The sequence below is a fragment of the Amia ocellicauda genome, chromosome 18 (genome assembly GCF_036373705.1).
Source record: "Amia ocellicauda isolate fAmiCal2 chromosome 18, fAmiCal2.hap1, whole genome shotgun sequence".
Lineage (NCBI taxonomy): Eukaryota > Metazoa > Chordata > Actinopteri > Amiiformes > Amiidae > Amia > Amia ocellicauda.
Genome location: NC_089867.1, coordinates 11,963,404 through 12,035,492, shown reverse-complemented (window position 1 = coordinate 12,035,492; position 72,089 = coordinate 11,963,404). Strand labels below are relative to the sequence as shown.

The 72,089-nt window shown below is 37.3% G+C and overlaps 3 protein-coding genes across 5 annotated transcripts in view; 2 read left to right on the top strand and 1 right to left on the bottom strand.

Annotated features, from left to right (window-relative positions):
- cmc1 (C-x(9)-C motif containing 1) overlaps positions 1 to 21,572 on the top strand; it is a 21,691-nt gene extending 119 nt beyond the window's left edge. Inside the window, exons 1-4 of one of the 2 annotated variants that reach the window (XM_066691416.1) lie at positions 1 to 16; positions 3,196 to 3,288; positions 18,755 to 18,845; positions 20,081 to 20,348. The exon at positions 1 to 16 is cut by the window's left edge and continues 119 nt beyond it. In XM_066691416.1, coding sequence (XP_066547513.1) covers positions 1 to 16; positions 3,196 to 3,288; positions 18,755 to 18,845; positions 20,081 to 20,201 — 321 coding nt within the window. In that variant the 3' untranslated portion in view covers positions 20,202 to 20,348. Of the gene's footprint in view, positions 17 to 3,195; positions 3,289 to 18,754; positions 18,846 to 20,080 lie in introns of both variants that reach the window. The other variant, XM_066691415.1, reaches the window with a different exon arrangement.
- Positions 21,573 to 26,714: 5,142 nt separating this feature from the next.
- Positions 26,715 to 45,559, bottom strand: azi2 (5-azacytidine induced 2). Of its 2 annotated transcripts, none has more exons than XM_066691413.1 (8): positions 45,334 to 45,559; positions 41,763 to 41,995; positions 41,337 to 41,453; positions 40,834 to 40,933; positions 38,581 to 38,714; positions 37,879 to 37,928; positions 30,726 to 30,853; positions 26,715 to 27,256 (listed from the first exon to the last, which is right to left on the bottom strand). In XM_066691413.1, exons 2-8 carry the CDS (start codon positions 41,988 to 41,990, stop codon positions 26,901 to 26,903), a joined length of 1,113 nt encoding a protein of 370 aa, XP_066547510.1. In that variant the 5' UTR covers positions 41,991 to 41,995; positions 45,334 to 45,559; the 3' UTR covers positions 26,715 to 26,900. The 2 variants fall into 2 exon arrangements, with proteins under 2 accessions (XP_066547510.1, XP_066547511.1); XM_066691414.1 differs by lacking the exon at positions 45,334 to 45,559 and adding an exon at positions 44,657 to 44,779.
- A 495-nt stretch (positions 45,560 to 46,054) lies between these two features.
- LOC136713598 (zinc finger CW-type PWWP domain protein 2-like) lies at positions 46,055 to 58,559 on the top strand. Its single transcript, XM_066690729.1, has 6 exons — positions 46,055 to 46,144; positions 46,819 to 46,944; positions 47,743 to 47,905; positions 48,043 to 48,160; positions 57,144 to 57,196; positions 57,574 to 58,559. Exons 1-6 carry the CDS (start codon positions 46,101 to 46,103, stop codon positions 57,685 to 57,687), a joined length of 618 nt encoding a protein of 205 aa, XP_066546826.1. The 5' UTR covers positions 46,055 to 46,100; the 3' UTR covers positions 57,688 to 58,559.
- Positions 58,560 to 72,089: the final 13,530 nt, after the last annotated feature.

Below are 72,089 nucleotides of genomic sequence, written 5' to 3'. Positions count from 1 at the left end.
GAGTCTACCAAACCAGGTACTGTGAACATGTATAGGGCATAGTGTATTCAAACAATAAATACATACAAATAAAACGGACGGCTTACCTATATATGTATATGCCTATATGTATATTTGTTTTGATTTTTACTCTTAGAGCCTTCGCTGAACGATACGTATCATTCTTATGTACTTCACAGGATCTTCATATTATTATTACTACTTAATTTGTCCACAAACGTAGCCTATATTATTAGTTGAAACTGCCTGTAACACAGAACCCTGAGACGAGCGGATTGGATATACAGCAGCAGCCATTGACAGTATGAACTTTTTACAGCGTGACACAATACCTTTAAACGAAGCATTGACGAGTAACATACTCAGTTTGGGAATTTGTCCACCCTAGAACAAACATTGTTTTAGCTCTTTTTCTGTTTGGACCCCTCTTAATATTGTAGGGTTATGGAATTCAAATATGTAGCTATATATTACAATTGTACTGCCCTTTCTTTATCTGCTTACAACTTTTCACTTTTGTCTGTTGTACCATTTAATATAGCACAGCAGAAAACAAACGTCATACTCTGTATATGTATATGTTCTCTAAATTACGATGCATTGGTAAAATATAATTGTACCAGGGGGTTAAATCATTGGCTGCTAATATGGTATAATGATGCAAAATACATAAACACAATTCCAGATTGATTTCCAGATGTTTTCCAGACGTCCATGTAAGTCTGGCCAAAAATAATTAGCCACAGTGTTCTCTAAAGTTGCATAGGATTTGAAATCTCTGATAACAAATGTAATGAATTATCTGGTCCACTGTTTATACCATTAAATAACAAACAAATCAACAACGCTTCAATGTCTTTACCTTTGGTTAATTATCTCACAGGAACCTGGCACAGTAGTTGTGTTGTAATACTATTGTTGCTGTATTTGGTGAATGATTATCCAAGTGTAAAGACATCACTCAAATAAATTTACGTTTGTGATGGTAACAGCAGCTTGTGGCTAGAGCCAGTGTGAATATGCCTATTATTATTATTATTATTATTATTATTATTATTATTATTATTATTATTATTATTATTATTATTAATAATAATAATAATTTAATTTAGGAGGATGTAGACTTAATTATCTTTGTTCAAAACTGCAGTGAAAATAAGTGATATATGCTGCTGAAGGCAATGCTGTGATTTCAAGTATTATTATTTTTGTCTTTTAATATCAAAGTGGATCATAGTACTTAATTTTATTGTATTTATTTGTAGATTTATTTTAGTATGACAAAAAACAAGTTTCTCCAGACCAGAATAATTGCTCAAAAATGTCTAGCAATGAAAACAAGGTGAAAATTGACTTTGAGGGTGATGAAAGTGGAAGGCCTAAGCTCTCAGTGTTTTCCCTCATGGGGTCAGGTCTGCTTTACTGTACCTTGAAGCGATGTGTCTGTGTCTGCCGGATATCTTGTAATCCGATGAGCAATAAACCCGTTTCTTGTCGAATGTTTCTGTCTGCTGGTAAGAAATGTCCTGCAGTTCTGTTTTTTGCTCTCTATTGTCCCTTTCTCGCTGAATTCAACCCCGAGAGCCAAGCTTGGACAGATTATCAAGCTGGTTGAATTAGACACTGTCAGAAAGAGATTTGCCAGTTGTAAAAATAACCATAAATAAATTCACATGATTATGTAGCCTTCCCATTTGAAACCCACCAGTATATGGTACTATTTTTGCATCTGAATGATTACGGCTAGATACTGAACATAAACCAAACAGTTTATTATAATCTCTTTATTATCCTGATTCATTGTATTTAGTTAAAATGGAGATGTTAATAATACTGTGAAGTCTTCAAATCTGTGGCTGATTGACAAGTATAGAGCAAGATACCACTTTAAGATCAGTATATGCAGTATGCCTACTACAGCACATTTAGTACATGGACGTGTTGCAGATTTAGGACTAAACATACCAGACATTTTACACAGTGAGTTCAGAGTGTCACATGTTGCTTATATCTGATCTAGCCTAGTCCTTTCAGTAAAGTTTTTGCATCACGATGGGGACATGTTCTTGCTTGTAGCTCATTTTTCTGAGTGGACATTAGAGTTTGTTGCTTGTCTCTAGCAGACCTTGATTTCAATGATGTAATTTTACAATGACATGGGTATGACATTCTGTTTAGGTAACTACACATAATTGTGTGTTTGTACTTGCAATGGTTTGCCTCATTCATTTACTTCGCTAACTCCATTTTCGCCATTTTTGCCTTTAATTAGGCAGACTGGAAATGCACTAAGAATTGTGCATGGTTTCTGGCAAGCAAATGTTTACTGTACACACCCAATAATGGCCTAGACACAAGTTAAGCTATGCGTTTGCTCTGAGGGCCGGTGGGTTTTCTGTTCTGGCCAGGGATGCCTTGGTCTAGCTGCTAATGTAAAAAGAAGTGCTCTGGGGTCTGCTGCCTGCGTGACACAATCTTAGGTGGATTATTCATGGGTGGATGAAACATCACCATAGGGACTAAGGATAGTGGCTTTGTCCCACAGATCTGAGCAGAATTAGAAAGCTTGAACTGAAGCACGCTCGCGGTACATTCAAATCCATAAAGCAGTGCTGTGATTTTGTTTCTGCCAGAGCCCAAGTAGTTTGCATGTTACAAACTCCAAATGCAGTGAAAACAATCCAGATTTAAGTAAAGCTTCAGGTTGAAATGCAGGTGAAAGCCCAGTGCAATACGTGATGGGACTTAAGTTTCACTTTAACATTCAAAAGCAAGCAAGAGCCATTTGAGCTACAAACCACAACAAAGGATGATTCCATTGTAAACTGTTGTCAGTTTAGTTTTTTTTGTAATATGACTCTGGGAAAACGAATGCTATCTTCTGAGTGCATTTACAGCTCTTTTAACACAAACTCTGATGAAATAGTGACAGTGAAGAAGCCACTTCTGTGATTTACGTGCACTTTTATGATTCCTCACGTTTTCTTATTTGGTTTTCTTATTTGTCCAGCAATGCACATTTTAAAGTTTGTGATAATGAGAGTTCTTGTTGTGTCCTGGCATTAAATTTTAATCCCAAAAACTGAGCAGAACAATGAAAACAAATTCCTGTGCTTTACACTGTAAGACGCTGTGGCCTTCCAAGTGTTCCTGGCTGTGTGTCCTCCTCACTGATTGTGAAATTGTACTCTTTAGCGGAGCCGTTCCTGAGGCATGTGGAGAAAGACGTTCTGATCCCCAAACGGATGAGAGAGAAGGCCAAGGAGCGCTGTGTGGAGAAAGTAGAAGGTAAGGTGGCAGACGTGTCATACATATAAAGACATCTTCATATTATTTTTGACTTTATTTCACTAATGTTTGACTCAAAGTACACACTGAAAAAGGGTGGTTCTTTTCGTATATTGTTTCATCAGGTTTAGATCAGGTGTCATGTTATTGCGTGCTTCGGTGTTAGGTGTCCCCTGCTGGCCTGGACATAAATCGCCAGCACCTTTGTCTCTCTGTAAGGTCAAAGGTGAAGCAAACAAGACTGAAAAGATGTGAAGAAGAATGACTGTTTAGTAAGAAAGACAGCAGACTTTCCTAGTCTTGAAAGCAGTCCAGGTCAACCTAGTAAATGAGGTCTTACTCAAAGTGGGGCTTTCCTGGTTAAAAAAAATGAATTGCCTGTATTAAAGCAATGCTAGTTAACAAGAAAGAATACAAATAATAATCAGCTAGATTTGGAAAGAAACATTACTGCCAAAAAATGGAATTAAATACATGATATGGGGCAAAATGTACTTGTTATAAAGCACACTTTGTCCTTTAATTACATGTTTCAGATGGCCTAAAGATGCTAATGGAAAGATGGTATATATGAAATGGATATTTCTTTCATTCTGTGTCAGACAAAATAGTCAATTGTAATAATAAACACAACATAAGGAATAATGTAAAGTAAACTGTGAGTTGCCCTGGATAAGGGTGACTACAGTTTTTTCGTTATACATGAATAATAATAAAGATATTCTCCTCATAAAGAAAATACATCTATTAAATGTAATATATGCATATAAATGAGTCTTAGGTGTTTAATAAAAATTAAAAAAAAACTAAAAACGATACGTTCAGAAAATATAATGTTGATATGCTAGTTACAGTATGCATGGTTAGTGTTCACAGATCAATATGTGTTAATAACACCTTCATGTGTGAAGCTCTACTACAAGCATTTTTTTATTAAACCGAAGTAGTGCAACACAGGAATTCAATATTCATATACTGTATATTACAAAGATACTATTTTAGGCAAAATGGCTTCTAATTAAAATGGCACTTTAGACCGATTTCATTATTGATTAAGGTACGTTCTCGTGCTCTGCAGTGTTCTGACAGAACCTGTGTGCTCCAACTCGTCAAACCGATCAATTCATATCGCATAAATGTATTTCCATATGAACACAGAGGGTCAATGTGGTGTTCGTCTTCATGCATGCATGTTTTTTTTATTGTGTATTTTTGGTATTGAGAAATACAGTTGGACCACAGTTTTCACACATACATTTGGCAACTTATGTAGCCATTTTTGAAAGTTGTGATAAGCCGCCTAGTTTAACATGTTGAAAGTCTTAACCAGACAAGTTAATGGTAACTTCATGCCGGCACAAATGAGCAGAAATAGATAGCTGAGGAGTTCAATGTAATTGGCCTTTTAAATAGGTTCTAGGTCATTCCTCACCATTAGCAAAATGTTTATTTCTGCATGACTTATATATATTCATGTATTGATTTTACATTAAAAGATTTAAACCTTAATCTCAATTGAATTTGACCTGGTAACAGAATATCAATAAATTGATTTGCAGATGTATTTCCAATTAGTATAAGAAACCACTAGTAAAGATGTGACAAAGAATGAAACATTTTGTTAATTGCACAGACTTCACTGTGGAGTACAAATATTAGTACCCTGACACTGAGTACCCTAACTGATGTCAGGCTTCCATATTGTGCAAACTGGCATATAGTGTGAGTTGTATAGAAAATACTTGGTAATTTAACGGATACCTCTTGTAAAATCTGTGGGTGATTCTAAATGGAGATGCAGTATGATTTGCATGATTAATGTGAGTTTGATCACCTGCTTCAGTCAGTGCAACAGACTGAGACTTGTGTGTGATAAAGCCGTGTATTGCCTAACTCTTTTACATAAAGCACATCTTTTACCAGATAAATGAAATCACTTTCATTCAGAGTAAGGGTCTCATTATAGCCAGCAGCAGCATTGATTAAGAGACTTACCCTCTTGACAACAGGCATTTAACCATATGTACTGAACCTTGGATCTCTACAGTTGATCTAATTTGTTAGCATTAATTAGTTTCTTTTGTGCGTGGACACTTGGTGCTCACAGCTATGGGTGTGCAAGGCTAATAGGGGTGCATGTTTAGTCAGAATAGGTTTCAACCTCAGCCTCCAGTCCGTGCCAGCTGGGGTCCCACAGAAGGATCAGCGGGGCCAACTGCTCTCTATTCATTGTGCAGCAATAAGCCCCCAAAGAGAGCTCCCCACCTATTCGCCATATTTGCAGGAATAGCGCTGTCTATTTTATAATTAGCTTTTATTTCTCAACCCCAGTTACAGTCTGCGGCTGATGTCAGTGACTTAGTGAACAGGCCCCTAACTTGGGTGGGGGGTGGGTAGGGTATTACTGCAGGTGCTACAGTGATTTTGCCTGGGAGACAGCCTTGCACAGTGTTACCAGGATGCCAAACATTACAAGTTTATGAACTTGACAAACTTGATATGATTGTGTTTTAAAGAGAATTCCGCGTTGCTGACAAATTAGTGGAAATGTGTGATCTACAATAGAGCTAATGTGAATGGGAATAAAGACTCGCAACTCAACAAGTGCATTGTGTGTAGTGCCTTGAGGCTTTACATTTTTCTTTACCAGTCAAGGCCCAGCCATGCTTTATTGATCCCTGAATGTAAACGAGTGAATAAAAGACATGGGGCGGGGGTAACAGTTGAGAGTAACTCCACAGCCTGTAGTGTTTCGTATTCAAATGGAAATGGGAGCTGTGAGGCAAAATATTCATAAATAAGTAAATAAAAGCTTTTGAGGCCTTAAATTATTAGAAGTGTTAAATATGGTATTTTCCTTTTACCCTACTACATTCTTGCCCTTTTAATCTAATTAACAATCTTGTTTTTTAACTTTTTCCCCTTCTGCAATTTGGACAAAATAAAATAAAAACAACACATTCATCCTTATTTGAATACTGTTCCTCGGCAAAAAAAAAATAAGTGAAGGCTTATATCTTGACTTCCTCATTTCTTATAACTTCCTTTTTCTTGTATGTTTGTGGTCACAGGAAAACATGCAAACAAACACTGAACTACATAACTTGTTTTACTACAGTGAACTTACTAAAGTGAAGTTCTGTAGAATTAGATAACACAGACAATAAGTAAATACTTTTAATTGTATGTTTGGCTGTGCTTTGAATATAGTTTTGTGTGTCCTATAGTTGTAGAGAGAGAAACTCAACAAGCATTACAGTCCTAAAACATAAGGTACAATAAGGTATTTTTGAAAAGGGTACCCAGTGTTTAATTCTCACTCAGACTTCACTTTTCTTTTTTAGTTTTGCATTTCAAATTGCAGGTTGGGTGTTTTTCCCCAGTCTTTGTAATGTTCGATGTGATTCTTAAACTCCGTGCACAAGAGCTTCTGAAGTTGAGGTAGAAAAGCCTTACACCTGCCTACCCGACCCTCAGACCCACACACCAAAAGATCAACTTGAAATGACATTACTGTGGAAACCCCCACTCCCTCACACCCAATCTACCCACCTCCAACCAGAAAGCTGTTTTGTTTTGCTTTAGTTTTACAATCTAAAAAGAAAGCACCTTTGTTTGTTTATCTTTATGATTGTAACTGGGAACTTTCCATCTAAGCATGTTTTTGAAAATGTGATTGCACAATTCACCTTATGTGAACATGGCAGCACTCTTGAAAAGCAAGATCTCCCTCAGCCCTGATGCAATTTTTCAGATATTTGTTCTTTTTTTTTTATAGTAGATTTCCGGTAGTAACCAAAAGCCACCTCACTCCTCTCACTTGCCACTTGAGCCAGATATGGACCCTGAACACCAGAGGGGAAAGATCAGCCAGTTATCTCAGCCAACAAGAGCTGGATTCAATCGACGGTTTAGCCTATCATCTCATAGTAAACACACCTGTACTCCATATCGGTTATATTTATGAGGAGAAGAAAGGAGCATCTGACAGAAAACAAAGCCAACGCTGAGTACAGATGTGTAGTTTTCTATTAGCAGGTGGGTCAGAGTTCAGTTTTAATCTGGCCCCCAAGTCTTTTTCTCATTTAAATGTTTGCAAGTAAATTAGGTCAGTCACAACTTGAAATGGAAAACATTTCATTATTTTAAATTAAGCACCTTTATTTTAGCCATAATGTTTTTCTCTACTTCACCATAAAGCTGGCAAATTGTGCTAATTATGCCAAGGTTTCTGTCACATTGTGAAAAGAAATAATTAATCCTAAAACACATAAATTATTTACTTACATTAAAAGCTCCGACTTCTTTTTGTGTTGACAGTCAATTTACAAATTCATCATGCTCCTTGAAATGTTAGTACTGCTCTGAATTTTTAATTTTATAGATCGGTGTGAACAAAACAATCTGCGCTCCTATCTGGCAGCATCCATCAGGAAAGAATAAGGTGAACAAATAAAATGTCATCATCAAATTGCTGTTTTTATTTATTTTTTCTTCTCCAGAAATAAAAATGAGAAGTCCACATTTTTTTGACAAGGCATCCCTGAAGAATTATATACAATTAAATGCATACCCTAATCAACCATAAAAAGAAAGATTGCTGTCTACTTCATGCTCTTCTGTTTTACAAAATATGTATTTTTAAATGCATAGAATCGACTGTGTACACTGAGCAAAAACTCAGCATCCAGGGAATGCAGGATTGCAATGCAGCAGTGATGGTGACATCAGTGACTGGGTTCAGTTCAAAACGAAGTATTCTGAAATGAAAGGCATTACATTAAAGATAAAGACCATTGTGTTCAAAATAGAATTAGATAGAATAGAATAGAATTGATCAAAACCTTGGAATGGGCCAGTACTATAGCAGGGAAATTTCTAAAATCATAAAATAGCAAAAAGGGAACACAACTACATCAAAGAAATCTCTGATCAATTCCGACTACACCCTTTTAGGGTTCTGCTGCTTACGCCCCAGTGACCTTGAGTGCCCTCTTGCTCCCATTTCAATGCACACTATACAGCTGGCATCAATTAGCAACCAAATTGGCACATAGCGGTAACACATTTCTAAGTCACCAAGGTCCAGAACAGTATTGTTTTCTTGCCTGTGAGGTCCTTTTCATGAGCATGCGGTGCCTCTCATCTTAAAACACATGCCTTCAAGGTCAGTTCAGTGGGGTAAAATATTTTATTTGTAAGGGTTTTGCATTTAATAGTAAGGTGAAATGGGGACAACAGAGAGGCCAGATTTTCAGAGGATAGACACACATACATGGCCTGCTTTGAGTATAAAAGTAACACTACCTGGCTGTCAATCATATGTGGGGCTATTGCAGAAATATTATTTTCCTAAGCAGAAATTAATAGAAAGTTGACACAAATTGCACAAAACGTATGACGTGAAGGGTCCCCTCACCTACGCAGAGCAGCAGGTATGCTCCGGATGTGTCTGAGGTTTGAGTATTCAAGCACAAAGGCAAATGCAAGGTGTCTACCCTTTAAACAGCCCTGTCTTGGTGCCAAGTCGATGGTGGATAAGAGAGAAAGAAAAAGCAAATGCTGGTAACTAACAGTTATAGATAATTATAGAATTAAATGATATTGTTGCCATCAAGGGTAGAATAAAATTCCTGTTTTGAAATTATTTTTAACAGCTGCGTTTCCTACTTTACACTTTGAAAAGCTGGTGTATAGAGTAGTGACAGGTTTGGTTTTGCCAGGAGCTGTCCACATAACTCACTTTTACAAACATATTACAGTTTCTTCTTCATAAAATTACAGCTTTTTTTTTTTTTGGGTGTCAAACGACGTGAAGTCTTTACAGCTGTCTGAGTAAGTGTTTTTAATGCAAGCTTATTATCATTGGCTGATTTTCACCTGTTTGGGGACTTTAGAGGAATGCCTATTTCTGTTTTAGGGGTTGATAGTTTAATTTTATGGGACCACAGGATTGTGAATTTTCTGTAACTTCATTGACACCTTGGATGATTCTTGGCATTGTAAAAACTGACGAGGTTCAGAAATAAAAGATTTGAGAAGCTACAGTCAGTAAAAAGGACATTGCAAGTACGGCCTTGTGTGCTTTATGAATATGAAGTAATTGCATGCAACCTTAACTAAATAATTTTTACATTGGTTAAAGCAAGTGTCGTGCCTTTGTAACACCTCACCAAATGTATGATAACACGTCTACAAAACAAAAGATGCACTGATTTCAGGCATTCCCTCAAGCAGGGCTCTGATGTTGCGTTACAGTACAAGGTGTTTTTTTTTTTTTTTTTTACGTATCAAGCCTGCAGATTCCGAAACTGGATTTGATACAGATTTTTTTTTGCTTCTGACCACATGTTGCGTTGAAGTCTTAACAGCTAACTTTAACAGCTATACTGTTTTTTTTTACAGAAAATAGTAATGCAGGCATCAGCAATTCTGATAACCTTCATCCGATAATAAGACAGAGGAAACCCTACATGTGAACTAAACGGGAACATGGAGCCATCTCTCGTCCTGATCACACCTGACCCTACAGATCCAGTTTCTAATTGTATTTTTCTTTGATCAGTCGAGAATCTTCATTATTATAGTCAAACTTAATTCCAGGAAAAGTAATTAAAATAGAATGCATACTCACAGTATGTATAGTTGACTTAAAAATGTTACTGTCTCCCCAGTTCATTACTCCTTTTCATAGAATGAATTTCATACCACTCAAAGGAGCTAGATGTTCATAAACTATGTTCTTTGTTACAGGAAATTGACAGTGTATGTTTGTTGTCTTCATAAAGTAACGGACTGTCCTGCTGAACATCGGGTGGTTTGTTCTCCACAGCCAGGAGCTGATACAGGTAGCGTTTTGTGCAGGTATTAGTGATACTTGAGAATATAGATCCTGGAGTTACACTACATGACATGAAAATCTCTCTCGGTTCTGCTCTCTCAGGCTTTATAGACTACATTGAGCTTTGGCGTCGTGGTTTGTGACGCTTGCTGAACCCTCTTAAGTGTATTGTTTCCTTCTCTGTGAGTCACAGGTAATATACATTGTTTGATTTCCACAGAAACTTAACCGTCTGTCTGACTTTTGTTCAACTATCTAACTCTTCTACAGTGGCTTTTGTTAAAAACATACTGTATGGGCTCATTTAGCCACATCAGTAGTATAATTCATCACGGATATAGTCTATAGGTGATGATAAAAGGACATGATGGTAAACCTTGTGGTTATGGTGTTTAAATAGCCATAACCACTGAATTGTAAATGATCTACTGAATCAATCTACTGAATTTGGAGAGGGATTGTCATTTTTACGTGCTTGTATTCACAACAACATGCAGGTTTTGATTGGTTGGTAGGTACAATGCGACAATTTCTTCCAGTATGAATAAGTGAATACAGGATAAAGGATGGAAAACGGGAAATTAATTTATAAAGAATACCTTTTTTTATTTATTTGTATTAATGTCTGACCTGTAGAGATTTATCAGAACAGAGTTGAGCCTGAGCGAACGGTCTCTTTTTAACCTTTTGGAAGGATTACCATGTGTCTTAGATCAGTGGCAGTTGGTCATTTACATAACATGTCAACAAGGTAAATAAATAAATAAATGAAAGTAACAGGGCTGGCTACAGGGCAGATGGATCTGTCTTGCGCTGACCGTGCCTCCTCACACCATGCTGGGGCCTGGGTTGAGTGGCGGCCCAGAAGGAAGGGAGCTCCCCCACTGAGCCACTGGCACCACTTCCTGCTGCACACAATGTGCTTTGGCCGCCTCCCATTCGAATCCTGACCAGGCCCAAGTTTGTTTAGCTCCCGAGATCTGGAAACATCAGACTCCAAGCTGGTATGTGTTCAGATATGCCAATGTAGAGACAAGGGGAGAACTGGCTTGCAGATATTAAAACTCTTGATCATATCCAGGTTTTAAAACGAAAAAAGGGGTGCTTCAAGGGTGTTGTATTTCCTTTTCTTTGTAACTTTTTGACATGCCATGATCTGAAAATGTTAGTATTTCAGTTACCAGTTACCTAACTGTAATCAGGGCATATCCTTCAGCCTAATTTGAACCTTCTGGAAAGATACATTAAGGATTAGGTTTGACACAGGGTTAGGATGCATGCTAATTTAGTGTTATATGTAAGAGATTAATTCCTGGAGATGTTCCCAGGAGGTTGGCAAACCCAGTTTCCATACAACCATTAGACCAGCACAACTTAAAAAAAATAAAAATAACAGTACAAGTGTGTGTAATTGTGTCATTCAAGTACAGACGTATGAGTACAGTTATCTAGGTATCTCTAACTCCTATGTATTAGAGCTGTTGTGTTGTATTAAATGCACATGAGGTATAAATCCTGCCTGGTAAAGAAGACATTTTTGACTCCCACTTAACTCAAAAGCCATATATTGGACAGGTCGTACTAATCTAATCTAGTGGACTACATACTTCCGATTAAAATTTTCTGTCGTCGTTCAGTTCTGTAAAATCTTTTTAGATCAGTAAGTCTGACTTCACAGCTTACACTTCTATGAGCAGGTGTAACACATTTTTAGATATCAGGATTTACACATAATAATAATAATAATAATAATAATAATAATAATAATAATCTATGACGATAATATAAATGGTTATTAATATATGTACAAAAAAATAAGCATATAATTTCCTCGTATCACACTGATTTCCTCACTGTTCATTTTCTATATGTGAATTTGGCAACATGCATTCTCTTAACAGGTGCTTGTATCTCTTTAGAATCTCCTTTTACTAGTTTTATATTCTTGTCGGTAGGATATTATGTAAATGTATGTTTGGCTATTCACTTCACATTTTCTCTTCTTGTGTTACATTTATTTTCAGTAATGATTCTGTAACTTAAAATTCTTCAAGTATCCAACATAGATCAGGGAAGCTTCATAGGCACAATTCAAAACATTAATAAAATGTAATTTAATATATACAGGTTTTGGTCAGCATGACAGATTATTTTTTATTTAAAAAAAGATTATCTCTATGATATTGTTTATAGACACATATTAAATAGTCCAAGCTGTCTGATTACTCAACAGATTGAGTGCATTATTTGCAAGGCATTTGACTTTTTTCACCTTTTAAACCTCTGTATTGATAGTTTGGCTAAATAAGATTACACTTATTTTCTGTATGTGGAGGTTTGTGTTAAGCTGCAAACTTGAAATACAATACTTATCTTATAATACAAGAAAGGGGTCTAGTAAGTTCAGTGCAGATAATGCAGTTGTTACATTTGATTTTCATCAGGTCCTACAAAAATGACAGATTTTGTGCATAAAGCTTTTAAGCTGAAGAAGACCGGTGGGGTTTTGGAGGCTCATTTGCCTCTTCTCTCTAGACAGAAGATCAGTCGGATAAATCGCCCTCCCTGTGTGAAGCGCTGCTCATTCTAATAACTCTTTAATAATCTGTGTCGAGCAGATTATTGTGGGATGGAATGGGGAGCCGAGGCAATCTCCCTGGCATACTGAAGATGCAGATATTTGATTATTTGTTAATTTAAAAGTAAGATCAGGAATATTGATTTCTACTTGACTGGAGAGCTGATTTAGTTTGAATATCAGCTTGATCTTAATCAGGTGAGAATTAATTGACTTGGATGTGTTAGATATTCTGCAATGTCAAGTCAACCATGATCAATCTAGAGAGACTGTCATAGCACCAGTGTTAGAAATAGCAAAGAGCTTATGCACAGCAGCGTGTAATAATGTCTCTTGTTCAGCCCTGGTACATATATGCCTTTTTAGACATCTTAAGATTCTGAATTTGCGTGCCATTTAATTCCACATTGTTTGTCCATGTATGTTTGTTTGTATGTTTGTCATTCTTCTTAGAAAAATATACCAGGACTTCAGTCAAATCATAATGCAATAAGTATCTCTTATAATAGGTGTCCACTTTTTCCTGATGTGCTCATTAGCGCTGTCTTTAGGTGCTAATTTCAGCCATTTTTACACCTTGATGGCATTCAAGACTGAGACTAGAAGGCACTACTTGACACAATGAGCAGCGTTTGCAATCGCCAAATGGGCTACTAAGCCAAGCAGTGACGGCTGCATTTCAAGACATGGCTTATTTAATCTGTTTTCTCTGGTGTGGCTGCAGTACATACATATTTCATAACAAGAGGAGCATAGGAGAACAAGTCTTTTTTTATTTTAAACAGTGTCACTGTCACTTTTGTACATCGTTTGCAAGGATACCTTAGAGCCCTTCATGTCTCTTAATTTTAGAAACTTTCAGCATTGAATAATTTCAGGAAGTGCGAGATGCCAGAAAACAGGATGGTAAATGCCACTTAGCCACTGTTTTCACAACATGTATATATAAATGTGTGTGTATATATAATATATATATATATATATATTTATTTTTAATAACTTGTATCCACAACTATACACAAATGTTGTATTTAAAATATCCTTATAGGTTGAGTGTTGTATTTGTTTTCTTTTAAAGTAATATTGGACGAACAAACCAGGTTGAAATGAATTCTCTTCATACGATGGGGGAAACATTAATGGCTTGTGTATTAGGAGCTTTGTTTTCTATTTATTTATGCTACTTAGAACAGCACTGCACTTTTAGACTGCAGATCCCCCTGCTTCTTTACTTTCAAGGTGAATCTTTGCTTCCAAACTAAGTTTTGACACGTCTGCTTGAAGGAAAAGTACCTTATGTCAGGAACAGATGGAATTAGCAGCAAATGTGTTGATACGAGGAAAGTGTGGCTTCGTTAATTGTTACAATTAAATCTGCCTTTTTAAAATGGTTCTGAAAATGTTTTATACAAGTATTGGGACAAAAAAGTATTTTTAGTCAGTTGTTTGTCATTTTTGTTTTGTTCAGGTCAGGGTGGGGTGCTTTTATTAGTTTGCATAACCGGATGACTTACTAGAAGAATCCTACTCCTGCTACATTTATTTGCTAATAAATCAATAATTATAATGTTGTGTAGTGGAATCTGTTTGAAATATTGCCGTGTAGGCTGCACACTGATAATTAACCAGCAGACTGGCGACCCCGAGGTTCAGATGCAGTTTTCTTTGTAAAAGCAGTGGTTTTCTTTCTGAGTGTTGACATGACCACTTGCGTGTTTTCATCCTAATCGAGAGTGCTTCTTCAGATATACTCAATAATAACGGAGAGAAAGGAGAGTGGGTGCCTGAATGAAAACTACAAATTGGCATGTGGTGTTTTGTTAGGTGCCCAAGCCTCTTGACTGCTGATTACCATTTGTTAATGAGCGTAAGGGTTTATCTTTCTTTTCTTACCCCCTTTTTTCTGCTGTTTTTGTTCCCCAGCCCTCCATCTGATGGATAAAGGTGTGCTGTTAATGGAGAACTGCAGATACAAGTAATTAAAGCAGCGGGGGGCCTGTATGTGCTGTGGCCTACCGCCCTTTCACTCTCTCTCCCTGTCTTTGCAGGCATTGATTATTATGTCGCTATACGGCCCGAGGCAGTTTTATCACATTCTAATGATGCCTTTCATACACGGGCTTGTGTCCCACCAGCCTGGGACGAGTCATGCCAGTGAGGGCTCCCTTTTGTGCCGTTCCTCCTTTTTTTTTTGCCCTCTCAACGTTGCCTCCGTCACCAATCAGCACTGGCGAGGAGCCCAGTGGCTCGGACCTCCTGCAGCGCAAAGGCTGTGCGATTTAGATTTTTCTTTTTTAGCAGCTTGAAGACATTGATTACCGCAGAAGGTCCCCTATACTCAGGTGTCCTTCCCTCACAGGAGCTAGAGTGGAAATAACAGATGATTATTAGCTCATTATGTTAACCGTTTTTCCAGATGTATAGCCTAAGCCCTCCGTTCCCAGGAAGTTTTTTCTGTCGGGGATGTTTCTTTAAAACCCGGTGGCAGTGCTTGCTGTCAGCGATGGTCGGGTGTCGGAGGCGGTTCGTGCTGCGCTCTGATCGCAGATGGAGTGAAACCCCACTTGTTTTGTGTGTCTGGATTTTTCAACTATTAATTCACTGATTGTAATTCAGGCTTTTTAACTATTTAAACAGAAATGACAAATGGTCCTGAAACTTTAGTAACCCATCATATTCTAACCATTTAACTAGGACTTATACAACTGACATGTTCACTTTAACAATATTTCAGTAGATAAATGTGTTTTTGAACACAGAGTCTGAAGCTTGAACATAATTTTAGATTCTGTAACGCTAGATTTGTTTTATGAAGATATATATATACACAGAAGGAATCAAACATTAACACCTTCTTTACTGTGAGCTTTAATATTATATTAACTGACATTTCAGTGTTTGTTAAATTGTCTCTTGTTTAGGTGAAATTTATTATAGAATTCAGATTTGTATATGTATACCATAAAAAAGCTTATTAATCAGGTTAGATTTTATTTAATTTTAATTTATTTAAAATTTCTAGCCTTCTTTTGGTGGTAATTATGTATTTTATCCATCATTTGGAAACATATCTTAAGTTATTCATTTTATATTGTTCTGATGAAATTGTGTGGCATAAAATAATTTAATCTGAATTAAAGTCAATTGAATTACAAGTGTTCCTGTTTTATGATTATCTGCAGTTTAATAAATATATTGTTGCACAGCTTTTACTCAGCTGCTGACATTAACAGCAGTATTACAGTAAAATGCATAAAAGATTGCTTTGTTCACTTGCTGAATTTTGGCTATTGCTTCAAAAAGTTGTGAAAGTCTGTTTTTTTTGCACTCTGTTCTTTGCTAGTTTTCCATCTGTACTCATTTTTCATTTTCAGTTCTAAAATGGCATAAGCTGAACACTGAATAACTGGATTAACTAAACGGAAGACACATTGTTAGTATGGATGCATGCAGTAATTTAACATTACAGGTTGCTTTGCCATTTTCTTTAATTGTACTGAGCTCATTCTTCTTATTGAGTTTTTGATTCTGACTAGTTTTAAATTCTGTTTTCACTTTTCAGTTATAATGCTCTGAGCAAAACACACTGAATGTGTATTGCTATTCAGCGTACATATGAGATTACAAGTAGAGTTTTTTTGTTGTTACTTAAGCATTTTTGGGGTACTATTGTGATTTCCTGGCCCTTTCTCAGCCTTTATCAGATTTGACAGATTTTCCATTCTTTAACCTTTTGACTTGAATGAAAGTTAATCACGTAGTGAGGCTAATATGAACACAACAGCAACTAAACCTCAGTCAATAGATTGATGCACAATGCAAAACAGCTTCCTGAAGATCAAAGCAAGCATTTAGCTGTTTGAAAGTGGTGAGAGTGCTGCTTGTTGTCTACCAGTATTCTGGACACGTTTTTTCAGGTGCAGAAACTATTTGATTTAATACAGTCAGTACTATCATAGTAAAAATAAATGACTTTGTCATCCTATATTTTAATTATCATTATACCTATTTTTGCTATAGTTACAAGCAAGAGTTTTCAGTTTTATGTTTTGTATTATTTTATATCCCATGTTCATTTCTGCTGCCTTGTCACAGTATTTCTGCTTGGATCGAGGAGAGCTGCAAAGTCATACTTTTTTGTCATTATTCATGAATTCAGTCATCATTTTTTCTGACTTTACAGTGGCAGCAACAAAACTAGTAGAAAGAATCCATATGTACAAGTATTCAACAATTCTGTCCGAGAAGCGGCCTTCAATATTTCTAAAACAAAATGTTATGAAACAGAAAAGGAAGCAAAAACCCCAGAGATTTGTCTTTTAAAGGTTTAAAAACTACCCATAAACTCAGTGTTTGGAACATCTGGGTATTTTCCTAGTTAATAAACACAATATTTGATTATATCCTGAGTATACCCAGAAGAATTGCCTCTAGTTTTTATTGACTTCCTATAGCAGAGTTTATTACAAGCGTTACTGTAGGTAGAGTGACAACAGATAGGCCTATTAGTGTTAGCCAGTGTCTAGTGAATTTTAACAATAAGTTTCAAAGTTGTCTCTGTTTATAAAGAGGAACTTATTTACATACAGTACAGTATGTTAATGTAGTTACTCTTCTGATCAAAGGTGAGTAACTCAAGTTTCACCAGATTCCAAGTCCTGTTGACATGAGTTTGGTGTAAAGGCTTCTGGGAAAACGTAGGGGCTTAGTGAAGACCCAAAGAAAGACCAGCGCCTAACACATACAGTGACAACCCTGCATTTCAAGGCCATGTTATTTCCCCCCCGAACTTCTTCATACAGCCTGGTACTGTATGAGTGCTTAAGCCGGAGAGCATAATGACAAACCGAATGTCGTCTTACTCAAGCATGACAATAATGAACCAGTGGAGGTTTTAATTAGATTAGTTGCAGAGTATGGTTTCTGAAATTGGTTTGTGGAATTAGCGGCAACATTTCTGAAAACAAATGAAAGTGTTTATTAATGTGTTTTGGAGACACAGGAGAGAGGAACCTAATTAAAGCATCCTAGCTAAACATGTGACAAAGACCTTGCTAACAGCTGGAGGAAGAGGGCCTTCAGCACTTATTAGGGCATAAGACGTGTCCTTGTATTTATATATTTTAAGGGCCTATCACGAGAGGCAATTTGCTAAATCATTTTATTTGTGTGTGGTACCTAGCCTATTTCCTTTTTAGTCATGTAGGTTGCTCTTTCAGTTCGTCAACAATCACAGCTTCAGAAACTGATACCTTTCATAACACAAGTTTCAGAGTTATAACACTCATCTGCCATCTATTGTCTTACCTTATCTAAATCACATACTTACCGCATAGTTCCTTCACATAAAAAAAATGTGCTTATGTATCTTGACTTTAACCACACCATAGTAAAACCTGCCCACACTGCAGTGTTTGGAGAAAAAGGAGTACAATCTACTGTTAATTATTATATGTTTTATGTATTATTTATTATTTCATATTCATCAGCTATTTAGATTTACATGTGCTGGGCTGAATTTGTTAAACACTACAAAGGATCTGTGATGCTGTGGCCTCCAAAACATATGGACAGGAGACAACATGCAATTTCTCAACAATAGATAGAGGTATTTTTTTTAAACAAACCGTTAATACCATCCAAGACAGAGGAGAGAGAAAGGGCACTTTATATAAATAATGTCCTTTATAACCGTCTTTTTTGTATGTGTTACAGATATCATATTGATAAAAAGTTGCAGCTGATAAATATATATATATATATATCTGTATATATAGATATATATATATATATCTGTATATATAGATATAGATACGAGAACGGACAGTACTGCCCAGTGTCTGCCTAACCACCAACTCTGGAGTAAACTGTTCAGCCAAAGGAAACTTGGATCTGGGAGATAAGAACATATTGGTACCTCTTTTTAAATTTGGGACCCTTGTGGTTGCTGCTGTTCTTAATATGTAGAAGTGGTAGAGACAAGCGTGTGAGAGAAGGCAGCGCGGCATTGCTCTAATATATCTATTTGATTATTTAATCTCTTTCAGCCTTTAACCACTGCTGCAAGGAGAGCGGCTTCCTCATGGTCTTAAAATGTCGAGAGCAGAACGCGGCCTTGAAGGAGTGCCTAACAACATAGTAAGTCCATTGGAGGGTCAAGTACATCCTCTCAGCCGCCTTCCTCTCGATTATATCGCACTTCGGTGTTGTTCAGGAGGATTACTATAGCTGGCAGAGGGATGTCTCTGGTGTGGTCAAAAACTCAAGATATGTGTTGGTACTGCCTGCAAGCAATTCCATTTTCCTTCTTTTAACAGTCAGTTGCTGTTTTTTAACCATGCAGAAAAGTTGTATAATTTCCCTAAAATTATACCCTAAAATTGGACTAGCCAATCATTATTTTTCCTTTATTATCAATGCATCCCTCCTCACTGGCCAAGAAGAAATGCAAATTCATTTACAACTTTAACCTGCCCACTTCTTATATCGGTCTAAGTTTTGAGTGCTTATATGGACCACAGTTTGAGATCCTCTGCATTACGCCATTGACATGAGTGAAACAGATCCAGGGTGGATCTCTCGGTGTGTTCCCAGATAAGATCTGTAAGATTGTGATTTAAACAATCACACCATCCTGCAAGGCTTTAAAAACATTCTTCCGGAGTTCCTTTATGTGAACTTGACACCAAAACTTCCTGATTTTGAGCATTTTATTTTTGTTTCTGACAATGTGATGATGTCAGGCAGGTGTTTTAATATAATTTAAAATAATTAAAAGAGCATCAGAAAATCTTCTTTACCAGGTATCAATCTTGTTGCGGCTTTTCAAAATTCAGACTTTGAGACTCTTACCACGTAGAGAGAGAAAAATACTTAGATGTGAGCTAGACTTCCCCCTGAGCTTTAATGGAGTTTCTTTTCTCAGCTGTGTGACTGTGAGACTAAAGAGAGTAGTCAACACAGTTTAAACTGCTGTCGGCTAAAACTGGGGTATGTCAGAAAGAGGTTATATAAATGTCCCCTCAGAGTAGTACAATCTAAGGTTTTAACATTATACAATTTTAATATGAAGAAAAAAGATTTCTAGCAAAAAAAAAAGAAAAAGCTAAAAGTGTAAAGGAGTGTGTTAACAAGGTGTTCCTCATCTTTTTCTCACACATTTATTAAACTGTAATTGCATTTCACATTGAAGTTAAACCTTTGGAGGCTTTTTCTGAACATTGTATTTAACCCATTAGGGGCTTGCCTGAGCTCATACTAAATGGAAGTAGCTCAAGGTTTTTGTTACTCGAGAATAAAGGCAATCCTTTGTCAAAGGTGGGGAGATGGTACTAAGTTCTGTTTGTGTTTTTGTGTTTTTTTGTTTCTTTCAGCTATAAGGATCCTGTGTTTTATGAAGAATGCAAACAGGAGTATTTGCAAGAAAAGGCAGAGTTTGAAAAGACTGGGATTCCTACAAAAAAAAGACAACAGAAACTTCCTACAAGTATGTAGCCACGAGATTCACTCAGTAGGCGACCAATGGGTGAACCTACAGTTGGGGGAGAAAATTCAGCTAGCAGATGCCTTTCTAATCAATGTAGTTATAGAAAATGGTAAAGGTCTTTATAAAGCATTCCTATTCCGGGTCAGAAATAGACTTTCCCTTCAGTAAGATGATAAAATGTTGGGAAATGAAGTCCTTTTCTTTGAGTTGCATTACATGCACATAGTTTTTGTACAGAATCTGATGTACAACTACCAATTCAGATTAAACAGCAGGACCCATATTCATCACATAAGCATCATCATGTTAAGTATATTTAGAGTTCACACAGATCTCTCAATCTGATAACGCAAGAGTCTGAGCAAATGCTCCATACATTTCTTTTTCTTTTTTGTAACATGCAGAGTTTGTGTTTGTGTGTTGGTTGGTTTCTGTAAAATGAATGTAATTCACACACAAAAAGCCTCTGATTCTCAGAAAACAAATTATTTTCGGGCTAACATCCCAGCATAGTACAAGTAGTGCATCTTGTTTTTTAATTAGATGAAGAAAATGTCCAACAAAGTCCAAGGAAGCTGTATAAGACATTCTGCTCTTAAAACTCAAGCCCAAAACCACAGGTATGTTTTGCAAGTATAAATTAATTTCACCCCAGCTAACGTGATAATTAGCATTCAGTAATATTAAAAGATTTGCATCAAAGCCATGAAAGGGTGGTGTTTTTGCTAATTACTCCGGCACATGGGGGAAAAAGTAGACTTTCCCTTCGATACAAATTTATATAATCATGTTCCTGTTGTTTGCCTTTTACCTCTTTGCGCTAACAAACGCATAGTATCTTACTTAAAATCTCTTGTGTCCCTGTACCAATGGAAATATTGCACAAAGTCTGGGTTTTTATATCAAATATTTATAACAGAACATAGATGATGTAAGTTATTTAATAAGCAAGAATAAAAAATGTTCTGCTAAATGAACTGTTAAACCGAAAATAAGAATGTTTTGACTGTGGTTTAAGTTAATGCAAACACACATACAATAAGATATATCTAAATGGTATTCATTCTCTTGTACTGTCCTAGCCCACAAACAAAATGTGACACTTCAACTAAACTTTGTTATTTAATAGCTTCTACTGATGTTAGCCTCTGAGGCCCTGATAAAATGCAAGTACACATTACGTGTCCTTTTGATGTGAAACGTGTTTTTTTGTGTCAGAAGTTGACTTTTACATTCATCTCTTAGTTTAATTTGGAGAAGTTCAGTCTGTCTATCTGAGACAAGGCAGATGATTAAGTGCTATATCTGTGGTGAAAAAACTAGTATATTTGGTTTGTCAAATTAAATAAACATCAGATTTGTTAAGTGAGTGACACCAAGTATGACTCCTGTCTTTACTGCCTAAAAAAACCCACATGTGGACCCCTTGATGTCTGAGATGTTCAAACAGACGTTCTAAGATTAACAGTTTTCATTTAAAGAGATGTATATTGTCAGGCTGTTTGCTCTGTTGTGTGCATGTCTATTTGTTTCAAGGGGCAAAGCACAATTATTGTATGTGTTGGCATGTTATGAAGTGATCTAATTCTATAAAACCACGATAACAAAAGCTTCTAAGGTTTTGAAACATGTTTCTTGAGCTGGTACCAGTCTTGAGCTTGTTCTCTTCTATAAAACAAGTGTAGGCATTTAGCATTTGAATATTTCAACACTCAATGTGCGCTCAGAGCAGGGAAAGAATATGAATTTAGCCAATTACAATCTACATACTTTATTCTTACTTTCACACTAGTGTGTGGAATTAATTTCACAGCAGTCTGGAGTGGTTAGTATCACCACTGGATTGCACATTTGGTGGAGAGTCTAATAATGTGCTATACTGTATGAAAGGAAAGTACACAACTACGCAAGTTCTAACTGAACATGTCTGCACTTTTAAATGTCTTGTTTTGAGGAAAATGTAATTTGGTTGAAGCTTCTTGCTTAGATTTTTTGCACAATTTCCTGCCCAGTGTTCTAGTTCTTTTATCTGTAAGACCCCTTGAATATAGTGTTATACATTTTTTGTAAAACTGTTAACACATTTTCTCCTACTTGCTTTTCTGACTTGTGGTTTTATCACCCACAGAGTGTAGACAGAACCTAAAGCATGATATCTTGCAACATTGTTCTAAAGTTCTTTTTTTTTTTCATTTTTGCCTCTCAAAAATTTGCATTTGCTGAGAAGCCGGAGCACAGAAAGGTTCTGAGATGACCAATGTGACCAGTGGCTTCTTTTGCAGTGCAGTGAACGTTAGACAAGAAGCTTATTTTCCAGAGGAAACTTTCAGGAGATCATACTGCATACAATCTCAAATCGTAGTTAATATATAAAGACGTGCATATGCCTATACAAACTGAAAATCTTGAAGGTGGCCATGTTTCACTCATTAGATCAATTATGTCAGATATGGAAATTGAACAGGCACATATAATTTGGGCAAGTGTTGTATGCCCACGTAGATTTGCATAATCTGACACGTGAACACTCACTTCAAAATCTGAAAATGACTGAAGTTTACAAGAAAACACACATGACAGTTACAAAATATATATTTGTGAAGTGAACCTTACTGTATTACCCTTTACAACCAGAATAGGGAAATTGTTGGGTTTTTAATGGAAGGAAAGGTTGATTTTTAATTTGGGATTTATCGAGATGCACAGTTCTCGATGGTTCTGCATAGGTATGTGTTACAGCTTTGATAATCTCTCTAGATTTCAGTACTCTGACTTTTTTTTGTATCAAGGTGTGACAAGTGTGAAGATGTTGTTTCAGTCTGGTACTGCTGTAGGCATGTATTGATTGTTAGCTGGAAGGCCATTTTCTTCAGTATTTTATGACTACCCCAATGTCCAGAGAAACGTGTGCACAGAGCTGTATACATTTTACTGTTGACTGTAATCTTAAAATATTGTCCTATTTCTGTAACGTGTAACCACTGGTACACCCTGATGTAACAAACTGGGCATTTAGGTGTTAAACTTCCAAACTCATGTGGTAATAATATTCAGAAAGCAAACGTGAACACGAATGCTGCATTTTATTATTATTTATAGAAGCAGTGGGCAAGATAAGTGCAGGTTTGAAAAGCCTAGTTTTACCACACGCAGAATGTCATTATAAAGAAACTTTTTTCAGGTGCACATTTTGACAAGGCTCAATGTAAAGTGGTTTGCTTGAAGGGTGATATTAAGAAGTGTTTGTCAGTTTCGAGCTGTTCAACAGAAAGTGTTGTTGCAGGGGAAACGGGGGTCCTAATCCGGCGGGTGTGACTGAAGTCAGCCTAGGTAAATTGTGTTTTAGTTGCCAGGCAAGATATAATAACAGGAAACTGGGTGTTCAGGCTAATTGGATAAGGGAAAGCCCAAACACATTTCAGGGAATTCGACATATGGACAGTGCTGCAATGCTGAAAAGTGCTAACAAGGTAATGAGAAGGGAAAGGACCTTGTTAGCAGAAAAAAAAGGCATATGCCCGCGCACTGAGAATGTAGACTTCCGTTCCTGCAGGACTTAACTATTTCGAACAGTGTGTCTAGAAGGCATCGTTTCTTGGGTTCGTTCTCCAGTGTTGGAAAGACTACCCAATGGAACACATTGTGTCGGTCGCCCGCTGTGCTTCAGCTGTTATCACAAAGGGATTAGGTGATTGGGTGTCCTCGTTATTTGAAACAATACACGGAGACATGCTGTGTCTCGAAACAAAAATATCTGCCGTGGTCCTCTTCTCTGCACTCCCACTCCGCCACCAGTCCTGGTTCGGGCACATTCCTACATTTCGGCAGTGCCGTTGCCCACCTGCTGAGTCATGCCTTCATGGGCGACGAACATGTTTCTGATTTCGGTTTGCTGTAGTGGATCTTAACAAGAAAGTAATTAGCTTTGTGACTTCGCTACACTCATTTAAATAGCTAAAGCAGGGGGTCATATATTTCCATGGTACAGATGTCATAGTAAGACCTTCATCCTTTCTTAACTCTATACACAGTATGTTTTCATAGAACAAAGAAAAACTACTGCAGTTTGGAGGGGGAGAAAAAGTTGCCTGGAGCGAAATTGAATATAGATCCTGCAGCCGAATGAGAAATTGTTTGCACCACATTATTACACAGGTAGTTGGTGCTCAGATTCAAAGCCTCGCTGCTTTGCAGATGCTTTATGCAGATGGGATTTTCTTCTATTACTGTGGCTGGAGATTGCAGTCCCTTGAGCTGCCTGTGTTCATTGGCCAGGATAAATTCCAACATGTAATACTTTTTCCATTAATCACAGGCGAGCCCAAGTATGTGCGCGAGATGACAGAGGGATACAAAACTGTAGTTTGTTCGGTGGCAGGTGGCAGGCTTATTTAGATGTGCTGCTGAATAAAACAAACTTGAAAAGCCACGTTCTCCATTTCAATGGGGGGGGTTTCTTGGAAAATAAATTCTCTTAGAGTAGCTCTGGCTCAGTTGTGGGGGTTTTGAGGTCTCCGGTTCTTTATTGATGATGAAGATGTCGACAGTTGTTTTTAAAAGATGGAATAATATCTAAGCTAAACATCTAAAGCATATAAACTATTGAAATGTATTCTTCAAAGCTTCAGCTTCTTAAAAAAGATCCTGTGATATTAAAAACAATTATGACGTTAACTCTATAAGCTTCTTCACATGTTCAAGATTTTTTATCAGCATTACTGTATAGAATTACCAACGTCATTCACATGATTATAAAAAAAAAGTATTTTTCCCATTGATGCCGAACTTCACAGTCATGTATTTGCTATCCATGGGTATTTACAGGTAGACTTTCTCTTACAGAGAAACACAAAAAATACAATCTGTATCTTCACTTTTGGCTTGAATCTCTGTGCAGTACAATACAGCATTTTATGAACTGCCTTAAATCATGACACACAACACACAGAACATTAAAATAAGGCTCCTTCAAGATTAGATACAAATAATTTAACTGGCTATAAAAGAAAAGTGAATTCATTTATGAAGCCCTTTATGCACAATGACATTTGTGGCAAAAAATAATTGTACTTTTATACATCAAACACAAGATTTTATTTTCTTGTGTATGGTGGAAACAGAGTTATGAATAATAATATGGACTGTAAAATGTGCTGTATGCATAAATAGGACCCTGTATATTGCATGACTGAATTGCGGTTTAAAAAGCCAAGTCCAAACACAGGGCCCTACATATAACACATCCTGATATTGCATAGCTTTGATATACAAGGTTAATGGTGTTATTGTGCACAAGGTCTTGATTTTATTACAAAACAACTGCAGGGACAGATCAAAAACTTTCCTTTGGGGGAACAAATGGTTGACCAGGCCTTTTGTTGTCAATGCACATCAGTGACTCTTGGTAACTATTGTGATTAAAGTGGTCTAGAGTTTGAATTCAACACCACCTTAGATTCATAAAATAGAATTTGAATTAAAGTGTGTACCCTGATGTTGGAACGGTGTGCACACACATTTTAATTACTAAGCCTGCAGTGACTGTTACATTAAACTGATTAAAACCAGACACTTATATAGGTATTCTTTGCTATATTATTGGACTCTCTTGGATATGTTTCCCCCCAAAAAATAAAATCAACAACACCCATAAAACATGTACACAAACTAAAAAGCACAATTTCATTATTACTGACTATCATGTCAGTTTATCTGAGACCTCTGGGGTGGCCAATAAGGTAAACGGTTTCTGCAGACAATGGACACGTCTTTAATATGGGGTGTTGGCTAAACACGGGCTAACGAGAAAAGCCATCTTGTTCCAGGTGAAAAGAAGCACACTACTGAAGCAATGCCACTGTAATATTGCACAGCAGATGACATGTATGAAGTCACAGCATATGATTACATTTTATCAAGGGTGACTAAATGAAGATTACATGATACTATGCACTCTAGCACAGAGTCACCCAAAGGAAGCACAGCAGATGCATGTATGGAAGAAATAAAATAATAAAAAAAACACCAGGCTATATAACCCATGCTCAGCTCTGCGTTCAGGCTTTAAGTGGATGAAAGACTTGGGAGCAGACTGGTTATGGAAAGGTTTGGGAATCAATTTGGGACTCTTTTTAGCCAGAACTGGCCCAGGGCAGCCCAATTAACAACACTAAAAAACTAAATCAAATGCTTCACTTAACCATCATGGAAACTCCATATGTACATATATGTATGGGAAGAATTATATTACAACCATTTAGCAATGATTTTGTGATTAAAATGAATAGATACAGCAGCTTGAATACTAATTTAGTGGTATTCCTCCTTATTGAAGGATGAGAACAGCACTCATTCTCATACCAGTGCCTAGACTAGTGCTGGTTTCTGCCTCATAGTAGAAAAAAGTCGTGTATTTGGGTTCAGCTCAAATCCTCCCATCAGCGGCCCTCCTCAGTCTTACAGAGTCTAGCCCATCTTCACTTCAGAGCAGCCTTTCTGTCAAGTAATAGTCTTTATTATGGAGCCTTCTTGACGGAGGAGCGGACATGTCCTTCATAACTGAACAGAAACCCCAATGATCCCCTCTGTGGAAGTTCCTCGTGTAGGACGTCTTGTTAAGGCAGATTGAACCGAGAGGTAGCACACAGCTGCATCCCTTTACAACAGTTACATCACTTCCAACTAATCATTAAAATTCAAAATCAACATCAGTACGGTCTGACCCAGTCCGTGTTGGGGTTCTTCGGAGCGCTCGGGTTGGGGGAGTTGCGTGTGCTTTCCCAGAACTGGGCGGTGCTTGGTTTGGGACAATTCGGGAAGGACCAGGAGTTCTCGTCCAATGAGCTCTTCCCGTAGGAGCCGTGGTGCTGCTCGGCCGAGCTGCCCACGGGAGCCGGCCTGGGGCTGGTCCGGAGTCCGGCCTCGTCGCTCAAGGCGGCGGCTGTGGGGAAGCCCAGCGCGGGGCTTTCAGAGTAGCTGTGGGAGCTCGGATAAGGGAACGAGGGCACTGTCCGTTTCACTTTTTCAACGTCTTCTAAGCACTGGACTGGAACTGTGGCAGAGACTGAAAGTAGACACAACACACACACACACAACAACAGAGAAATGTAAATTAATGCTCCTTTTTTCACATTCTACTTGGAGATTTACAAGACTGAATCATTATAGAGACTATTCTCCTTTCATTTGAATAATGGATATATAAAAAAAGGTTCTACTAAACCAAGATCAATCTGGGGAAATATTAACAAATTCGTAAAAGGAATGGCAATCCATCATACATAATGCAGACATGGGGTCAGTTTAATATATCAATCAAGCTGTGGCAATTGCAATTCAAATTTAAAATATATTGATATCATAAACAATTATTATCATTAGCCCCAGGTTGTAGAAATGCATTGGAGAAAATCTAGACTAAATCGTTGTGGTTTCTTTCTTTTGGGTGTTCTTCACTTGAGAATTTAATCACAATAGTAGTAATCATTTGCACGTCAAAATTCCCTTTCTATTTTTTATAAATTGAAGGAGGGGGAAATCCGATACTTAAGCATTTTGGGAGTACCACATTTCTTCAATATAACGATGGGGGGGGGGGGGGAACAAAAAAGGTTTGGGCGTGATTAAGAAGGACACCAAGAAGAGCAAATTCTTAAATTTGGAATTCAAACCGATTCAGGAAGAGAAGGGAGACATATTTAGGAAATGGACAGTAAACTTCCTGGCTATGCAATGCTAATAGCACACCCTGTACCAAGCTCCTGGGACAGTTCCCAGCCCTAAGCACCGCAAACACACTGTTTGCTTAGTTAAAACCCCTACGATTAGTCCAGCAGAGAGGCCAGCTACACATCCCCACCCCAAAGAGGGACTAGAACCATTAACACCAGTTTCTAATTAATCATGACTTTCTTAACAAGCTGGTGGGTGATTTTGTGAATTTGAATATACGTATCAATACCTCAATATCCAGAACCTGGGGCAGAGAAAAAAATGTGTGTGTGTTTAAACAGGCTGTGAAAAACATGAGAACATTGTCATTGTCCACTAATTATATTTACTTACTATAGTTACGATACAAGTTACTGTAAACTTTAATGGAAGAAAGTACTCCTTTGTCCTAATGTATTACATTATTAAATGCATTATTGTCTTGAACAACAAGTTCAACAGAAATAATTCAAGCCATCACACAGATGACAATAAATTATGCAACTCTATTTATCTATATTTTTTAAATCACTGGGGATCTCCCTTGGAATTTATCATGTAGGCATCATTTGTGGATGTACATACAAAGCAGGGGGATTCCCTTATGTAGTAGGTTCAACATGTTTTGAGGGGTCACATATAAAATGAAGAAGACAAAAAGACGAGATGACAAGGTGTTTAACTGCTTGGAAGGTTCGGTTGTGGGCTTTTATTCCAGATCTTTGTCACCTTCTCCAACTTTTTCCACGGGGTGTCCTCAGTAAAACTCTGCAACATTAACTCTGCTTTTTCAAGAAGACCACTCTTCAAATCGCTCTTATGGAGCAGCAATTTATTTCAGTCCTTGAAATGTGCAGTTGTTTCTGCTTATAGACCGAAGGTGTGGATTTAATTTAACAGTGCAAAGTGGTTAATATCTGGTTAAGATGATATGAAGTGATTCTGAAGGCTTTCAAATTAATTGCTGTTTTATGTAAAAACTTAATCCCATGTGAAATTTGCATTCTCAGATTTTGATAAAACCTGATAATTGATCGAGTTTGAGGATGCAGATCAAGTTCGCTTTTACAGCTGCCGGTACGCTGTGTGCGATACATGATACTACATTTTTAACTCAACCATATCAGGCTAGTGTCACCATTATAGAATGGTTTTGGTTTTGACAAAAACAAAAACGCACAAATGCTGGAATCTCTCAAAATAAATGATTGTCAGGGGGTTTAAAAAAAAATACTGCAATAAATACATGTTTTATTGTTTAAAAGGATATGATCCCCAAACTCGGAGCTGCATTTTATTTCAGTACTTGAAATGTGCACAGTTGTTTCAGTTTTTAGGTTGAAGGCATGGATTTAATTTAACAACAGTGCAAAGTGGTTAATACCTGGTTAAGATGATATGAAGTGATTCTGAAGGCTTTCAAATGAATTGCTACCTTATATAAAAATGTAATCCCATGTGAAATTTGCACCTCTATTGTGCGCTTCATGCGTCTACTGTCACCACTTGAATTAACACTCGCCTTAACACACTTCTACAGAAATAGCTTTTTTTTTTTTCTCAGAATGAGCAAAACGGGGGAAAAATGTCTTCTTAGAGTCACGTTGGTCAATTCAGACCCCACACCCCAAAAAAGAGACTAATAATAAAAAAAACATTAAAACTGACTGATAGAAAAAAAAGTAATTATGTCCGTGCATTGCACTACAACACACGACCACAGATTCTGAATGTAAGAATCCTGTAATATCAAATACATATACTGGTGTGCTTCACTGTTTTTTAATTTGCACCTCTGTTTTTCTAGTAGTGTTGAGGGAATAAAATGCAATCCCTGCTGAATGAATAGTACTCTTACTGTATCTGGAGTTCATTATCTGTAATATTTTAATAATCATGTCTGCCACGGTTTGTATTTTAATACTTTTTTTTGTGCAGACATTAAGGGAAACCAGTCTCGCCTGTGCAAGACAAATTAAATGGTTTGATTATTATATGAATTATATTAATATTACACTTCCATTATTATTTTACACATATAAAAAGGCTGACCTATAGCTCAAGAGCTAAATAAAAACTCTAAAACAAATACATTTAAATGTAAGCATTTTAATTAAAAGATTAAAAAATAATTGTGCGATGACTCGGGTCACAAAATGTTTTCACTGAAGACAAATTGTTGTCTGAACTTTCATAAAGTGAGTTTGTTTTTAGTATGTCTGTGGTGCATGGAACAATTGAAAAAAGCTATATTATCGTTTAGCATAGTGCAGAAGAAAATCCAGCACAGTAAAGAGGGAACTTGTGCAGGAAAGGAAAAAAAAAATGCAATTTTATAATGCATATAGAAGTGCATAAACATATTGATGTTTTTAAATGTTTTATCTGCATTTACTCAAGTGAACTTGTGCATAGCTCTTACATTTACAATAACAACAAAAAAAACATATGCACATGTTTGTGAGCATGCCTTTGTGAACTGGTTACAGTAAATGTCAAATATAAGTAAAGACTTAACACTGTGGTGTCTACGCACAGCAGTGTGAACCCGCCACAGCAGGCAACTCACTAAAGAGGAGAGCCTATCAGTAACACCTCAAGGCGCTAAGTTGACCGGTATGGAAAGTAGAAGCCCAAGTTGAAACAAATGAGTAGGCTGAAGAAGAAAAAGAAAGAAAGAAAAAAAACAACAAAACAAGGTGCGACAGGGTTTTTAAGATTCTATCTGTCAGATTTTGATAAAACCTGATAATTGATCGAGTTAGAGAATGCAGATGGGAAGAGTGATTAAACAGACTCCTACCCACAGCCACCTGACTTACCTCTGCTGGCTGCACCTTGCGAGTTGTCTCTCAGTTTTCTCACCATCTCGGCTTGCAACTTAGTCACTGCATATAAATTAGACATCTCTCTTCTCAGGTCCGTGTATGTCTTCAGCAGAGCAACATCCCTGAAAATAAACACAAATAATCAGTCAGCCGCAGATGACCAAAACATCCATTCACTTACACAAAACCTTTGTCTTCAGTATGCAGTTATACACTTCTAAAATATCGACGAATTATGGGATACATAACATTATTACAAACGTAAATTAAAAAAATGTGAGGGACATACATAAACAATACTTTAAATCTAACCGCAGCTATAGTAAGAAAGATTAAAAAAAAAAAAAAAGTGAGACAAGTGCATTTTTCTTTCAGGTGTAATTATGCAATAAAAGCTTGAAAAATGTGTGTGTATATAAATACATACACATTTATTATTATTATTATTATTATTATTTATTTTTTTTACAAAGGACTTGTGCAATATAATCTTTATATTCTACGTTGCTAGACTATTTCAGATGAGAAAACAGAAGTATAATCTACCAGATGACAAATACAATCAAGATTTATAATTCTCTGCTTGGACAAAGGTTAGTTTAATTTATATTTGTCCCTTATTAAAAACAAAACGAAAAATTGAAAAATCTAAATAAAAATACTCAATAATAACCGAGAAGAGAGATTACAACATTTATGGAAACCCGAACCAAACTATGATGATTACACAAGATAGAAATAAAAACCCCACCCCACCAAAAACAAACAAAAAAACATGTAATTTACATAATCATTTTAAACACTGTAAAATAATGAAGACCTTCTATCATTGCTATTGCTAAAATGACAGCAGTAACTAGTAGTAAAAACTACTTGACAAATTTCAATCCATTATTTTATTTTTTTACTGAAAATTCCCATCCATTTCTAGAATTTCCAAGTTATAAAAACCTGTAGGATTCTAGAACATTTAATTTTTTTAATCATTCAGTTCTCATTTCCTTCTGTACAATAAACCATTATTTTGTGTGATACATCACATACATCTCCTATCACATCATTACAGATTCTCAAAAACCCACTGTTTAAAATGATCACACAATGAACACGGTCTCACCTATTGATCGTCAGTGTTAATTTCTTTTACTGAAATGCATTTGCCCCTAAATATTTTCCCAACACACACAGAAAAGGACAATCTCACTTAACACGTCAGAGAAAACACTAGTAAAGCACACATCCCTAGGTATGTTGACTTATTTCTGAATACACTGAATTAATCTCAATAGTTTTGGGAGGCTTTAGCATGTCAAGGAGGCAATGGGTTATACTAGGAGGTTAAATCAATATTAGTAGAAATATTTTACTCAAGTCTTTGTACTATAACATTCTTGTAATGGGTTGTAATATAACAAACTTATATTGTCTCATCAAAACATAGTTAAGGAGAGTATTACCACATTTAAATTTTAAATATTTTAAATTTTAAATCTACTTTATGCCATCCCTTGCACATACATTTAACAGATAAATACAATTAATCATAAGGTATCACAAAAAATGTTATCATATACCGTATATTTCTACCTAATTTATTTCACTACTGATTACAAAATTCTAGGTGGAATAAATTCATACAAAATTATACAATACATCTATCAATAAAATCCTCCTTTGCCAGTTAAACTTCAGCAACAAATTGTGAAATGTATTTTTGCTAAGTAGCCTTTGTTTTGCTTGCTTTCGGATTCTGTCATGCTCTTGCTAACGAACAAATGCGACAACTTACCATTTTAACACTTGCTGAGATGCAATGAGTCAGGCATTCAGTTTATTACAGATAAAGTTCAAACATCTAATCTACTAGCTGCTATAATGGGATACTATGTCCCAAAAGATGAAAAATACAGTTAAATATAATTTAATATTTTAATAACTATGTGATACCAAGATTTGCAACATATCTCAAAATAAAGAGCTTATGCTCAAATTATCTACTTTTCACTTGGTGTGAAATTGTGTGTTCATGAATAAGTGTATGTGTGTGTGTGTGTGTGTGTGTGTGTGTGTGTGTGTATATATATATATATATATACACACACACACACATACACTTATTTATTAAACACACACAAGGTAATGCAAAACATATTTAAAATACATGACATATGACATTCACTTATTTACTTATAATAGAGTTTAATTTTGTGTAATAAATTATATTGAATTTTACATGTATTTTTCCCCCTGTTGTATTTATGCATCTATTTATTTGTATACTACTAAGTGTTATTGTTACCCACTATTACTTCAGATTCTTAGATGAATCAGGAGTGAATAAATTAGGATCATATGAAAACAACTTCAAAAGGAAAAACACCAGTGTGAATGCGTTTCATGTGCTGCATGTGATGGATTCCGCAAGCCTCATCATAAATATACTTAGAATTTTGCTAAACATGTGAGAAATTACACATTTAACCATGGGCTTATAATCAGAGGCACAAGTGAGTAGTAATTTTGTACACCTCCTGTACATTTGTACGGCAATGTTTCCAGAGTACAGAAGTTCATAGAAACAGAAATATATAGAACAATGATTTCCTTTACAGTTTATTTAGAGATTCACCATAACACTGCACAACGGGAACGTATTCCTTCATTCCAGTAATATTGCAAGGCATAATTCCTTCTTGAGAGGAGGAGTATATGTAGGAAAGGTTGATAATGTTTCTTTTTCTAACCAGCAACTCATATACATGTCCTGTGTTTTTACACTGTTATCACATATACTACTTGAAAACGTAAGGCTTTATTAACACATTTTTTTTTTTTATGGATAACTATAACTAAAAAGAAACTCCCAAATTATATTAACTGTAGAAATTGATGCATTATACCATACTGTGAAAAATGAAAAATAAGGTACAATAAGGACAGAGCCATCAGTCAGAGTGAAATATGAGATGATGAGAGCAAGCTATGAGAACCACAGCATAAATCGGTTTGTCAATCTTTAGCACTGCGGAGAACTACAGGAGCTGCATGGTGGGATGTAAAGCATTGTGACCCATTTTTTGGATGATTGTGAAAAAGGAAATGCAACAATTTAATTCTTATTATAACAAGCAAGTGATAGTTTTTCTGGCATGGTGCTTCATTCTTGAAGTGAACTTCGTGTTGCACACCTGTGAGTCTCACGTGCCTTTCACACATTGACAGGCAAAGAACTTGAAGACCACATGCTGTCAGACAGCCCACACATCAGCCCCCCTATCTGAAACAATGCACATATAACCTTTTAACAAACACCTTCTCAAAGGAACAGGGCACGCTCACAAAATATTGAATACTGCATTAACCCCTATCAACAATCTTTGAGAAATTATCATAGTTTACAGGGCAAAACTACACATTGACGGGGCAATCTCAGGGCATACTTCCATACATCTATATTTCTGAACACATAACCAGAGAGGAAAAAAAAGTTCTTTACAGACTACCATTTTGTTTCAAACAAATATGAAATTCTTAGTTTTAATTTGAAAAATATAGGATCTTAACAATGGAAAGATTGTGTGTTTTGCAAAAGCTGTGTTTGTACTCCCTCTTGTGGTGAAAATACACCCTTTTGCATAAAAACACAGTACTGTATATCTGAATAAGCTTATAACATACATTATTTTACCGTGAATTGTGACAGAATTTGGACAGCACCCAGGGTTACTTTGTAAGCAGGGGAGCAACTAATGGGGTTCATGATGTGCCTTGAATCTTTGCCAGGACACAAGGGGGCCCGACAAATACAAAATAATAATATATATGTGTAGTGTTTCTATGAAATGACTATGTACCGTGATCTCTTGTGTCTTACTTTAAATGAAACGGGACGCTTAGTTTGCACGTCCCTGCACGGGTTAAAGGGGCTTCACACCGGACATGCGCGGAAGAGGGGCGGAGTTACGCGGCAACGCAGAGCGTGACGTAAACACCCATCAGCCAATCAGAGAGAAGTAGGAGGCTCAGGGGAGATATAATTAAAATGGAGGAGAAAGTGATATTTACACAATAACTGTCAATACAGTGAAAATCCACTCTACTTTGAACTTGCAGGAGCCAATATAGTCCGAAAAATAGAGTCTGAGTAGCAGGTTGATAAAGGAGCATTTCAGGATCGTAGTTTGTTCACAAAATGTTAGCTTGATAAGGAATATATTAAAATAATAACAATGACAAGTATGTACTTGAGAGAGAGCGCTATGATTAAATTGTAGACATCCTTAACGTAAGTGGAAGCTACATTCAAATAGCATAATATTAATATTAAAGTACAGTGCTTCTCTGACCATATTCAGCCAATGACAGAAAATTCGCTTATACATCTTTGTAAGGAGCAGACGCAATTTCGGAAACTGTGTAACGTGCAAAATTAAGTTAGGTAAACCGTTTTATAATAAACACCCCCAAAAGGTTAATTACATTTCTACATCAATAATAAATCAAAGTAAATGATCAATTGTAACTGCCATGCGAGGATGGCCGAGTGCTTACGGCGATGGACCTAATTTGAGAAGTTACACGTTCTCTACAAAATGGCGTCTGCTCCTTACAAACACGGCTTTTCCGTCTATTTGATCACGTTTTTAAAACCGATTGTGGACTCGACTATCTACACTTAACAGTGCATGGGAACTGCAGTATAACAGGTTAAAGCAAAAGAAACAGCCATCGCACCCGACAGGCAAGATGGCCGAGTGGTTACGGCGCCGGACTTTCAGCTCCAAAGACGTGGGTTCGAGTCCCGCTCTCGCCTGTAGGGGGGTGGTGAGGTGGTCGCTCTTTTACATACTTTACACAGTGACTGAATTACATCTTGGCTCCTAGAAGAAATTTAGTCGAAAAGGCCATCCTTGTAAGGAGCAGACGCAATTATGGGAAGAGTGTATCCAATTAAGTTAGGTAAGCATCTTTATAATAAACAACTAAATAATTATTCATTTAAAGCCGATTGTGGACTCTGCTACCTACGTTTAACGGTGCGTGGGAATCGTGTCTGAACAGATCAATACAGAATGAAATCAAATAAACCATCAATTGTAGTCGCGATCATGTTCACGCTGAGGACCAGAGCGCCGGGGGCTCGAGTGCCCCTCTCTCCGGCATTTTTTTTTTTGCTTGATCATATTTATATTGAATTGGATTGATGTTGATCTAACTAAACTTGATAGGTCACACGTTATTTCTAAAATGGCGTCTGCTCCTTACAAACGCCGCTAGTCCGTCTAAAAACGTGCTGCTTTCTTCCGGCAGCCATTTTGCATCCGGTCTCCGCTACAACAACATCCGGTAATTAATTATTACGAAAATAAAAACAAATGAATGAGATCACACTATACCAGTAAAACACACTGTGTTTTTCTGTTACCATAACTAAATCATGTGATTTATATTTTTGACTGGACAGTTAAAACGCAACAGGTGATACTGGAGGTCATGGGTGAAGGGGCGGGGCCGAAGGAGGCGTGTCTGTAGGTCACGCCAGCGCCGTGAATCGCTCTGAAAGCAGCCGGTCACGGTCGAGTGGCGCAGATATGCGCAGTTTTGCGCATTCTGCAAAGGTACAAGAACGGGACCGCTCTGCGAGTTACATTTCAGTAACATGTATATATATATACACACACACATTATTATAAAGCACTTTTTGAACTAGTACGTATGATCTGAATGTCTGTCTAAAGATAAATTAAAACTATAATTTTGTAAATCTGTTTTCTGATACAGAAAGCGTGTCCCTATTGTATTATAAACAAACACAATATATGGCTACATTTAGTAATTTAAGGTTATTGTGCCAGAGATTATGAGAGTGGTTTTGGAGGAGGTGGGGTTTAAAAATATGTATGTAGGGCTATGCATTTATTTTGTTTAATACATACATAGATTTATCCTTTGCTGAGCAATCAAGTCATACAGATTTGATTTACGGAGAGCCGCCCATTGACTGCCCTGCTGCGTCATATACTTTCAGCTGTTGTTCTACTTATTTGCTGATTAATTGTATACCGTTGATCTGTTCAATCCTAAATTAACTGGTCTATTTTTAACAGACTATTTTCTATATTTCCCTTTTCTCGGTTTGCGCTCAGTAATTGAACACTGATGTTTCATAATACAAACTGTAAGCGTTTTTTGTGGTTTCTGTGCTAAATGTTGGTGTCTCCAGGGCCCACAATTACCTCTTGAACTCCCTCTCCTGTGAAACAGTAGTTTTCCCCTGTTTGTAGGCTTTGGACATAATCTTTCAGACTCAGGCCTTAATCAGGCCAGAGAGAAAAAAATGCTGTGTCTTCATAGGCTGAATGTTTTAAAGAATGCATTACTGAGGGCAGTGGAAGGCAGAGCAAAATGATGCCAGGAGTCAGTTCTAGCAGCTGAAGGAGTCTGATCTAAGCACCACACAGAGCCCTATGATGAACACTGAAACATCAACACAATTGCATTTTTAAAAACACTACAAGGTTTATCTTCTATATCTCCCCCCCCCAACATAATTGGTTTCCATCTTATACAGATTGTTTAACCATAAGGATTTAAAAGCAATATAAATGTGAACTTCATATTCCTCACAGTATTCTGTTCAGTCAATGTCATTTTTATCACTACACTTATCTGCATGCGTTTGTGAACCTCCACCCAAAAAATAAAGAAAGAACAGGATTGAAGATGGTGTATTTAAAATACACCTGATGCATCACAAAGGTATTGATGTGCAAAGTCCGTGATAAATTACCTTCCACAATAATTGAACATTGAATTCCTAAGACATTGTAGAGAGTAGTTAATTTATATTCATTCAGCGCCCTCTGGTGGCTGGTAAGTCTAAACTCTCCCTAGATACAGGTATGTAATATAATTTGCTTAATATAAATATATAGGGGAGAGAGAGCTTTTTGTCCAAGTGGACCTATACTAATTTACTGAAATGGGTTTATATGAACCTATGCCTTGCATACAAATAAAACCCATGACAACAGACATTAAATCGGAGACGGCACCAGATCAATTTAATACTGATGGAAAAATGGGTAGTGAATGGAATGCACTGTGTTGAAACTAAATCACATGCAGGACTGCATTTTTAACATACCGACATTCCTGCTTCTCTTCAGTGTTGGACAGATCATTTCCAGGCTGGTCCTGGAATTAACAAAGAAACAAACAACAAAAACACAACGTCGGGTCGTAAATAAGTGGCATCATATTCAGTATATCACAACCTACCAACCACCCAGAATTAACCTCCTCCTGATCTTCAATGTTGCTTCCTAAGGTAGGTTTTGATTGGCCATATTTAAGCTTGTTTTAAATTAATTTTAAAAGGAATTGCTGAGGAGTCTTAACTGCTTACGAATTCTACTCAGTGCAATGTGCTTGTTTGCTTTAGCATGTTTTGCAGGGAGTTCAGTTCCAGTGTCCTTGTTAATTTCCAAAACAACATTAAGAAAAACAATTTATTTGATGAAATGATTCTCTAAAAAATAAACCTGTTTCCTTGGCTGCGGTCTTCATCAACACAGACGAAGGCACAAATGTTGAAGCATTTGTTAATTTGGGTAATTTCCTTTTCTTGGCATCTGCTCAAAGCTAGCCTTCAAATCTCCAAGCCACACACAGCCATGGGTAGGATGTTTGTACATCCTTTGTAAAAACTAAATGGGGATAAGCAAAATGTTTCCTCCCAAATAGATTTTAAAAATAATAACACTTAGATTTAGATTGAAATTAAAAAAGAAAGACCAAAAATATAAAATACAAATGGAAAAAAAACTAAGAATTCAATAGGTCTTGCCTTGCATTTTTCTTGCAGTCTGCTATATTGCACCTTTATTATATCTAGTTGCTGCTGTAGAGTGTGTATCTTCAGTTCGTGGTTCACTTTATAAACATCCCAAAAATCCTGGGATTGGTTCATGGATTTCATCACTGTAGAAAAACAGCAGAATATCAATCAAGCCCTTATCACAAAGCAGTTTGATAGACTGCTTGATTATATATATATATATATATATATATATATATATATATATATATATATATATATATATATACACACACACACACACACACTCACCTAAAGGATTATTAGGAACACCATACTAATACTGTGTTTGACCCCCTTTCGCCTTCAGAACTGCCTTAATTCTACGTGGCATTGATTCAACAAGGTGCTGAAAGCATTCTTTAGAAATGTTGGCCCATATTGATAGGATAGCATCTTGCAGTTGATGGAGATTTGTGGGATGCACATCCAGGGCACCAAGCTCCCGTTCCACCACATCCCAAAGATGCTCTATTGGGTTGAGATCTGGTGACTGTGGGGGCCAGTTTAGTACAGTGAACTCATTGTCATGTTCAAGAAACCAATTTGAAATGATTCGACCTTTGTGACATGGTGCATTATCCTGCTGGAAGTAGCCATCAGAGGATGGGTACATGGTGGTCATAAAGGGATGGACATGGTCAGAAACAATGCTCAGGTAGGCCGTGGCATTTAAACGATGCCCAATTGGCACTAAGGGGCCTAAAGTGTGCCAAGAAAACATCCCCCACACCATTACACCACCACCACCAGCCTGCACAGTGGTAACAAGGCATGATGGATCCATGTTCTCATTCTGTTTACGCCAAATTCTGACTCTACCATCTGAATGTCTCAACAGAAATCGAGACTCATCAGACCAGGCAACATTTTTCCAGTCTTCAACTGTCCAATTTTGGTGAGGTTGTGCAAATTGTAGCCTCTTTTTCCTATTTGTAGTGGAGATGAGTGGTACCCGGTGGGGTCTTCTGCTGTTGTAGCCCATCCGCCTCAAGGTTGTACGTGTTGTGGCTTCACAAATGCTTTGCTGCATACCTCGGTTGTAACGAGTGGTTATTTCAGTCAAAGTTGCTCTTCTATCAGCTTGAATCAGTCGGCCCATTCTCCTCTGACCTCTAGCATCAACAAGGCATTTTCGCCCACAGGACTGCCGCATACTGGATGTTTTTCCCTTTTCACACCATTCTTTGTAAACCCTAGAAATGGTTGTGCGTGAAAATCCCAGTAACTGAGCAGATTGTGAAATACTCAGACCGGCCCGTCTGGCACCAACAACCATGCCACGCTCAAAATTGCTTAAATCACCTTTCTTTCCCATTCAGACATTCAGTTTGGAGTTCAGGAGATTGTCTTGACCAGGACCACACCCCTAAATGCATTGAAGCAACTGCCATGTGATTGGTTGGTTAGATAATTGCATTAATGAGAAATTGAACAGGTGTTCCTAATAATCCTTTAGGTGAGTGTATATATATATATATATATATATATACACACACACACACACACACACACATATATATATATATATATATACATACATACATACATACATACATATACACACACACACATACATACACTCAACAATTTGTATTTTAAATGTGAGAATGACTGGAACTAAATGCCTCACAGTAAAAATATTTAGTCTCATGGAATGCTTGAAACCACAGTAAAAGAAGGGGTAAAAATAAAATAAAAACAATTGTCACATTAATTGGCTTTCTCTCCAAGTGGAAGAAACATTATTTCATACACTTTCTATGTGTTAAAGTGTCTGAACCATTGTGAAAAGGCCTGTGGCAAGGTGAGGCAATTCTGTCATAATAATGGACACTACTGACATTTTAAGACAACTACCAATACCAATTGGAACAGAACAGTGATACTAAATTATGCACAGTGAGATGAAACTCATTAGATTTAACACATTTGTACATGTGTAGTTATTCTGTAGTTTATAAATATGCAACCATCAAATTTTTAAAATCATCTCCTGAAAATGATCCATATGGTATTCCCTCCCCCCCCCACACACCAAATATTGATTTATTTCCATACCCTTGCACCATTGTCAGCATTGTAACCATTTTTAAGCAGTTCAGATTGTGCTCATCATGAAAAGGCACTGACTAAAAAAAACATAAAAAATGTATTGACTGTAGTGACAATACGCATGCACAGTGTCATCGTACGGTTACAAACCGTGTGAGATCACAGTACCTTGGCTTGTTTCCAACTCGGTTCTGAGCTGCAGAACCTCCAACTCCTTGGCTTGCAGTTGTTCAGTCAAGAGTTTTTCAGACTCAGTCTTCTCTTTTTTCTGTTATTTGATATTAAGAAAACACACAAACAAAATCTTCCACAACAAATAAATGCAGAAATTACATTTGTTGAAAACAACAAACTATACTAAAAGTATACCGATCTTCTCTTGTACCTAAATAGTATTCACTAATTTATAGAGGTTTGTTTTTATAGTGATTTTGTTTACTTTGTAATATTGAGAACACAAAGAACATATTGGTTTGGTCTCTCGCTAAGTGGGTCTAAGGGTCAGTTTACCTTTTACTTTTAAAACACTGTATAAAAATATAAACTCTGCTATATTACAGTGTTTCTGAGTTTTCTGAAACCATGGAAAAAGCACAAAGGGCCAAGGCAGAGCTGACATCTCGCACATCTTCAGCTCGCAGCACACAGACCAGTCCTCATTTCATACACACCACTTTATCCAGCTCCAGCTGAAGGTCATTCTTTTCTATGTAGATTCCACGATAGGCGCTGAATGCTTTATTTACATACTTGGGTCCATCTGAGGATATTTCATCTGGCTTAATTAACTGAAGGAAAAGAAAAAAAGACAACACAATGGCTTCTCCTTTGCTTGTATCGTACCTTCTCTATGTGATCAAATTAGGAAACCTACCAAGATGAACGCAACACAACCTATCATTTCACCCGACTGTTTAATTGTACATTTTATAAACCCTCTGCACATTCAACGCTCACGTTTCTCCCCCAACACTGTCAAACCCGGTTTTGGCTTCGTAACAGTCCTTTGGGTTCAGTGACAGGAATGCAATCCATTTTAAATTAGTCTGGTCTCATCTTGTCCAGGCCCCATTCTATCTAGGAGATGAAAGCTTTACCTTATCTTCCAGTTGCTTGACTCTCTTCCTCAAAAACAAGTTTTCTTTCTCAGCCTCCTTCAGTCGTTTTTTGATGTCTTCATAAGCGGTGACAAGTGCAAAGTGAGAGGCGACGGACTCATCCCCTGAACTGACTGAAACAGGGCTCTCCTGCGTTTGCTGCAGCACGCTGTCAGCCGTCTCATGCTTGAGGATGCAAATGTCATCGTCTACCGCCAGACACTCCATGATACCTGTGTTCAAAGAAATGTCACAAGCAGGGTCAAAGACACGCTCTGTACTCTGGACAGCTGAAAAGGCAGACATGTGGCACAATACACTGAATTCAGCCTGCTGTAGGAATTGATGCTGTCTGGCTGAGAAAATAATAAAAAGGACAAATATCAATATCACCTCATGTGGTAGTTTAAGATATTTATGCTACACACAATGTACAGCTGTAGGTGAAAGCATGAACACACTTCACTAGAAACAATGTTACTCTGTGATTCATGTAGTTTAATATTCCTCTTTAAACTGCAGAAAACTAAGGCTTGCGGTTGACTGGATGAAGTGTATTTGGACTGCCTCCACTGAAATAAACAGGTCACAGTGACTTTCAAATGCCCTGTTAGATGACAGAGCAGGTCTGTTAACACATTGAATCTCACAGTTTGTATGAATCCCAGACTTAAGAGCAGAAAACATCTGTATGCAATTTAATTCATAGACAAAATCTCAAGGCGGGCTTAGCAGCAATCAGGTCTTGGACTGAAGTGCCAGATACTGTTTCAGAAGCTGCAGGCCACAACTACCTGATTTCCAGCCAGCTGAAAGATATTCAACTCAGCTATAACCACTACAATCCCTGAACTAGCACAGGCAAGAGAAAGACAAAATAAACATCCTCCAGGACATCAGAGCCAAGGCAGTGCAGGGAGGATAAATGTAGCTCTCAATGATAACGGCAAAACATGTTGGTTTGGCTATTTCTAATTACATCTGTGAAAATGATCAATTAGATTACACTGTTTCAAATATTACAAAAATACTTGCTTTTATATGATATAATAGTGTTAGAACAAATGTAGGTCTATTGAGATAATGATTACTATTCATGAGATTCAAGTGAGAATATAAAGCCTAGCATACCTAACAATATTCATACAACAATACCAAGTGTTGTCTGCATCAGATAATCAATGGTATGATATTGAAATTATTTAAAACCCTTGTGCAGGCTTAAAATTAATATTGCATTCAGGTACTGCAGAGGTTCACAAAACACCAAATGCCCAAGAAGCTTTATTCAGGTTCATTACGCAGAGACATGAAAGAAAGATTTGCACAGGATCTCTTTTAGTATTCATTACATTAGTACTGTTTTTTTTCCAGACACTTTGGCACTACTCCTCTCTCTGGACCAGCAGTCTCATGCGTTGGCCTTCTGGAGAGGTTTTAAGTGGTTTCAAGACCAAGAACAAAATAAACATTTTAACAGTTTTGAAAGGATAAGACTCCCAAAGCAGATTTTAAAAAGGCACTCCCTAATTAGAAATGTAATTATGAAATTCATAGGATCACTTGTTAGAAACCAACCCTCTCTCATAAACAAAACTGACATTCAGCTGTTATTTCAGGGACATTTTAAAATAAAAGAATGGGGTACGGTGGGTGTGGGGACGACAACAATTATGTAAAGCAAGAAAAATCCTTCCAAGACAATTGGTTATTGTCCAATTACAGTGCTACACATATAGTGCCACAGTGTACACTGCACCAGCTTGGGCTATTTTAGTGCACCACTTGGAATCATTTATCATAATTTAAGTCCTACTAGCTTCCTTAAAAAAAGGTTGAACCAACATTCTCTAGCTAAAAAAAACAGCTGGAAACCTGCTTACAAAGCATTTCCCTTGCCAGATAAAGAAACATAACTCAATTTATTTGTCTGCATAATCCAAGGTCTAAAGTATATTATATTTTTTTATATGCCAAATTATTTGATCAATGCATCCTACCACTGCACGCTGATTTCTGAACAACCTGGTAACTAATTTCAAACATGTTACAGAAACTGAGGATGAGGGATAGAAAATACATGAATGAATGTGTGAACAAACACTATATCTGACATCATTGAAAGAGTAAATATGTTAAAATGGCAATGGGCCGGACACACTGCAAGAACAACAGATCAAAGATGGACAAAGGAAGCTATCAAATGGATCCCAAGAGATGAAAACAACCACACAGAAGATAGGAAGATGAAATAAACTTTGCAGGCTTGATATTAAAAGGGGAAGGTATAGATCGAAGCAAGTGGAAACATCTTGAGATTGGGGAGGCCTTCGTCCAGCAGTGGATTGAAATAGGCTGCTACTGCTACTGCTACTGCTGCTGCTGCTGCTGCTGATACAGGCCCTATAACATATTTATTCCCACATGACAATGATACACACATAACAGTATATATTTAACCAAGTAAATACATAAATGAACGTGTACATAATTAACTCTAATGGCTGATGAATGGTTTGTGCTGAACAAGACTGCTGAGTCACAGATTGAATTCCCACAATACTCAGTTTCACTTTTTTTCACCAAGACTCAATCATGCCATTGCCATAGAATGCGATTGTAATATTATATTGATGCCAAATTATGCCATTACATTTGGATTAATAGTTACAGCTTAGTGACTTAAGTAATTAAAACATCTCAAGGCTGAGAAGCTGCGTGTAATTCAGTAGAACGACAAGAAGTGTTATCTTCAATTTTTCGTAATGACTAACATGTAGAACAACACTTATACCTGAAGTACGTAATACAACTACACAGCATAGTATACATTTAGATTTAATGAAATAAGTATTTGATTCAGTACAGCGGTAGAAAGACTTTGGCATCCTTACTGTGTAGTTCAAGTTGTTTTGATCTCGGAGCGGAGAAAACCTGTACTTCCTTTAACTCTTCATCAAAGCCCAATTACGAAACTGCTTTGCATCAAAACCAAATACCATAGCAGCCTGTATGTATCTGGCATCAGAAGCTGCTATCGTATATGTGTCTATGTGTAGGCCTGGATCTAGTGGCTGTGACACTAAGCTATAAACGAAACAGAAACCAATCATCGACAACAGGAAAAAAAAAAAAAGACTACACAAAATGCACTCCAAGTTTGTTGCATTTGGTTTTAAGTATACCATGTGTATTGTTAAGTGATATAGCCTACTGTATTAACATTTAATAATATGGCAGTGGTTGTCACTTTTTTAACCAGATCATCGCCGGTAAACAAGATGAAACTTGGCCATTCGCTTAATTCCAATGTAGATTTCAAATGGAAAAGTAAAGCTAGATTTTTTCACGACACAGTAAAACAGACAAGTCAAACAACAGCACACATTTAAAACACTATGCTACACAGAAGGGTTTGGCAAGACTGGGGGGCTGTTGGCAAATAATACATGATCTTTTACCATGACTAATCAGTTTTAAGTTAGAAATACCACTCGATGATATATTAAGGTACGAACTATGATCATTATTCACCTCCTACCCACCCAACTAACTAACTTTAGACACTTACCAAATATTGCATCTGCGTATAGGCTGGAACTTAGGCGACAGATACCAGTTTATTTTCGTATTAAACCAAAAAAAGAGACAGCTGGCATTTTCACTTCACGCTTTAATTCTTCAGCACTGTTAGTTTCAGTTAATTTCAGTTTCGTTACTGATTACATTAAATAGGTCCAGAATATCAGGATGGTAACACTGCAGAGCTAGCGACCACAAACCAGAAGTAAACCGGAAGTAAAATAAACTCAAAATCACGTGATCGACGAAAGGTCATCGTCACTTAAAGAGACAGGCGCCATTTGCTGTACTGATTATACACTATTTACATATATTGACAGAAAACCAAATATATATATTTAAATGTAAGAAGCATGGTTATTATGCTGAATATGTAATGATGTAGGAGCACAAAGTTATAATTTAAGAAGGACATTGATAGGCTAAATAATTATTTATGTTTGTATTGTTATATTTTGTATACGTACATTTTGGCTACACTGTACAATATTTTGCGCCGATTTTCTTCTTCTTCATCATCTTTACTCTTCATCTTCTTTTTCATATTGTTTTTATGTTATATAGCTAACTAGTAGATTCTCCACCAACTCGGTATCACTAACAAGCTGAGATTGCGACTTTCACTTAAAATATTCATTTAAAAATATGTATTTATTTATCAAAAAACTATATAAAAATAATATATAAAAAATAAGAATAAACGTGAATCACTTGACAGCGCGGGAGTTGCTATAGTAACCGCCCCAGATCGTCTAAATGAGAAAACGGACATTTCCGAGATTTGTCGCAAAATACTTATTGTAAGTATACTAAAAAGTTATTTTGAACGTCTTAATGTGTGTATGTAGTTCGCAAATTGTAAATGTGATGTAAATATAAATATATTTTATAACAGCAGCTAAATAATGCTGGGGCTAATTTTAGGCCTAACGATTTCGCCCTGTTCATTCGTATGCAGCCCAAATTAAACAAGTAAAACCTCATGCTATAAACGAAAAATCATATGTTGATATATTTTTCCTTGCTGCTTACAGATGCATATAGTATAAATACAAACGATATTTATTATCCCTCTACAACCCATTTGTATTCACAGACCACGTGGACCTGGGGACATCTTATTCAGACCACTTAGTAAAATTGCAATTTCACAAAATAAAATAAGGCATAGCTATCACAATTGACAGTAATCTGCATCTGTCTTAATTTACCACAAAGAAATACAATGTAAAAGTTAATCAAAATTTGGTTTGTTTGTTTTGGATCTTGTTTTCTTTCCAAAACAGAAAACCCTCTTTCATATTGACAATTTGCCTCCAAGACAATGAGTTTGAATGCTCCTGCGAACGAAGCATCAAATTACATGTATAAAATGTGCCTGCCTGAAATGGAGGCTGGTGCTGAACAAGGATGCTGAGATAATCACTCCTAATGCTCCCTGGTATTGCCACATGAACCCAGATCCTTTTTTTAGCAGCTGTTTAGTGCCTGAAGAGTGGTTTCCTAATCACACGGACCTGTATGGACATGGGATGAAGTTTGTCTACTCTCCACTTCCAGCTGGGAGCTTGGTCATGATTAAAGCAAGCAAATGGCCATGGTAATACATACTAATAAACTGTCATGTGATTTAATGAAAATTACAGAGGCACCTCTTATTTTTACCCACAATTTAGAAAAAAGGATTTCCCCCATGTATATATTTCACAGCACAGTGTGTTTTCTGTTTTTTAACTGACCAGAAATGCGCCACTTGTCTAAAAATGTTTAAATGTTTCTGGTGGGGTTGCAGCTTTTCAGTTTGAAGCACTTTTGAATAAGCTATACATAAACCCGTAACTGATCACATACATGACAAAGGAGTTTTGCCTGTTTGCTGTAGTGTTTCTTTCAATTGACTGGTTGTTTGCTGACTAAGGAGGCTACATTTCCAGTCTGTCTTCCCGGCTGCTTCAGCTTCACATCACAGTGCATTGTCTTTCATAGTTCCAGTCTTTCTTTGAGGTGTGAATACCTGTCAGACAAATGTTTATTCGCCCTTTTCAGAGCCGTAAATTAGATATATATATTTTTTTTAATTAACGCAAAGTCATCAGTGTTCAAATATGCTGAGTTGGTTTAGATAGCTGATCTTTGCAGATCTGTAAAATATGCATTGCTTTAACTTAATGAGACTATTATTGTTTAATCTTTGTCATATATTACAACAACACAATAGTAGTATTTTCTTCTCAAACACTCAATCAAAATTAGTAATCTTGGCTTACTTTCTTACTCCATATAGGTGTAGATCGGTTTTACAATTACAAGACATCATCGAATAACTTCCCTTAATTATTTCTGCCTATTAAGCAATGCTGCTCTTATTTGTATATACTTATTTGTGCCCCTTCACTAGGTGGCCTGCCATTCTGTGTCCCGACCCCCTTTCTGGGAGTTATGTGACCTATGACACTGATGGACACATTGACCGGTACCATGCTGAATTTCTAGGGAATCCTCACTCTAGGATTTGGGCTTCTGCACGCATTGTGAGTCCTTACCCTATCCCAGCTGCTAAGGTAAGACTGCTAGAGGTAGCCTATATAGTATTTTAGTAAGCCTGACTGTTTTATCAGTGTCTTCTTGAGTACATTAACTGTGATTTTATATATTGGGTATATATATACCTTGACACTGTGCCTTGTTTTCAACATAGCCCAAAAATCTGAAAGGCTTGATGGAGTCATATGAGTGTGCTTTGGAGGAAGCCATGAAACTTCAGCCTCTTAAGTGTGAAGACAGACTCGAGATGTGCCACTTTAAAGTTCTGGAAAGTAAGTTCAGAGCTGCGTGTGTTTTTGGGAATTATTGGAATTATTGTTTTAAAAAGCACTTACAAAGTTGACATTTTTTAAACCATTTAGTAACTACATTTTATGTTTTTTTTATATTCGCTTCATCTTGGAAATTAATACTTTTGGGTTACCCATAGATCTAATAGAGTAAGATGAAGTTCAAATGCCTTGAATCATTTGAAATGCATTTCGAATCATAGGAGATTCTGACCTTCAGCAACAATGCGGAGTAAGCAGGAAAAAACAACATGATAGTATTTCACAAATCTGGTTATGCTGTTAAATGTATAGTTACTATTCAGCATTTTACAAAACATATTTTACAGAAATAAATGAATAAACACCAGAAGAACACTGAAAATAAAGAAAAAGTAAGTTTTAAATCCACTTGAGATAATTAAATATTCTTAGTAGTTAGAGTGGGGGGGGAGCATAAAATATATCATATTCTATTGGATCTGGTGGTTATTGTCAGCACACTGTTGGGATTATATATTATTAGAAGACTCACCATATTCTTCATGTGTTTATTTTACTTCATATGGATATAACTAAACATTTTTATTATTTTACATTATATTACATTAAGTAATTAATTTGATTATTGTTCAACATTTAGGTGAGGAAAAATCTTAGAAGGCGTGGTAAAGAAAGAAGTACTGCTGTGCATGTAATATTGATCTTCAGCCTCTATCTATGTATATACAGTGGGGGATTAAAGTATTTGATCCCCTGCTGATTTTGTACGTTTGTCCACTGACAAAGAAATGATCAGTCTATAATTTTAATGGTAGGTGTATTTTAACAGTGAGACACAGAATAACAACAAAAAAATCCAGAAAAACGCATTTCAAAAAAGTTATAAATTGATTTGCATGTTAATGAGGGAAATAAGTATTTGACCCCTTCGACTTAGTACTTGGTGGCAAAACCCTTGTTGGCAATCACAGAGGTCAGACGTTTCTTGTAGTTGGCCACCAGGTTTGCACACATCTCAGGAGGGATTTTCTCCCACTCCTCTTTTCTGATCCTCTCCAAGTCATTAAAGCTTCGAGGCTGACGTTTGGCAACTCGAACCTTCAGCTCCCTCCACAGCTTTTCTGTGGGATTAAGGTCTGGAGACTGGCTAGGCCACTCCAGGACCTTAATGTGCTTCTTCTTGAGCCACTCCTTTGTTGCCTTGGCTGTGTGTCTTGGGTCATTGTCATGCTGAAATACCCATCCACGACCCATTTTCAATGCCCTGGCTGAGGGAAGGAGGTTCTCACCCAAGATTTGATGGTACATGGCCCCGTCCATCGTCCCTTTGATGCGGTGCAGTTGTCCTGTCCCCTTAGCAGAAAAACACCCCCAAAGCATAATGTTTCCACCTCCATGTTTGACGGTGGGGATGGTGTTCTTGGGGTCATTCCTCCTCCTCCAAACACGTGTGTTGAGTTGATGCCAAAGAGCTCGATTTTGGTCTCATCTGACCACAACACTTTCACCCAGTTCTCCTCTGAATCATTCAGATGTTCACTGGCAAACTTCAGACAGGCCTGTACATGTGCTTTCTTGAGCAGGGGGGCCTTGCGGGCGCTGCAGGATTTCTGTCCTTCACGGCGTAGTGTGTTACCAATTGTTTTCTTGGTGACTATGGTCCCAGCTGCCTTGAGATCATTAACAAGATCCTCCCGTGTAGTTCTGGGCTGATTCCTCACCGTTCTCATGATCATTGAAACTCCACGAGGTGAGATCTTGCATGGAAACCCAGACTGAGGGAGACTGACAGTTATTTTGTGTTTCTTCCATTTGCGAATAATCGCACCAACTGTTGTCACCTTCTCACCAAGCTGCTTGGCGATGGTCTTGTAGCCCATTCCAGCCTTGTGTAGGTCTACAATCTTGTCCCTGACATCCTTGGACAGCTCTTTGGTCTTGGCCATGGTGGAGAGTTTGGAATCCGATTGATTGATTGCTTCTGTGGACAGTTGTCTTTTAAACAGGTAACGAGCTGAGATTAGGAGCACTCCCTCAAAGAGAGTGCTCCTAATCTCAGCTCGTTACCTGTATAAAAGACACCTGGGAGCCAGAAATCTTGCTGATTGATAGGGGATCAAATACTTATTTTACTCATTAACATGCAAATCAATTTTTTTGTTGTTATTCTGTCTCTCACTGTTAAAATACACCTACCATTAAAATTAATACTTTTGGGTTACCCATAGATCTAATAGAGTAAGATGAAGTTCAAATGCCTTGAATCATTTGAAATGCATTTCGAATCATAGGAGATTCTGACCTTCAGCAACAATGCGGAGTAAGCAGGAAAAAACAACATGATAGTATTTCACAAATCTGGTTATGCTGTTAAATGTATAGTTACTATTCAGCATTTTACAAAACATATTTTACAGAAATAAATGAATAAACACCAGAAGAACACTGAAAATAAAGAAAAAGTAAGTTTTAAATCCACTTGAGATAATTAAATATTCTTAGTAGTTAGAGTGGGGGGGGAGCATAAAATATATCATATTCTATTGGATCTGGTGGTTATTGTCAGCACACTGTTGGGATTATATATTATTAGAAGACTCACCATATTCTTCATGTGTTTATTTTACTTCATATGGATATAACTAAACATTTTTATTATTTTACATTATATTACATTAAGTAATTAATTTGATTATTGTTCAACTTTTAGGTGAGGAAAAATCTTAGAAGGCGTGGTAAAGAAAGAAGTACTGCTGTGCATGTAATATTGATCTTCAGCCTCTATCTATGTATATACAGTGGGGGATTAAAGTATTTGATCCCCTGCTGATTTTGTACGTTTGTCCACTGACAAAGAAATGATCAGTCTATAATTTTAATGGTAGGTGTATTTTAACAGTGAGACACAGAATAACAACAAAAAAATCCAGAAAAACGCATTTCAAAAAAGTTATAAATTGATTTGCATGTTAATGAGGGAAATAAGTATTTGACCCCTTCGACTTAGTACTTGGTGGCAAAACCCTTGTTGGCAATCACAGAGGTCAGACGTTTCTTGTAGTTGGCCACCAGGTTTGCACACATCTCAGGAGGGATTTTCTCCCACTCCTCTTTTCTGATCCTCTCCAAGTCATTAAAGCTTCGAGGCTGACGTTTGGCAACTCGAACCTTCAGCTCCCTCCACAGCTTTTCTGTGGGATTAAGGTCTGGAGACTGGCTAGGCCACTCCAGGACCTTAATGTGCTTCTTCTTGAGCCACTCCTTTGTTGCCTTGGCTGTGTGTCTTGGGTCATTGTCATGCTGAAATACCCATCCACGACCCATTTTCAATGCCCTGGCTGAGGGAAGGAGGTTCTCACCCAAGATTTGATGGTACATGGCCCCGTCCATCGTCCCTTTGATGCGGTGCAGTTGTCCTGTCCCCTTAGCAGAAAAACACCCCCAAAGCATAATGTTTCCACCTCCATGTTTGACGGTGGGGATGGTGTTCTTGGGGTCATTCCTCCTCCTCCAAACACGTGTGTTGAGTTGATGCCAAAGAGCTCGATTTTGGTCTCATCTGACCACAACACTTTCACCCAGTTCTCCTCTGAATCATTCAGATGTTCACTGGCAAACTTCAGACAGGCCTGTACATGTGCTTTCTTGAGCAGGGGGGCCTTGCGGGCGCTGCAGGATTTCTGTCCTTCACGGCGTAGTGTGTTACCAATTGTTTTCTTGGTGACTATGGTCCCAGCTGCCTTGAGATCATTAACAAGATCCTCCCGTGTAGTTCTGGGCTGATTCCTCACCGTTCTCATGATCATTGAAACTCCACGAGGTGAGATCTTGCATGGAAACCCAGACTGAGGGAGACTGACAGTTATTTTGTGTTTCTTCCATTTGCGAATAATCGCACCAACTGTTGTCACCTTCTCACCAAGCTGCTTGGCGATGGTCTTGTAGCCCATTCCAGTCTTGTGTAGGTCTACAATCTTGTCCCTGACATCCTTGGACAGCTCTTTGGTCTTGGCCATGGTGGAGAGTTTGGAATCCGATTGATTGATTGCTTCTGTGGACAGTTGTCTTTTAAACAGGTAACGAGCTGAGATTAGGAGCACTCCCTCAAAGAGAGTGCTCCTAATCTCAGCTCGTTACCTGTATAAAAGACACCTGGGAGCCAGAAATCTTGCTGATTGATAGGGGATCAAATACTTATTTTACTCATTAACATGCAAATCAATTTTTTTGTTGTTATTCTGTCTCTCACTGTTAAAATACACCTACCATTAAAATTAATACTTTTGGGTTACCCATAGATCTAATAGAGTAAGATGAAGTTCAAATGCCTTGAATCATTTGAAATGCATTTCGAATCATAGGAGATTCTGACCTTCAGCAACAATGCGGAGTAAGCAGGAAAAAACAACATGATAGTATTTCACAAATCTGGTTATGCTGTTAAATGTATAGTTACTATTCAGCATTTTACAAAACATATTTTACAGAAATAAATGAATAAACACCAGAAGAACACTGAAAATAAAGAAAAAGTAAGTTTTAAATCCACTTGAGATAATTAAATATTCTTAGTAGTTAGAGTGGGGGGGGAGCATAAAATATATCATATTCTATTGGATCTGGTGGTTATTGTCAGCACACTGTTGGGATTATATATTATTAGAAGACTCACCATATTCTTCATGTGTTTATTTTACTTCATATGGATATAACTAAACATTTTTATTATTTTACATTATATTACATTAAGTAATTAATTTGATTATTGTTCAACTTTTAGGTGAGGAAAAATCTTAGAAGGCGTGGTAAAGAAAGAAGTACTGCTGTGCATGTAATATTGATCTTCAGCCTCTATCTATGTATATACAGTGGGGGATTAAAGTATTTGATCCCCTGCTGATTTTGTACGTTTGTCCACTGACAAAGAAATGATCAGTCTATAATTTTAATGGTAGGTGTATTTTAACAGTGAGACACAGAATAACAACAAAAAAATCCAGAAAAACGCATTTCAAAAAAGTTATAAATTGATTTGCATGTTAATGAGGGAAATAAGTATTTGACCCCTTCGACTTAGTACTTGGTGGCAAAACCCTTGTTGGCAATCACAGAGGTCAGACGTTTCTTGTAGTTGGCCACCAGGTTTGCACACATCTCAGGAGGGATTTTGTCCCACTCCTCTTTGCAGATCCTCTCCAAGTCATTAAAGCTTCGAGGCTGACGTTTGGCAACTCGAACCTTCAGCTCCCTCCACAGCTTTTCTGTGGGATTAAGGTCTGGAGACTGGCTAGGCCACTCCAGGACCTTAATGTGCTTCTTCTTGAGCCACTCCTTTGTTGCCTTGGCTGTGTGTCTTGGGTCATTGTCATGCTGAAATACCCATCCACGACCCATTTTCAATGCCCTGGCTGAGGGAAGGAGGTTCTCACCCAAGATTTGATGGTACATGGCCCCGTCCATCGTCCCTTTGATGCGGTGCAGTTGTCCTGTCCCCTTAGCAGAAAAACACCCCCAAAGCATAATGTTTCCACCTCCATGTTTGACGGTGGGGATGGTGTTCTTGGGGTCATTCCTCCTCCTCCAAACACGTGTGTTGAGTTGATGCCAAAGAGCTCGATTTTGGTCTCATCTGACCACAACACTTTCACCCAGTTCTCCTCTGAATCATTCAGATGTTCACTGGCAAACTTCAGACAGGCCTGTACATGTGCTTTCTTGAGCAGGGGGGCCTTGCGGGCGCTGCAGGATTTCTGTCCTTCACGGCGTAGTGTGTTACCAATTGTTTTCTTGGTGACTATGGTCCCAGCTGCCTTGAGATCATTAACAAGATCCTCCCGTGTAGTTCTGGGCTGATTCCTCACCGTTCTCATGATCATTGAAACTCCACGAGGTGAGATCTTGCATGGAAACCCAGACTGAGGGAGACTGACAGTTATTTTGTGTTTCTTCCATTTGCGAATAATCGCACCAACTGTTGTCACCTTCTCACCAAGCTGCTTGGCGATGGTCTTGTAGCCCATTCCAGCCTTGTGTAGGTCTACAATCTTGTCCCTGACATCCTTGGACAGCTCTTTGGTCTTGGCCATGGTGGAGAGTTTGGAATCCGATTGATTGATTGCTTCTGTGGACAGTTGTCTTTTAAACAGGTAACGAGCTGAGATTAGGAGCACTCCCTCAAAGAGAGTGCTCCTAATCTCAGCTCGTTACCTGTATAAAAGACACCTGGGAGCCAGAAATCTTGCTGATTGATAGGGGATCAAATACTTATTTTACTCATTAACATGCAAATCAATTTTTTTGTTGTTATTCTGTCTCTCACTGTTAAAATACACCTACCATTAAAATTATAGACTGATCATTTTTTTGTCAGTAGGCAAACGTACAAAATCAGCAGGGGATCAAATACTTTTTTCCCTCACTGTATATATATATATATATATATATATATACATACATTCAATATTACACACAAATTGAACTGGAGATGTAATTAGGGAATGAAAATAGACATGTACTGAAAGTTGTATTCATATAAAAGCATTTGCTTTGTGGGTTAAGTAACAGCACAACACTTTCCTGCCAAAACATGGTCAGTTTAGCACATATTTCACATTGAGGTTTGCAGTGACAACACATGTATGGCCTGCTTAATGTACAAGAGTGGGTATAAATGAATAGATGCTCAAAATATTTTGTTACCATTTTGTGATAATGGTGGTGAGAGTGAGGTGAGAGTGGTCCAGAGTGAAAGCACTGCTGAATGTCTCATGGTCAGTCAGGCCTTAATTAAATGAAAATGTCTGTCTACCTGCCAACTGTAAATTATAAATGAGGCTCATCTTGCTTCTACCCAGTGGAAGCCAACCACCGCGTTCAGGGTTTGTAATTTGCAATTGGCATGTAGGGAGAAGTTTTGATTTTGTTTGGGCCAGCCTCAGTTTCCAGTGAACCTGAAATGTTGCTGATTAACAATGTAGTGGACCCTTAATATCTGCACCACTTGCCATCAAGACCCAGGGATGGTCAGTAGGACTCTGCAATAAAAACTAAAACAACCTGCTGTGGTCCACGTCAGAGTCCGATTTGGGATTTGGGATCATTCATGCACTGAGCCACTTAAGACGGCAAGACACCAGCTAGCAGGACAAGACTGGGATACACAGTAGCAACTATGGTTGTGTGTAATATTCTCATACACTACCGGTCCATAGTTTTAGAACACCCCCATTTTTCTAGTTTTTATTGAAATGTAAGTAGTTCAAGTACAGTGAGTAACCTGAAATGGTACAAAGGTAAGTGGTAAACTGCCAGAGGTAAAAAAAATAAGTTTAGGTTACCAAAAACTGAAAAAGAATGTACATTTCAGAGTTATATACTGTTTTACTACACCCTCTTAAGCATTATTTGGCAGTGTTACACGCAGCCCCTGTGCATAGAAGTTACACTGTATTCCTACAATGCGCACATCGTTTGAAAGCTTATTCTCTTGGCTACCAGTGTGTTAAATTCTCAAACGCATCCAATTTACAGTTTCCATGTCACCCACCAGATGGTCTCATTCAGACAGTCGCAGATCATTCAGTTTTGATCGGATTTCTTTGCAAATCGGCTTGTTTTGTTCAGAACAATCTAACGATTAATCCAGTATATATTATTTGATGTTCTATCAAACAAAGTTCAGATGCAATTATGTAAAATCGTTAGAAGCGCACGGATTTGGTGCCCTTTTAATGGTACCAGAGGGGTTTGTCAGCTCAGGGGTTAAATTTTGTTAAACACATTTTTTTATCTCCAATTGTTCATCTGTTCTATGCTTTAATTTCAAAGTACATTGAGACATTAAACTGTGTAAACTTCAATAAAAACTGGAAAAATGTAGGTGTTCTAAAACTTTTGGTAGTGTGTGTGTCAAGGTTTATGCTAGATGTTGAATGGCACAACACTATCAAGCTTCTGTATTTCTGGGGGTGTTCATCTAATATGAAAGGGATTTCAGTGTGAGCATAGATAATAAATATGCTCTTGTCATTTGTGTACATATACATTTAAACTCTGTAGATGTGCCTTTCTAGTGATACGATTTATTATTACAGTCCCTTGTTTCATCGTTTTCAAGAAAATGTAGGTATGTGCATTACTTCACAAAAACAAATGTTGTTACTAGGACCTTGAATGTATTTATGTATTTAATAGAAGCTGCTTTAAAAGTAGTGACTAGACCAAAGAAAATTATGAGGTATAATTACATTGATAAACCAGAAAGTGCTGTTCTGTGTTTTTCATAGTTATATATGCCTATTAATTAATCTTCTGTAAGTATGTTGCTCAACAAATAATTACAATGCTGCACACGTGCCCTTGCTTCATTACACATAACGCACAACACCGTGTTTTCTCATCTGTCCAAAGCTAAGCGTACATCCCATCAAGAATGCATATATCTTATTTGTTTCACACTATTTATTGATTAATTGCTCTTGTAAGTTCTGCTTGTGATACTACAGAGATAAACCTACATGTCCTGAGCAACACGTTCTACACGTTCTCACTATTAAAGGGTTCTGCTGTATTGCACTTTATTCACTTCAGATGTTTCATCTTTGAGAAACGAGCAAAGCCAAGATTAATGCAGTGACCTCTGCTGATTAGATTTTAGTTTTTTTTGCATCATTTGAAATTACTCATGTCTATCACTAACAATGAAAAGGCAGCAGAAGAGATGTATGAATGGGTTTTTTCCCCTTCGTTTTCTTTTGGAAATACCATTTATTCATTTTTTTGGGATATAGCTTACAGGAAGTAATCAGCTGATGTTTTGATTAATAGGGAATATCTCATTGTCTGACAAAAACTCAAATCCGCAAAATGTGGAATTTCAAGCTTGTTCTTCAAATTCAGGGTGTTTTTAATGTCCCATTCACATATATTTGATAATATTACATATGTGTCACTTTTTAATGACATTATTTTGTATTATGTGCAGATTGCTGGTCAGCACAAAGCACCTGTGAATTAGAAGACAAGAAATCTGAAACGGTATTGGTATTATATATATATATATATATATATATATATATATATATATATATATATATAGTGTAACATTTTATGATATTAATGTTTTTGCATTGTTATGTATTATTCAATCTAATTATCAATTAAGTAAATTTATATGTAAGACTTGGGTTAAAATGTTCCCTACTTGAGCATTGAATTAAGTGTTGCTGACTACAGAAGCAACATTAACAATCTGATCAGCTGATTTCTAGACTTACAATTTTGTTCATCTGTGCTAAATGCATGGAGTGGTTATAATAACACTGTCCATTCAATACCAATATACCAGTATTTAGATGCTTGATTTTTTTGGTTACATAAGAACTGAACTTTTTAATAAATGGTATATTTTTTAGGCATCACAATGTCACTTGATTGATGAAGAAACATTCAAAGAGAGAGGTGATTTTCTCCTTATTGAAGGAATAAGATTTAAGACGGGGATCTCTCTGGAGGAAATCATGGACTAGTGTGAGGAATCAGTTTCTCGAATGGTGCTGGATTTCTGACTGTTTGTAAAGAAAAGGTACATTATAAAGGCTTTTGAAAATATACATTCCAAATATAAAGCAATGGTTCGTTTTTCTTTGTTCACTTTTTTAAATCATTTTCTAGTGGTGTGTTTGACATTTAAAACAATATGTGGTCAAACCCATTTGTAATATAAGCTTTGAACAAAATGATATTTCAAGGGATACGAGTATGTGTTTTTGCTCTAATTATAAAGAACCTGCTGCCAAGGATATTATAATGGAAAGTATGTTATGTGTTAACAGATTTATACAAAAGCCTGGCGTTCTCCATTCTTCATCTTACAGTTGCTCAGTTGTGATGCCCTGGCACATTCAGTAGGTCCTGCAACATCTATACAGAGGAAAACAAAATATTCTGAAATTTGTTCTTTAGATCAACTATATTTGACCTTGTTTAGCCAATAATATCTTAATTTTAAACTGATTAAAAATGTATATACAGAAACAGTTAGCATGTTACTGATAACTATAAATATATATACTGTATATTAATTACATTTGAAGTTATCAATAGTTTTCATACATTTCTTATATTGTGTTTCAATTTGTTGTATGATTACAAGTCTTCTTGCCTTGCTGTTACTAATGTAACTTTTTTCTTTCTTTTGTTTCTTCTGAAAAATACTTCATAATCCATTAACGTTTTAAGGTGAGGATAGTATTTCATTCAGAATGACAAGGTCCCTTTTTCCCCCCGATGACTTTAAAATACTTTGTATTATATATACTTTATACTGTATATTTAGTATGCAGTGTATATTGTTCTATTGTATAAACTATTCATCTGGATATAGAAGTTTTGAAAATGAATGTTCAACATGTCAATTCTAAAACATGTTCATTTTGTTTGACTTCAATAAAATATCTCATGAACTTGTGGTATGTGTTCTGTAATGATGCTTTACTCTCACAGTAGCCTATTTTCACCACAGCAGTTTGAGCTGCTAGTATCTATTGGATGTAAACAAAATCATATTTTATGCCATTTACAATACAATTAGTTGTGTCACAAGAATTATAAAGAAACACAGATGTCAGTAATTTCAAAAGGGACATTTTACAGTTTGCAGTACATTTTGTGATTAAATTCAACATTAATTACATAGGCAATTGTGTATCTTAAAATATTGGAGACTGGAAATCTAATTATGACCGGATTGAGAGTCAAGTCAGACTTGACTTTCTTGTGTAACTATCTTATTTCAAATATTACACTGAGTGAGACCAAGAAAAATAAGCACTGGGCATCTGTCCAGTATACTTACTTTGTTCTGATGTCTGAGGGCAACAATAACATTTGCTTTGTTAGAGAAACAACAGTATGACCTTTTGGAACATTAGTTGCAATATAGTCCAACAAAAAACACCCATAAATGATATGGCTCTGAATAGTACATAGTACAATTACATACACTACAGTTTTTGGACCTGATAACAGCATATATGTACTACTTTTTTCCACAATCTGGCATACTTTTCAATAACAATATTTGCTTTTAAAATGCTCTACTATACTTCAGTATGCCTTCAAGGTGGTATACCTCAGCACTGCATACGTAAAACCTGTGTGGAAAGTGCATTCTTATATCAAGGAATACAACTGGAAGAACTAAGAAGGCGATTTTCTTTGTCTACACTGAATATTTTATGAATCATTTGAAATGATCAGCTGGTAAAGTAAGGGTAAAACATTGGACATGGTATGCAAATGACATGTTTCAAACTAAGATTATCTTGAAGGTTACTGGTTTAAGGTAGCAAAGCGCAGCTGTCTGAACGCTAAGCACACTCGCACACACACTGAGCACTTTTGGTTGCCTTGCATCACCTTCTAAGTACCCCGAGCTGCCCGCTGCCCCCTGCCCCCTGCCCCCTGCCCGCTGCCCCCTGCCCCCTGCCCGCTGCCCGCTGCCCGCTGCCCCCTGCCCCCTGCCCCCTGCCCGCTGCCCCCGCCTGGGCTGAGATCAGGGCTTTTGACCGGCTAGGGTAAAGCGGAGGAGGGGCGGGGCCGGGATCAAGCAGGAAACCACGCCCATCGGTGACGCCGACTTGGGTTTGCGGTGTCGTCAGCAGCAGCAGCAGCAGCTACAGGCTCCCGCAGAGTCCTGAAGGATAACTTCACAGGAGATTTTTTTTGTTTTAATTATTATATTTCCTTTCTTGCTGTTGAGTAAGAAAGTTCAACGCGTCAAAGAAAAGCGATGAATGAACTCCTGTAGCTCACTAGCTAAGGCAGCCTGCTACATTATTGTCTTTACCATGCCGCTGACGGTAGTGTAGGTTGGAAAGCTGCAGCGCAAGGTACAAATTTCCTTATTTCAGTTCTTATAGTTTATAAAAATACTGTACGTAGTTACCTTTACAAACAAAGTATGCATTTCCCCCCTGGTGCATATTTATTAATTGCATTTTAAAGTTGAGCAAGAGTCTTTAAAGCAGCAGGGCTATTTTTTTATCTTAACTTGGACCTGTTTTATATTTAATTTTATGAAACACCGGCGTTGTGTTTAATGTATTAGTACCATTGTATTTGTACGATACAACTGACAAATAGATAAAACGGTGCCCATTTTGGTCGTCTTATACTAGACTGTCACTTAAAGGCTTGTTTTAGATCAACAAATTGAGCTATGAAAGGAACAAGCCATTTGCAAATAAACTTGAACAGAGGTAGTTTATAAATGTTGTGGTTTACTTTTCGACATGTGCCAAGATTTGAATACATCCCTTGAAGCAATGCACACAAAGTTAGATGACTGAGTTAAATATCTACACCTGGGTGCCATCAGTTAGCTGCAGAAATGTCAGATATGATATATTCCGATAGGACATTGTAACTTATTTTGTAGGTGAACATATAGCACTGTTTGTCTGCAACTAATTACAAAATATATATCTGCACATTACCTGTCAGGAGGGACAGTTACGATTCCTGCAACAATTGAATGGTTACCGGATTGACTGGCGAATGCGCTGTGAAGAAGGTAGGGTAGGTAAACTGCACCACTTTAGCCTTTAGGATATGGTTATATGCATCTTCAGCATAGTTTTATTGTCCACTTACATATTGCTTGTCAGTTTTAAAATATTGAGATCAGTGTAAAGCAGACAATGAAAAACAGAGACATGACACAAGACCTATACATGCACCATTTGTACAAATAATAAATGCAGTGTTATATTGAAAGGGTCAAATATTAGCCTGTGGGGGTGTACAGACTGGTGTAGATGTGATTACTCATAGTAATTACCGAGATAGGGGGGGGAATTAATGAATGCTATGAATTACTGTAGTCGTTTTGATCTTGGTTAATCAATATCTCTATCCAAGACATAAATAGTTTCACAGTACCTTCAATATTAATGTTTTTTGGCAGACTTCCTCTTGCACTTTTTTAAACACAGGTATGCTAGAAAAATGATACTTTGAACAAGCTGGACATTATCCTAACAGAAAGGTTTGATTGGAAATGTACGTGTTTCTGTGAGTCTTGGACTGTGTTCTCTTTGTTGTTTGTGATATTACAGTGTTCATAACAATTGTATCCCAGAGCAGAAGTCTGGAAATCTAGCCTTTTGTAATCAAATCCCAATGTCATCATTACTGCTCCATTGAACTTTATCAGTAAAATGCATATTAACCCCTTTAATGGACCATTGTTACTAGCAATTAATATTAATGTCCACAGTTCAGGAGAAAATAAGAAAAACTACCTACTTTACTTTGAAATGTTGTCTTTAGAATCAAGACCTTCACATTTAATTGAAATTAGACTGCTTACTGGTTAAGTTCACCAAAGTATACTGAAATGTATTTGTCTTATTCTTATGTTATGCTTTAGCCGGCTCCCACACATTTTCCTACACAGTAGCAGAAATGTAAAACTACTGTAAAAAAAAAAAAGAAAAATCAATGCTTTAAACTCACACTGGGCTTTTACCTTGGACTTTATGCATTGGTTTTCGATGCTTTTCTGTTTTTATTTGTTTTATTACAATGTTGTTTTTTGGACCAAAAAAATAGACTGCAGTTTAAAACTTTTGCTCTTAAGATCCTGCACCATCAATATCCTACCTTTTAATTTGTGTAAAAGATTCATAATGTTTTTGTTATTCCCAACTATACATTGCAAACTTTACATTATTCTATCAATAGTATGGCTGTCTAATGCACCATACTTTTGCACAGTAGGTGCATGACGGGGTTTATATCTAGTATCATAGTGCAGTGCGGTTTTCCTACAGTGTGTCTGCTAATAACTGTGCATTGACCTTGTGTTGCTCTGGATCTTGGAAAGAATAATGACTGTTGGTTCAGAAAAATAAGGTAGTATTTATTGTAGTAGAGACCAACAGAGCTAAACCTTGTCTACCTAGAAAAGCATGCATGTAATCTCAGTTTGTTGACACAGGATATGTCACATCATAGAACACATGCCATCAGTAGGTTGTGAACTAAGATTAAATGTGTACTGTATATATAAATTATAGTAGACAATTATTGTTCAGTCTAGCCCGAACAACATTGCTCTGCCAATTGTGCGCCACCTATTGGAAGATCTTGGCCACTGTCTAGAGCCCTAGACTATTATCAGTGTTAGGGGACATACTCACACTCAACAAAAGTATTAGGAAATTCAGGGGCTGAATAAGGGCAGTGATATTAGACTTTGACAGTGCAGTATGAACTTCTGTCTTGATATGCATGGATATATCCTCCTGTTCTTGTGCAGTGCAGCGTGACATTGTGCCAGCTGTGAATGAGCTCGAGAAATGGGAATGCCATTGTAGGGGAGGGTGAATTCTAAGTTCAAGAGGAAGATTAGGTGAGCGGATTCGTCTTCTGCAACGTGCCTAACCTGACTAAGGTTTTCTTTTTGGCTTGCTGGAGTCTGATTTGTGTTTCTGTACATCGTAGAGATGAAAGATACAAGTTGGGCTCATCTTTCAGCCAGTAATAGCAGGTGATCGTTAGTTGCAGTGTCCTGTGTCAGCCCTTGAGATTTCCCCAGTTTGCAACATTGTCTTGGAGCTTTCTTGGACGCTTTCCACCTTTGTCGGATCACTTAGAGTAAATCAGGGTGATAGGGTCAATGCCTGCTTCATGTTTGCTACAGCAATATTGTTGATGAGGAGTTAAACTTTTTTTTTTTAAATTATTTTCTGGGGGATAATAGAAGCCCACCTAATAAAGGTAAAGTCTGTGGAAGAGATTGTATGGCAAAGAAAAACAATACTGTGTTTTATTTACATTTTTTTTCTTCTTTCCATGATTCCCTTTGCTGTTTTTTTTTTTTTTTTTGGTCCTGTGTCCTTTGTCTCTGCATGAAGAAAAATATTCCCCCTTGCCTTTTTCTCTTTTTCCCCCTCTGTCTCTCTCTCTCTCTCTCTCTCTCTTGCAATGCCAGTGCATGGGAAGATGGAGCTGGATGTAAAGGGAGTCTCACAGCACTCTGATCCCATCCCCCACTCTCCCAGGTCTGGAGGCCGTCAGCAGCAGGAACAGCAGGATGGGCAGGCAGGGGAAAGTGTAACTGCCAGTGACAGCCACAGCAAGGACACCACAGCAGGCAGTGACAGAGACGACAAGAAAGTAAGCCCTACTTCAGCTCTATTTAGCAAAGGGGGGAAAGGGATACAGAAATCAATGATGCACTTGTGTTGGGTTAGGGATGCTAGCGAGAGGGTTGCATTTTTGGATGGCAGACAGCAGAGTGCTGCTCTCTACTTGAATCCACTGCCCGATTGCGAGACGAGAAGCACCGGGTAATAGAGGCTCCTTGGGCTGCAGCAGCAGCAGCAGCAGCAACAGAATTGGAAACGGCACCTTGCATAAAATAAAATGCATTCCGTGGAAATTAAATTGACATGCTGTGTGCGGTACAGGCTGCAGAGGATGCCTTTCTGGACTGGTCTGAGGTGTTTCACGGTGCAAGATCTCATTCTCACTGTTGCTGACTGCTACTTTGTGTTGCCTAGTGCTTCTACGCTGTGCAAAGATGGCATGAGTTATTGTGCTGAAATAAGTTTAAATGTGACACCCTGTTCCGTTAGTGCTGAATGATTTGCATTTGTATTTTGTATCCATTTTAGTTAGTGTAAAATAATGCATGAACTACAGTGTCACTTCAGCAAAGTGAGAATGCTTTCATGATTTTATTCAATTTAATTCAGGTCAGCTCATAATTATGCTTGAAAGCACACACACACACACACACACTCATATATGTAGGCAAAGTATTACACTGTCACTTTCAGTTTTTTTCTACTGTTTGTGTGCACTCTTTTTACATTTTAAAATATGTTTGTAAAAATGTTTAAAAAGCACCTGAGAACTAATTTAAATGTGTGAATCAGCTGCACACCTTAAGAAAGAGTAGAACAATATAGAATTGATCAGTTGGACCTCTCTTCTATTAAATCAGACGGGCTCATATTTATGTGCAACAGAGAGCACAACCAACGGAAATAAAGACTTACTCTAATTGTTTGAGGGTCACTGAGGCTCAGTAACTACAGCCTCATTCATTTAGTTATTTTGTAGCTACTAGCCGGCACACTCCTAAGTGAAGCAGGCTAGAGTTACACACTTTTCCCTCAGAGAATCCCCAATATCCTCCAGACCTCAGTATTTAAAGCATAATGTGCACCGCCTTCTTGTAATTTTACAACTTGGCCCTGCTTACTCTTTGGAAATAAATAATTTAATACCATGAGTTTATAAACTCTTATGTAGAAACAAACTGTAGTTATGTAGTTAAGCTTTCTTGTTTGTGATGTTTAATAATAATAATGTGAGTGGTAAGAATTATGCAAGATCATTTAATTGGGCTGTAATATTCAGTAGGAATAATAATCAGGAAGAATAGGTAGGCTATCTGCTAAGAAATAATAATAAAAAACATCAATATATTCTTAGGGTAGTCACTGGTCTGGGCTGAATGTAACCACAGTAATGTTTTATGCAGCTCTTGTGCTCAATATTGAAGGAAGCAGGAGATTATTTATGCTACATTGCTTTGAACCTCATGCGTTCACACAGCATTGATTAATTGATTATTCACTGAAGTTATTTATCAGCTGTCAAAAATTCAAATTGGCTAAATGTTACATACCATAGTAAATAGTTATTTATAAGCTGTTTCAGTTGTTTATGGGTTGAAGACAGAATGAAGCTTTGTCTTTTTGATTTCAATACAGCACTGTCTGTCATTACAGTGACTCGTCTGTCTTAAACATTAAAAATGAAGGAATTCTGTATACGTAAGGTAATGTTTTTTTTTTTTTCAGTGGGCAGGTTTAGACTTACTGTATAATGGTTTACAGTAGGTAATTACACTAAGTTCATTTAAAAGATGTCAGAGGACATTCAGTCTCTGCTTATTTTTAATGTTTCAGATTGTGTTTTTGCAGGACAGTGAAATCACATTTTCAAAAGGTGGAAAATTCCTCTATAGAGTTCAGTTAAATCAAGTAGGCCATGTGGAAATGAAAAAGCGAGCTGAAATGTTGTGGTAATTAGTTTCATTATAGTGGGATAACTCCATTGCCAATAAACTGTTTACATTCTTTGCAGCCCTTTTTGCTGAAGCGTATTTTTCCTTTTCTTATCTGGCAAAAGGAAATCTCTAGCTGCTTATTTGTTCCTGACATCCAGTTGATACAATAATTTTTTGTTCCTGAGAAAAGCATGAATTTTGCAATTAATATTTCATACAGCATGAGTTTAATTTCCTTCCTCATGATTGAAGTTAAAAAACAAAACAAAACAAAACTTCTGGATTAAACCCAAGTAGAGTGTTATTGTAAAAAGCAGTGATGTAAGTGAATTTGGCATGGTAAGAATATAGCCTTAAAGAAATAGACGTGATTAATTATACCCAATCTGTAACATATAGAATAATTAATTACATAAGCTTTCAATATTAAAGCAGTAATTGTATACAATATTGTATCTCAACCAAAGTATATGAAATCACATGCATGATGCATCTAAATATCCTCACAGTAAACATACATCGAAATGTCATGCATAACAAGCATCAGGCTTTCGATGAGTAATGAATGTATGTTACATGCATGTTTTAACTATATCTTTTCATCTAGCATTTATTGTTCCTTTGAGGGAAATTACAAAATATGTTTATTTTATTTGGCCTTATGTGTTTTAAGTTCCTGTGACAGGCTTTCAAAACACTTGGGGAAAACAAAAAAGGGGGATGAATCCTTCCATCTCAGATAGATTTTTGTCATGGGAAAATTATGGAAATAAGATCCATTCCTCCTTAATCACCCACTTTCTTGGATGGGTATGGCACCTCTGTTTAGCTGATGTCAGTTTTAATACCTAAGGTTGATCAATGTAAAAAAATTGTAACTTAAGAAACTGAACTGAAACGGATGATTTTGTTTTCATGATGAAAGCAAAAATGAATGTGTATTATTCCACTAAAATCTTTTTTTATTTTTTTATTTCTGGGCATTTCATTTTAATCTTGTTTGACATGTGAACCACCTACTGTCCAGTTTACTACAGTACCTAGATCAGACTCTCATGAAGGGTAATAATAGTATTGTTTCCCTTCAGATCCCTCGTTTTGTGCTCAATTGTTACTGCTGCAAACATTTTAAAAGCAGGAGTTTGTATTTCATTTACAATAAATAAAACAACAGATATATAATGTACATTCATAGTTAAACCTTTAATTGCAAAACACACACTTGCAATTGAGAATCAGCAAACACTGTTATGTTTTGTAGCAAAAGTGGGTAATTAATTATGCATGCAAAATGTGTCCATCAGTGAAACATAGGCTTGTGGATTTGCACTATATTATTTGCTCAGAAAAACTGTGAGATACCTCTCACAGCGAGACTGGGCTGAGTTGGTGTAGGAAAGACAGTCTGTGGACTCTTAGATCTAAGAGTTAGATCTCAGTCTTCACTTAACTCTTATTGCTGTGGTGTGGTGTTTGGAGAAGTTGTCAATGGAATGAAAGTGTCCATTATAGTTAAAAAAACAAAACAAGAAAACAACCTAAATCAATAGCAGTTCTTCAAATATATCCTTTGCTAAATCCAGTCTTCGTTAAGCTTCCCTTCCCTTTACTGATTCTTTCATTTCATGTCATTAATCCATCTGATAATTATTCCGCAAATGGTACAGCATATTGAATATTTTTTTAAACATCTTCAATTCAGTCATTAAGTAAATTGATAACATTACATATTTATGGACTTTTTGTTTTTGTTTGTCTTGTGCGTAATGCAGTTATCAGCTTTCCATATAATTTGCTTGTGACAAATCTATATAATTTTTTTTTTTCCACCTATGTCTTGCATTGGGTGCTATTTGGAAAAAGTAACAAAAAAATTGTAATGGATAGATCATATATTACGATTTTTCAGATCTTGCAAAAATAGTTTCCTAATGAGATTTCTGATACTACACCAGTCTTTGCTTTTATTTGTGCATCAACACTGCTGTGTGCCATACATTTCTTATTGAAGCAGCCACTTAAGCAGAATTACAAACCAGCAATCCCTTACACAGGCACACGCACATATGCACGGTATCTACTGCATTTCCCCAGTCATCACTGTGGAAGAAGAGCTTTAGTGATCTTGAGTTTGAGCAGAAAAATCCTGTGATCAGCAGACTGCAATTCATTTAAGTAACTTTTTGTCACACGCATGTTATGCTATGTCTAAAGCATTAAAGCTCTAAGGCAGAATGAGGTAAGTAGGTTAACCCCATTTTCTCTGTCTAAGATCAGCCATGCTTATTTGTATTTGGAGCAAATAGTGATTAGTGTTTGTGCTTTAAGTAGTGGTTATCGGCAAGTGAGTGTTGCTAATTGCATGTCAATTAGTGATAGAAGGCTACTGCTGGCACCATATCTTACTCTGAAGAAAGGTCACACCATATTTGGGGTGAAAGGTGTTGTTTTAACTGCATTTCCCTGTATTTGTACTTTTTAATTGCCTGTGCTTTTACCTGTGATGCTTTTGATTCTCCATAGATGTAACTTCTTTGTTGTTTCCAAATACCCGCTAAGGATTCCCGCAGAAATGGCTTTATAGTCTTTTCAAAGCTCATTTCAGCAGTGCAGGAGCAATAGAGGCTTCACAAATGACTTGTGTACCGCTGCTGTAAACAACACTACAATTTGTCTGATAATGGGGTGTTCTGAGCTGCTGTCTTGATATGTTTCTCACTTCTCAATTGCTTTTTTGGAAATACTTGCACATGTTCTAGAATACTAATGAGTGCATGCTTCCTGTTATTTTTCAAATTTGCTACTTTCTAAGAGACAAGGTAATCATTTATGCTACACACATCTTGTTTCATGGTTATCTTATTATGATTTTTTGAAAGGATCTTGAACTTTCTTGGAGATAGGATCCCCAAATGCCTTTCTTTCAAATTGATAAAACATGCATGTAAATTAATTCACAGGAAAAAGAAAACGTGTAGGTTTTGCTGTATCCTAAAAGAAACTCTGCTTATGTCTTAGATTAAACGGCCTGCTCTCAGGTCCTGCAAGGTCCTTTGGTAATCAGTGTTCCTCACTAGTTTCAGCTGTGTGTTGAAGCTTGTCATAGTGTGAGAGGGTTGGACAGTATGTGAATATTGGAATGTGTGTTTGTAGACGGTGTGTGCAGTCCTCTCTGTTCAGGAACCATCCCATCACAAGCCAGACCACAGTAAATGTGATTAGGCGCTGTCACAATAAATTTAGCCCTCATCCGTTACTGAAAGAATCCTGGGCAAAGGTTGCTCTCCACAGCAAAGTGGCCCTTTTAGTGCTTTTATTTGGTCTAATGGGAAATGATCGTCAATGAGAGCCATTTATAAACCTTGTCTGAATCAGTGATTTCTACCTTAAAATAGCAGGCTTGTCTGTTTGCTTTAAGGGAGACAGCCATTAAGAGTTCTTATTCTGAGCCTGTTAAAGGGATCAGAACTTGATCAAGTGTACCATTAGCCAGTTGCACTCTACAGTAAGATGTAATTTTGGTGACACGATTCTTTGATGGGATCATGCTCTGGCTTAATCCCTTTAACCCAGTTGACCTGGGTGTTCAATGAAGTGTTGTCCCCCGTGAAGCTTGAGCCTTAAGCAATCTATTCAGCCTGCCTCACGCACGGTGATTGGATTTTACATATGCATTGTGTTCATGCTTACAGTGCATTCGGATATTGTCTTTTTTTTTCTTTTTTTAATCTGCCTTTCAGTATAATTGTAACCGTCCACTTGGAACGCAATGGTTGTGATTCAACATGACTGTGTCAAGTGAGAGCATTTTACTTGAAAAAAATATTTAAGTGCAGATTTTCATAATCTGTTTTTATATTTTAAGCAATTTATAGTATCATCACCATGATTTATGCATCAGGCAGACGCTGTTTAAAGGGGGTGAAAACAGAAAACGGCATCTGGGATGATTTATTGTCATCTTTTTCATGAATACTAAGATACTTAAGAAAAAGAAAAAAGTGATGTAACTATTTTGGACCAGTGCACCAAATGAAATGTTTGCTCATCGCTGTCAAATGACCGACAGCATGGAGGTTATTAGGAAATGCAGTGAAATAGCTATATTACTGAATAGGCTGTATGTGAATTGTATTGGTCAGTGATGTCCATACAGTGGGGGGAAAAAAGTATTTGATCCCCTGCTGATTTTGTACGTTTGCCCACTGACAAAGAAATGATCAGTCTATAATTTTAATGGTAGGTGTATTTTAACAGTGAGAGACAGAATAATAACAAAAAAATCCAGAAAAACGCATTTCAAAAAAGTTATAAATTGATTTGCATGTTAATGAGGGAAATAAGTATTTGAACCCTTCGACTTAGTACTTGGTGGCAAAACCCTTGTTGGCAATCACAGAGGTCAGACGTTTCTTGTAGTTGGCCACCAGGTTTGCACACATCTCAGGAGGATTTTGTCTCACTCCTCTTTGCAGATCCTCTCCAAGTCATTAAGGTTTCGAGGCTGACGTTTGGCAACTCGAACCTTCAGCTCCCTCCACAGATTTTCTATGGGATTAAGGTCTGGAGACTAGCTAGGCCACTCCAGGACCTTAATGTGCTTCTTTTTGAGCCACTCCTTTGTTGCCTTGGCTGTGTGTTTTGGGTCAATGTCATGCTGGAATACCCATCCACGACCCATTTTCAATGCACTGGCTGAGGGAAGGAGGTTCTCACCCAAGATTTGACGGTACATGGCCCCGTCCATCGTCCCTTTGATGCGGTGCAGTTGTCCTGTCCCCTTAGCAGAAAAACACCCCCAAAGCATAATGTTTCCACCTCCATGTTTGACGGTGGGGATGGTGTTCTTGGGGTCATTCCTCCTCCTCCAAACACGGCGAGTTGAATTGATGCCAAAGAGCTCGATTTTGGTCTCATCTGACCACAACACTTTCACCCAGTTCTCCTCTGAATCATTCAGATGTTCATTGGCAAACTTCAGACAGGCCTGTACATGTGCTTTCTTGAGCAGGGGGACCTTGCGGGCGCTGCAGGATTTCTGTCCTTCACGGCGTAGTGTGTTACCAATTGTTTTCTTGGTGACTATGGTCCCAGCTGCCTTGAGATCATTAACAAGATCCTCCCGTGTAGTTCTGGGCTGATTCCTCACCGTTCTCATGATCATTGAAACTCCACGAGGTGAGATCTTGCATGGAGCCCCAGACCGAGGGAGACTGACAGTTATTTTGTGTTTCTTCCATTTGCGAATAATCGCACCAACTGTTGTCACCTTCTCACCAAGCTGCTTGGCGATGGTCTTGTAGCCCATTCCAGCCTTGTGTAGGTCTACAATCTTGTCCCTGACATCCTTGGACAGCTCTTTGGTCTTGGCCATGGTGGAGGGTTTGGAATCTGATTGATTGATTGCTTCTGTGGACAGGTGTCTTTTATACAGGTAAGAGAGTGCTCCTAATCTCAGCTCATTACCTGTATAAAAGACACCTGGGAGCCAGAAATCTTGCTGATTGATAGGGGATCAAATACTTATTTCCCTCATTAACATGCAAATCAATGTATAACTTTTTTGAAATGCGTTTTTCTGGATTTTTTTGCTGTTATTCTGTCTCTCGCTGTTAAAATACACCTACCATTAAAATTATAGACTGATCATTTCTTTGTCAGTGGGCAAACGTACAAAATCAGCAGGGGATCAAATACTTTTTTCCCCCACTGTATATGCTTTCCGTAGGATCAGGAAAAATGACACTTTCTGTTCAGTGACCTTTCCTACCCGGCAGGGCCTTAGTGAGTGATTACACCACAGAGTTTAATCTAGTGTTTAATGATGCAGGCCAAGGTTAATGTTAGCTGTGGCTTTTCTGCACATATTAGAAATGGTACAAAATGCAATAGTAGAATCAGCCGCGGTATTGATACTTCATTCAAAAAGAGCGACTCAGCAAGAAGGAAACGCCTATTTGCAGTTTAATTACATTTTTAACTTCCTTTCTGACAAAACTGGGGCAATTTGAGTAGTTTTTACCTGCTGTGTTGGCTTCTCTCTCTTCCTGCTGCCAGTAGTTGTCATAGTAGCTCCAGTCAGCTATCAGCTCCTTTCAGCACAGGCACGGGTGGTGAGATTGAGAACTTCGTTTCAAACCTCTGCTCTTGTAGCCTTGGCCTACTTGGCTTCTTCAGTCTGTACCAGTCCTTGAGACCTCTCCTATAGAGACATGGACTCTCTGTGGAGGTCCTCAACATATTTCCATTCTTCTAATCCTTATCCTATTAATTAAGGGCTATGCAGTGTGGTATTCCTCAGGGTTCTCATTGTCACTCACTCTTAGCATCTTATCACTTATTGGGAAGTTCAATCTATGTTTTGACTGCTTCTGCATGAATCCATGTATTATTTTAGTGCATGCAGGCATAGTCATGTTTGTTCACAGTGTGTTTAACAGGAGGTCAGTAATACCACTCTTTACTGCCTGGTGTGTCTAATAACCTCAAAAGGCTTTAGCTGTTAGTGATTGTGACCTCTACTCCTGCACTTGCACATTGCCTCTGCATGAGCTGTTCATAACCTTTCAAGTTGATTTTAAAATAGTAGTACAACAATTGTATAAACCATGGTGAATTTCAAATCCTTCATGCGGTTACATCCACGAGCTTTATATTCTCAAAATTATTCTGTACAATCTCAAAATGCACATTTGTTGGTTTTTATGGCATGAAGGCTGCTATAACCAAAGATCCTATTGTGTCGCATAAATACTGTGAAATGCACAGACCCTTAGATTGCAACACTTAATATGCTTCCACCGTATGAAAGACTTCTATGGGGTATACATTTACGCTTGT

Coding starts and splice junctions, on each gene's coding strand:
- LOC136713598 (XM_066690729.1), top strand. CDS start 46,101: ATGAGAAAACGGACATTTCCGAGATTTGTCGCAAAATACTTATT. Junction 46,145..46,818: donor TTTGTCGCAAAATACTTATT/GTAAGTATACTA, acceptor TCCTTTTTTTAG/CAGCTGTTTAGTGCCTGAAG. Junction 47,906..48,042: donor ACCCTATCCCAGCTGCTAAG/GTAAGACTGCTA, acceptor TTTTCAACATAG/CCCAAAAATCTGAAAGGCTT.
- azi2 (XM_066691413.1), bottom strand. CDS start 41,990: ATGGAGTGTCTGGCGGTAGACGATGACATTTGCATCCTCAAGCATGAG. Junction 37,929..38,580: donor GACTGCAAGAAAAATGCAAG/GCAAGACCTATT, acceptor TGTTAATTCCAG/GACCAGCCTGGAAATGATCT. Junction 27,257..30,725: donor GCAAGGTGCAGCCAGCAGAG/GTAAGTCAGGTG, acceptor GTCTACTTTCAG/TCTCTGCCACAGTTCCAGTC.